At 38.5% G+C, this 72,089-nt stretch overlaps 4 protein-coding genes and 2 non-coding genes across 9 annotated transcripts; 4 read left to right on the forward strand and 2 right to left on the reverse strand.

Annotated features, from left to right (window-relative positions):
• Window positions 1-10,041: 10,041 nt before the first annotated feature.
• Window positions 10,042-10,148, forward strand: LOC120082324. The gene has a single exon (XR_005483154.1). It is a non-coding gene; the product is annotated as a small nucleolar RNA R71 (small nucleolar RNA).
• Window positions 10,149-13,672: 3,524 nt separating this feature from the next.
• Window positions 13,673-16,487, forward strand: LOC120081337 (ultraviolet-B receptor UVR8). Of its 4 annotated transcripts, XM_039036093.1 has the most exons (8): window positions 13,676-14,070; window positions 14,399-14,551; window positions 14,645-14,803; window positions 15,140-15,304; window positions 15,508-15,639; window positions 15,769-15,855; window positions 15,966-16,064; window positions 16,144-16,487. In XM_039036093.1, the coding sequence occupies exons 1-8, from the start codon at window positions 13,890-13,892 to the stop codon at window positions 16,341-16,343; spliced, it is 1,176 nt and encodes a 391-aa protein (XP_038892021.1). In that variant the 5' UTR covers window positions 13,676-13,889; the 3' UTR covers window positions 16,344-16,487. The 4 variants fall into 4 exon arrangements, with proteins under 4 accessions (XP_038892023.1, XP_038892020.1, XP_038892021.1 ...); XM_039036095.1 differs by having other exon boundaries at window positions 13,673-14,070; window positions 14,399-14,803; window positions 15,961-16,064; window positions 16,144-16,277; XM_039036092.1 differs by having other exon boundaries at window positions 13,674-14,070; window positions 14,399-14,803.
• LOC120081336 (protein PTST homolog 2, chloroplastic) lies at window positions 16,456-20,720 on the reverse strand. The gene is made up of 8 exons (XM_039036091.1): window positions 19,787-20,720; window positions 19,156-19,276; window positions 18,658-18,853; window positions 18,367-18,578; window positions 17,973-18,118; window positions 17,753-17,900; window positions 16,892-16,960; window positions 16,456-16,817 (listed from the first exon to the last, which is right to left on the reverse strand). Exons 1-8 carry the CDS (start codon window positions 20,359-20,361, stop codon window positions 16,722-16,724), a joined length of 1,563 nt encoding a protein of 520 aa, XP_038892019.1. The 5' UTR covers window positions 20,362-20,720; the 3' UTR covers window positions 16,456-16,721.
• Window positions 20,721-23,388: 2,668 nt separating this feature from the next.
• Window positions 23,389-26,161, reverse strand: LOC120081172 (putative pentatricopeptide repeat-containing protein At5g40405). The gene has a single exon (XM_039035857.1). It carries the CDS (start codon window positions 25,379-25,381, stop codon window positions 23,534-23,536), a length of 1,848 nt encoding a protein of 615 aa, XP_038891785.1. The 5' UTR covers window positions 25,382-26,161; the 3' UTR covers window positions 23,389-23,533.
• Window positions 26,162-46,930: 20,769 nt separating this feature from the next.
• On the forward strand, window positions 46,931-47,003 carry TRNAF-GAA. Its single transcript has one exon. It is a non-coding gene; the product is annotated as a tRNA-Phe (tRNA).
• A 9,341-nt stretch (window positions 47,004-56,344) lies between these two features.
• On the forward strand, window positions 56,345-56,815 carry LOC120081113. Its single transcript, XM_039035787.1, has one exon. The coding sequence runs from the start codon at window positions 56,345-56,347 to the stop codon at window positions 56,813-56,815; it is 471 nt and encodes a 156-aa protein (XP_038891715.1).
• Window positions 56,816-72,089: the final 15,274 nt, after the last annotated feature.

The following is a 72,089-nucleotide window of genomic DNA, read 5'->3' on the forward strand; positions in this document are numbered from 1 at the left end:
AACGATTCTATTTATTCGTACATGTAGACCATTGACAGCTCACTATCGAGGTTGGATGGTCGTATATCGAGTTTAGATAGTCGTGTATCCAATATGGAGTGAAACATGACAGACATGAAAGGACAATTGTAGGCTATTTTGTCACTGTTGCAGTCTATGTGCAAGGTTTGCACTTACTATCATTTTATGTCTTTACGTGTTTAGTTTTTTCGTGTTCTTGAACTCATCATTTTACTTTACTAATTGAAGGGTTCCACGGTGAATGAAGAGATGACAAGGTCATCCATCCCATCTCGGGATCCCGATATCACTGATGCGATTGCTTCTGATACTCTCATTCCCCCTATAGATCCTCAAAATACCACCACTTCACCTACTCTCATCCCCCCTCTAAAGTCCGATACCACAACATCAGCCCACTGACATCGAACCTATAGAGGCCGACATCCCACAAACAGAGGCCGACATGTCTGACTTACTCACCATGCCACATATAGAGGCCGACATGTCTGACATCCCAGAGGCCAACACGTTTGGTATTGTTACAACCACAGAAGGAGTTATACTGGTGAGTAATTTATTGATCAGTAATCTTTGTTTGTATTTTTATATTTCTTGATGAGTAATTTTTTATTATCTGTTTATGTAGGAATCTCAAAGAACTACTCGTAAAAGAAAAGTTGTTGATAAATATACACCTCCAACTCAAGTAAATGAGAAAAGTGTGGTTAAGTATCCTCTCCCAAGTGTGCCTACGTCACTATCCAGAGTGATTGTCGCATACAACGTAGCACATGCCGTTCCATTTAATATCTTTACAGAAATAATGGGTTGGATCTTAGATGAGAATACCGATAACGAGGTTCGAGAGAATTCCTGTAAACCACTTTCCAAGCAATTTTTCAAGGAATTGATTGAACTGAGTTCGTGGGTCGAGTGCGATGTAAGTTTCCTAGTCTTGACTTCTTTACAGTTGGATATCTTGTACTTTTACTGACATAGTAATTTTTTATGTAGTTCATAAATACTTTATTTCATTTTATGAAAGAAAAATTTTATACTCGACCTAACATGTGCATGCACAAGTTCACCATCTTGCCAATTGGTGTAATAGTAAATTTTGATATATTTTGTTGTGCAGAGTCATTTTACTATGGAATATTTCGTTATTTATCTTCTCATTTTATTTGAAAATCACCTTAATGATCCTGGCAGGGTATTTAAACGAATAAAGAATAAGACGAGACTGGAGGCTGCCCTAGCATGGAAGGATGAAGACACGTACAAGGACTACGTCACCGGTAAATTCGATGTCAAACGGGTAGATGTGGATTTCATGTATATGGTAATGAATACCAGTGAGCACTGGATGGTCCTTGCAACACATTAACAAAGGCTATATATTCGTGTTCGATTCACTTCCGTCATACACACTAATGACAAAGCTGGTGAATTGGTTGGAGCCATTGACTGTCATAGTACCATCCCTACTTCATTACTTTGACGTGGATCGTTTAAAGTCAGACCTATCCACATCCCATTGGAAAATCTCGCGACCTATGAACGCTGATATACAAAACGGGTCGCTCATCTTTGCAATAAAATTACTAGAACATCTGGTGGTTGGTGTTAATTCGTCTATAATCACTCAGGAGAAAATGAGTGAATATAGGATGCAGTTAACGTGTCAATTGTGGGCGAACACTCTGTATTTTTTATGTGTATAAAACATGTATTTTTTATTGTATTTTTTTTGTATGTAAAAACATGTATTTTTTATGTATGTAAAACATGTATAAAATAATTTTATCAAAGTTCAAAGTTCAAAGTTCAATATTATACATTTTATCAAAACATGTATAATTGAGCTACTACTCTTTTCATTATATCAATGGTATATAAAACATTATATCAAAGTTCAAGGTTCAAAGTTCAAACATTGAGAGAGCGAGATTTTGAGAGAGCAAGATTTTGAGAGAGAGCGAGATTTTGAGAGAGAGGAGATTTAGAGAGCGAGACTTTGAAAAAATAGAAAGTATGTTACAACATGAAGATTGCTATTATAGAAATACTCCAGTTTGTTATTGTTTTTTGTTTACAGAAAAATGAAGATTGCTTACAACTTGTTTTTGTTTACAGAAAAAATAGAAAGTATGAAAAACTCTTCTTTGGGACCTGATCAATGGTATTTATAACACATACCAACAGATCGTTACACGATAAAGTTAGTTATAAACTAAACTAGATGAGAGGTATTTGTGTCATGGTTTTTGACATTTTCAATACATCGCACGATTGTGAGCAGTTCGCTACAGTTTTGGTGGTTATGCCCGTAATTTCCACACCGACCACATTTCATTTGTCTGCAAAATTCTCCTCTGGATGGTATTCTTCTCACTCTCCGCGCGCGGCTTGTGCCACAAACTTTAGAGGAAGGTTAGTCTTTTCTACATATCCATGAGCTCTCTTCCATTCAAATATGTGCCCAAGTGGATTTATAGGCTCTGCATACGCAGTCAGTAGAGAGTCCACTGTATAAAATCGACTGCAAAGACTCTAAATGGGTATTTTTTGTTCCTTGACAGTAATAATTGCATACGAACACGGGATACCAAGTGAGTTGAATTCCTTACACGTGCATTCCTTCGTGTGAAGATTCATAATACCGTCCAATTGATTATCTCGCACGTGGACCCGATAACAATCAATAGACTCAACCCGATATCGTCTACCCTTATCGGCCCCACTTGCCAATCGGGTTCCACAATAGTCAGAGTGCAATGTCGTTCGAGATGCCCAGTAATTCCTCCATTCATAGAACCACGATTGGAGTATTCCTCTAACATGTTCAATTAAGCATACTATGGGCAATAGTCGATACTCTTTAACTAACGAATTGAAACACTCTGCACTATTGGATATCATATTGTCATATCTTCGTTCTATTTGGTAAACCCATGCCCACCTTTGAAGACTGATGTCTACCAAATATTTCGTGACAACACCGTCTCGAAAACTACAGAGTTCATCCCATTTTGTTTGGAACTCTGTCATATGAAATTCCCTTGCTGTATCTCTAAATATCCCAACAACCGTACTATCCTTAAAGTTTGTAATAAGATTTTGTTTTTTGTGCCACATGCACAATCCATGAAATGAAGTGGGAAAAAAAATGCACGAATAGCATTGTTGATAGATACCATCTAATCAGAAAAAACACCAGATTATTGGGTTCTTCGATACTGCATTTCAAGTTCAACATAAACCATTTTCATGATCGATCGGTTTCATTGTCCACTATTGCATATGCTAGTAGGTATAATTGATTGTTCCTGTCCATAGAAACCACAACCAACATAGTGCCTTTGTATTTTCCTTTCAAGTGCAACCCATCAACAATTATCACAGGCCGATAGCTTGTGAAACATATACTTGAAATGCACCTCATCTTTAAGTTCGATCTCAAACACTGTACCCGGATTCTCTATTTTTAATGCTTCTCTATAAGTATGTAGTATGGAGTTTGAGTATTCTGCAGTACCTCTAGTGAGATCATATGTGGCTTCTCTTAGACGCTACGCTTTATCATAACTTATGTTCACGCCATAATCTCTCCTCATATCCTCAACGATATGACAAGGTTTATAAATGCGTCCTATTCCTGTGAACTTATCTTTAATCATGCGACATAGGAATATGAAGCATGTAGCAAACCACCGGGAGGTGTGCGTTGCGTGAGTATTGTGAGAAAACCTTATTTACTTAGTATGAAGCTGTAGCAACGCCTGTCTATAGGAGGACGCAACTTGTCTATGAGTAAAGTCAGCAATAACTAACTGCCCGGGAGGGTAAGTGGTTGGTCGCATTAAGCAGTGTAAGCAAGTATTCACTAGAAACAGGAATAATCTTACGTCAGCCAGGTTTATTCGATTACCTTGTCTTATGAGTGCATCATTAATCATTTAGGCATACTTGGAAGAGTAATCTAAGAAACCAAATCTAAGACTCGAGAGAGCGGATTGGAATGCATAAGCAAGAATGGGGAACTTAGGAATAAGCTTTGTTTGCTATTACACAGCGTATGCACTTTACGGAGAGGATATTGCATGCGTCCAAGAAGTAGGATACGTGGTATGCGGTCATCCCGACACTTCGCATATACATTGCATGTGTCCTAGAATTAGGCTCAAGTGTGTGTACCATGATCGCATAGCTTGCGTTGGCTGAGGTTGCCCTTGCGGTCAAGCTTAGGGTTGCGATGAAGACATCTTCACATTTTATCTATTATTCCATACATTTACTACGTATCAACGTTGTCGTGTCTCTACCCCCCCCCCCCCCTCAATCAATCTTTTATTGATCCGCCACATACACATCACCGCATAGCATTTAGTTACAAGTCCCTGAGTTTGACCTCGGATCACCCGAGAAGTTAGCGTTATACTTGGCGTGAGCGCAAGAAAACTTGTGACAGGAACGCATGTCATCGCATATAAGAGTAACACATATTTTCATTCCAATACATGACCACCGACGCATGAAAATTAACTCATAGCCTAAGACATGCATCACATATTGGTTCACTAATTTTATCACCAACCCCCAAATTTAAAATGCAGTAATGTCCTCATTGCTAAAAGATTGAAAGAAGTCATGCGATGTTCTTAGGAAATTTTGTAAAAGGTCAGTTTGAAAGAAAGCTAGCAGACCACTAACTTCTAGAAATATTTCATGAGGTGACTGCCCTAAAATTAAGTTGACTCTAGTGTGTACGAAAAGATAGAATGATGCGTTTCACCATATAATTGGCAAAAGAAAATCGCGGTGACTTACTAAATTGATCAATGTTAAATGATTTCGGCAACCAAAAAGGATGCAGTGATAAAATTTTCAAAATTAAAATGCGATGCATTAGTGCAAAATTTGGAATAAGGTCAAGGAAAGATACAACCCCAAATTTGCACTGTCGCCCACATTATTTGTTGATGCATTCTGCTTTGTGGCAATCTACTTTCTTTGGATTGCAGTGACGAATAAAGTAGTTGCGTCTTTGTGTAGCGCCTCCACAATCGTTTACCTCGATCGTTTGCAAAGAAAAACATCGAGAGGGTCAAATGATAAATAAAAAAACGAAGTTAACAAAATTTTCTCTTTTTTTTTTTTTAACTGAAGACAGATAAACGATAATTGAAATAACCTCAGATAGTGAGAGTTCATGAATCATAAGTAAGAAAAAGGATATTCGAAAAGACTTGCGCCCCAGATGATTTTCTGTCGCATGCCAGCACAAGGGCCACTCGATTTTCCTTCATTCCGGATTTCTCAGGTCTACAGAGGTCTTTTCTCGATAAAAATCACCCCCGCAATATTCCTTAACTCTTAACCTTGAAGGTACGGGTCCCTTCCTCATTAATCAGCTCAACTGCACCATGCAGGAATATTTCTTTAATTATAAAGGGTCTGGACCAGCGCAACTTTAATTTGCTGAGAAAGAGCCGTAATCGTGATTTGAAAAGTAAGACTTTTTGTCCGACGTGGAGATTTTTGCCACATAGCTGGTTGTCATGCCAATGTTTTGCTCGTTCTTTGTAAATTTTGGCATTTTCATAAGCTTGCGTTCTCCACTCATCAAGCTCGACCAATTAGAGTTTTCTTGCTTCCCCTGCTGCTTTTAAGTTGAAGTTAAGCTTCTTCACCACCCACAACGCTTTGTGCTCCAGCTCCAATGGTAAATGACATGCTTTACCAAACACCAACACATACAGAGACATGCCTATTGGTGTTTTGTAGGCAGTCCTGTATGCCCACAGCACATCGTCCAACTTTGTTGCCCAATCTTTTTGCGAAGACTTTACCACCTTCTCTAGTATTAGCTTGATTTCTCGGTTGGACACTTCAGCTTGACCATTCGTCTATGGATGGCATGCGGTGGCCACTTTGTGGAGGATATTATATTTATGCAGCATATGTTTGATGATGTAATTGACAAAGTGGGAGCCTTCGTCACTTATTATGGCACGTGGAGTGCCAAAACAAGTGAAAATATTTTTCTTCAGGAATTTGGAGACTACTACTGCATCGCTTGTGGTGCATGCAACTGCTTCTACCCACTTGGAAATGTAGTCGACGACTAATAGAATATACTTGCGACCATTTAAAGGTAGGAATAGTCCCATGAAATCAATGCCCCAGACGTCAAATAACTCCAGTTCTAAAATGATGTTCATGGGCATCGCATGTTTCCATGAAATATTACTTGTGCGTTGGCACCGGTCACACTTCATTGCATAGTCTCTTACATCCTTAAATATTGTTGGCCAATAGTCCCACTTTATAATACTTTCGTTGCTGTGTGCTGGCCTCCAAAGTGCCCGCCATATGGTGAATCATGACATTGCGATAATATGCGTTGGTGAACAACATCTGGTACACACAGTCGCAGAATCTAGTCTGACCCCCTTTTATACAGATTTGGCTCATCCCAATAATATGATTTGCATTCATGCCCGAGCCGCTTCTTTTGGTTGTTGGTATAATCTTTGGGAAATTGCTCGCAAACTAGATAATTCACCACGTCTGCGTACCATGGAAATTCTGTAATCTGAAATAACTGTTCGTCTGTGAACCTTGCGCTCACCTCTGATTGATTGCGGTCAACTTCTGGATTCTCTAATATGGATAAATGATCCGCAACTTGATTCTCCGTCCTCTTGCGATCGATTATTTCCATATCGAATTTTTGGAGGAAGAGAACCCCTTCTAATCAACCTTGGCTTCACATCCTTCTTTGTCATCAAATATTTTATCGCCGAGTGGTCAGTGTGGATGAGTAATTTTGTTCCCAGTAAATATGCCCTGAATTTCTCCAACGTAAATATTACCGCAAGTTATTCTTTTTCTGTGGTGGTGTAGTTAGTTTGAGCAGGATTCAAAGTCTTACTTGCATATGTGATGGGATGTAGCATTGTTTTTCTCTTCTGTGACAGCACTACTCCCATCACATACCCGCTCGCGTTGCACATTAATTCAAAGGGAACTGTCTAATCTGGTACGATCAACACGGGCGCGGTCGTTAATGCGTTCTTCAAAATCATGAATGTGTTGAGGCAATTGTCATCAAAGTCAAATTTTCTATCGGCCTCCATCAACGCACTCAGCGNGCCTCCATCAACGCACTCAGCGGTCGTGCTATCTTTGAAAATTCCTTGACAAAACGTCTATAAAATCCGGCATGTCCCAAGAAGCTCTTGACAGCCTTTACACTTGTTGGAGGTGGGAGCTTTTCAATCGCTTCAATTTTTGCCTTGTCCACCTCGAACCCGTCCCTCGAGACCTTGTGCCCCAGCACAATGCCCTCTTTCACCATGAAATGGTATTTCTCCCAATTAAGCACGAGGTTCATCTCCTTACATCTTTTCAATATCTTCTCCAAGTTGTCAAGACAGACTTCGTATGTGTGCCCATATACAGAGAAGTCGTCCATGAATATTTCTACAGAGTCTTCGAGCTATTCCGAAAAGATGGCCATCATACACCTTTGAAAAGTGCTCGCCATATTGTAGAGGCCGAACAACATGCGGCAAAAAGCAAATGTTCCATACGGGCAGGTGAATGTGGTCTTTTCTTGATCTTTAAAAGCGATCATGATCTGGTTATAACCGGCATACCCATCCAAGAAGCAGTAGAAGTCATTTCCAGTTAGACGATCTAGCATTTGGTCAATAAAAGGTAACGGGAAATGATCCTTCTTTGTTGCCACATTCAGTTTGCGGTAGTTCATGCAAATTCGCCATCCGGTGACGGTCTTTTGCGGTATCAGCTCGTTATTTGCATTAGAAACTACCGTCATCCCTCCTTTTTTTGGCATGCACTGCACAGGGCTGACCCACGTGTTGTCTGCTATTAGATAGATGATGCCCACGTCTAACCACTTGATTATCTCCTTCTTTACGAACTCCTTCATCGCAAGGTTGATTCTACGCTGATGTTCGATCGATCCTTTGTGATTTTCTTCGAGACGAATTCTATGCATATAGTATGCGAGGCTAATTCCTTGAATTTCTGCGCGCGTCTAACCAATTGCTTTTACATATTTTCTCAGAATGCTCAGCAGCACATCTTCTTGGTTTTCATTAAATGTAGAGGAAATGATTACCGGTTGCTTTTCATTTTGCCCTAGAAACGCATACTTCAGGTGGTTAGGAAGGGTCTTCAGCTTTATTGTTGGTGGTTGTTCTAAGGACGGTTTTGTTGTTTTTCTTTCTTCATTCATTGTCAGATTAACTTCTTGGGATGCGATCACCTCATCTTCCTTGTTTGTTTTTTCTGTGATTGCATTGCATGCAACAATGGATGCGATCGCATCCTCATCTTCGTTTTCATCTTCATGCTTCTCTTCTTCATTCAAACTCTGTTCGTCATCGGATTCATTAAGGTATTCTTCATCAGGATATTTCATGGCACGGATAATGTCAAACCTGAGCTTCTGTTCATTTACGCTCAAGCTGTTCTCTTCTTTGTGCACATCAATCTGGGCATGACCGATTGATAAAAATGGCCGCCCCAAAATGATGGGCACATCTTTGTCTGCTTCGTAGTCCAAGATGATGAAGTCTATTGGCAATATAAATTTTCCAATTGTAACCAGCACGTCCTTTACCTTCCCCTCTATATGCACCAGAGATCTATCCGTTAATTAGAGAGTCACTGTCGTGGGTGCAAGTTGCCTCACATTCAGCTGCTTAAAAATTGACAGAGGCATCAGATTAATGCTAGCTCCAAGATCGCATAGTGCTTGCCCGATGTACAATCCTCCAATGGAGCAAGGTATAGTGAAACTCTTAGGATCGCACATTTTCAGTGGAATTATAGCTTTTGAGCTCTGCGTCAAAACCACTGTGGCGAACTTACCAGCGCCTCTCTTCTTTGTCACCATATCCTTTAGAAACTTCGCATATGCGGGCATCTCCTCAATTGCTTCAGTGAACGGAATATTAATATGCAATTGTTTTAACATATTCATGAAGCGTTAGTACTGTACCTCATCATTTTTCTTCTTTCTGAGTCTCTATGGAAAAGGTGGTAGTTGTATCCTTATGGTCCCCTGTTCTTTTGGCTCCGAGGTGGACGCAATCTCAGGTTCTATCGCTTCTCTTTCTTATATTTCTTCTTGAGTCACTGCAATCTCTGGTTCCAGCGCAATTGAAGCAGTCCGACTAGGCTTCTTCTTCTTCCTCGCCACAGTCTTTCCACTACGCAACGTCACGACTTGACATTGCTCTTTACCCATACCCTCTGGGTTGCGTGGTAGTTCTGTTGAACTCGACTGGGCCCCTTGCGGTCGATTCTTGAGTTCGCCCATAATCTGGCCTATCTGTATTTCCAGGTTGTGGATGGACGTCGCTTGGTTTTGAAGCACAATTTCGTTCTTTTCAATATATTGCTTCAACAAAATTTCCAAAGAGGAAGATTGCAGCGCCTGCGAACTGCTGGCTTGATTACTCGTCTGACGGTTGGTTCGCGAGAAAAATCTAGGTGGCCCTTCTTTTTTCGCCACTGATTGGAAATTTTGCTGCTGATTTTTCCATGTAAAGTTGGGGTGGTTTCTCCACCCGGAGTTGTACGTGTTGGAAAACGGGTTGTTTTTCACAAAATAAATTGACTGTAGGTTTTGCGGGCATTCCTCCATTGCGTGTCCTTTACTGCAAGTAGCACATCTTGCGGTAGTCTAGTTGATTGCGTTCACTTGCCCACTATGCGTTGTTGGGCTATTGATTGCGATTTCCTGTATCAAGTTTATCATCGCAGTCATTTGACTCTGAAGGGATGCGATAGCACCATTGTTTGCATCACTATCCTTTATTCTCAATCTTTGATCGCTTTCTCTCCAGTCCTTGTGATTTTTAGAAATGCGAACAAGGTTGTTCTTGCCTTTATCATAAGTTTTATCTAGCAGACCTCCAGCAGCTACCTTATTGGCAGCGGTCTGCGAAGCAGGGTTTAATCCGTGATAAAAAAATCTCCATCTGTAAGCAGTCTAGTAATCAGTTATGCGGGCAGTCTTTTACCAACCTCTTAAACCTCGCCCAAGCATCGCTGAGCGATTCATCCATGTCCTGTTCAAAATTTGTTATCAATTTTCTTCTGGCATTTTCCTTTGGTGGGAAATATTTCTTCATAAACTTCTCTACTACTTACTCCCATGAAGTAATCTCTCCTGGTTCGAGAGAGTACGTCCATTTTCGTGCCTAATCACATAATGAAAATGGAAACAAAGTTAGTTGAACTTCTTCAGTGGAGATATTAGGGAACATAAAAGTATTGTAGATCTATATGAAGCTCCGGAGGTGGGCATGCAGGTCCACCACACCTCCCACCAAACTGTCTAGCAGTCTGGATCATCTGTAGCATCACCGGTTTCATTTCAAATCTCGATCCATCAAGAGCGAGCCTCATGATTCCTAGGGAGAAATCATAGAGTTTGGGCAACGCATAATCTCGAATGGGCCTATTGCGGTTATTCGCCAATAGGATGGGATTCACCATGACATTATTTTCATTGGTGCTCCATTTCCAGGTTGTTCCGCCATGTTATCTTTCTCTTATTGTTGTTATTGGCGACTATCTCTCAATCTTTATCACAACATTCTTTCAATCTTTGGGTCGTAATGCGTCAGAGCTTGAAAGTTGCAAAGAAAATCAGAAAATTACTGTTAGCATACTATATTGCCGAAGTCCCCAGCAACGACGTCAAAAATTTGATGCGTTATTTTATGCGGTGAAATAATGAAAGAAGTTGCGGTGATGGAAAATATGTTGTGCAACAAGTTTTCTCAGCAAAACCCAAGTATAAATCCTACTGAGTTTTCTGGTAAGTCCAGGGTCGAACTCAGGGACTAAGGAAAACAATATGCGACAATAATTTTTAGATTACTTTGCGGTAACAAATAAATTAATGATTTGGTTGGTTTGTTGCTTGAAGTATAAAAAGTATGCGGCGGATTTGAGATAAGAATGATTATGCGACAGATACACTGAGTATGCGGCGGAACGAGTTGAGAAGGTCTTTAGCTAGCGTTTCCAGAGAATGCGTCAAACTATGCGATCATGCTGCACTTATGCGACAACAAATCATTTTCCAATGCAAATGCGGTAGCTTCTAATTATAGGACGCATGCGATGAATGCGATTATGTCTATAGAGCTTATTCCTAAGTCTCTACTTCTTGCCTCTACGATGATGCAAGATGCATACAAGGACAAGGTGACCGCATTCAATCATAACCTATCTCTAGGATGCATGCGATGCGTTAATAGCAAACAGCGCTTATTTCTAAGCTTCTATCTCTTGATTATGCATTTCTAATCTGACTTTCCTGAGCCCAGATTCTAACCTGAATTTTCCAAGCCTAGATTCTATCCTTAGAATACCCTCTCGAGTATCTCTAATGGACGAATGATGCATACATAATACAAGATAATCGCATAGAATGAAGATCCCCAGTTATGCCTGTCTCTTATACACATCTAGATGTGTATAAGAGACAGACTCTATTCTGCTCAAAAGATGTTCCTGCTTCTGCAGGAGCTGACCCTTTCTCTGATCTCGACGATTTTGGTACTCTTCCAAGTTCACCGAAACGATTTTTCGGTACAATCTCACTTCCCTCGCTTCCATCTTCTAAGTAAAAGAAAACTATGAACAAGACTACTTCTATCTAAGGGGAAAATTCTCTAACAGAGCGAACTCCTTCACTGAAGGTGGCCTCTGGTATTTATAGAGCTTCGGGGTGAAAGGCTTCTTCTCTCTTATGATTGCATTTATGGTATGAAATTAATTCTCTGTCTGATGCGCCAAATATTTTCACCGAAAAGTTGAGTGTACTTGTTAAAGTAGGTCGTTAACGGCTTGTCAACTTAATTCAGAATCGACCGTCATCAGCTTTCTGTCCCATCGTGATTTATTATGCTTTTCACCCAAATGCACCTACCAAGATGCGTCGGCTCTATGCGGCAACCTTCTTGAGTAGATACTCGTGAGCGCAAATGATCGCATAGCCATGCATTAACGCAATCTCTTAATGCGCTCGGCCGTTGATTTCTTTGGATCACATTTTCCGCCTTGTGTCAATGCATATTCTGCACAAAATTACATAAGTTAACTGTTTTGATGCGATGGACGCATGTAACTGCAATATTGTGAACTTAATGCTTTTGGACGCAATCTTGTGTATTTTTATCATCGCAATCCTGCATTGTTTAATAACTTAGCACTGTAATAACGTGCATTTCTGTCCATTATCAAAGAGGTACCAAGCATAATCAACTCTGCCAATATGACTTGAAGACATAGATGGTTGAACCACTGAAGCTGTTGTATAACAACACACATCCATGATCATGATCCATTTCATTCAATCTTGTTGGTTGCTCATTAACATCCACTGAAGGACCACAACTTTGCTCTAGATGACCACAATCCATATATTCAAGTCTAGATGATCTCTCATTAGTAACAACTGAAGTACCGCCCAATTCTGAATTCAATTTTGTTGGATTAGTGCGGTCGTTGTCTAGTGATGATGTTCATGGTACAGTGTTGGTAGACAATGGAATATCATCCTCTTCCCGACGAAATTGATATGATTCCTGTATTGTCCGTCCACAGTTGTATCATCATAACTCACATTTCCAAACCCCATTCTAATATTTTCGTCCTGATTCAATTTTAGTGTTACAGATAACTGAAGTTTACTAAGCTCTTCTCGGAAAAGAAGGAAGCGAACATCATCATCATTCCTTATGTATTGTGAAGGGGCTTCATATTCAAGTTTATATTTAACTCTCAGTATAAGATCAAACTCTGAACAACTGACATTTGTAACCCTGTAAATGTGAGATTTAAGTTCTTCATACTTCAATGTAACAGGCACAATGATTCCTATCAACTCTCCCCCAATATACGAACTTTCATTCTCATCTCAATCACCTCCATATCGAATAAGTAGACACTTTTCTATCATCCTACAAAGCAAAAGAACATTTGCCATTAAATTGTACAAGAAATTGAAGTGTACTCTCGCTCTCTTTCTCGTAATCTCGCTCTCTCTCTCCCTCCCTCGTAATCTCGCTCTCTTTCTTAATCTCGCTCTCTCTTAGTCTTGCTTTCTCTCTTAATCTCGCTCTCTCTCACTCTCGTTCTCTCTCCCAATACAAAATTTTGTAATGCTACATTTCCAGAAATAACATATAAAAATAATTAAACAGACTCAAAATAATGAAACAGCTTTCTGAAAAATTTGTCCCGTTCTGAAAAAGCCTCGTCTTGGAAATCCCCGTTCGAAAAATCTTCGTTCAACAAAACACCATCGAAAACCAGAGAAGTAATCACCATTGAAATGGAGTTTAGAATTTAAAGAAATCACCATTGTATTGTGTAAGTATTATTATTGATTTGAGGCTTCTGTCATGAAAATTGTCAAATCATTCGTACATTGACGAGCAATCACATCAAACCAGAGAATTTAAAACAAGAGCGAGACTTACCTCGTGAGGCACTTGTGAAGACAATTTATATAATTTGGTATGACGATAATGTCAACAAATGATCAATAAACATTATTTTTTTTAAATGGATCATTTGAAAAAAATAGGTCATCTCTACAAATTTTTCGAACCGTGGTAGTTCAACTCATTCGCAACGCAAACAAAACTTGGTTCGAAACTCGGGTGCCTCATCGAAGAAAAGTTCCGTCTTTCATCTCGGCGCCGTCCACAGTCTTCCGCCGGAAAACTCAAGCGGAGCAAATTACTTTAAGAAAAACGACGGTCCTAAATTAAGATTGACCCTTCGTTAGTTGCAGAATTGATCCATGATTTGATCTCCAATTAATGGAAGACGACGTCGAGCAAGAGATATGGAGTTGGGGGGCAGGAACAGACGGCCAGCTGGGCACCGGACGACTCGAGGACGACAATCTCCCTCAACTCCTCCGAAATCCGACACTTTCCTCCGCCACCCCCATCTCATCCCTTTCCTGCGGTGGCGCTCATGTTATCGCTTTGACTGCCGGTATCCGATCCTCCTCCACCATAAAAGGGTTCATCCAGTGCCTCTTTCTTCTTCTTTCCCATTCTTTTTTGTTAATAATACAGGAATAAACGATTGAATATGTTGTAGAATTTCTGTTTAAGCTTTATGAATGCGATAGTGATTTAAGACCCGGATTCAAATTCCTATACTTGTCATTTACTCTCTAATTAATATCAATAAGTAGGTCTTGCTACTGATTTCAAAGTTAAGGGAGTGTAAAAGAATAAACAATTTAATAAGTATTTCGTAACTTATGAACTTTAGAGTTTAAGCTTCTTTTGATTTAGTGGTATTAATGTTTTTGAAGGTGGTGGGGTACTTGCATGGGGAAGAGGCAATTCAGGGCAGTTAGGGCTAGGAGACATGGCAAGCAGCTTACACCCTAAGCCAATGATGGGGTTGGGTAGCTACTTCATAACCCAAGTTTCTGCTGGATGGAGCCATTCTGGTTTTGTTTCAAGTCAGCATATTAATTATTGGTTCTTCTTTATGAAGTCTTGCATTACATCTTTCAGTAGAACCCTGTTTCCATTTTTCTGGTTTTTTGTTGTAGACGAGGGAAAGCTTTATACTTGTGGAGATGGCTCATTTGGGCAGTTAGGGCATGGTGATTACCAGTCACGTTGCTTCCCTGATGAGGTCTTGTTTTTCTCTGATAAACATGTTGATCAGATTGCATGTGGAATGCGCCACTCGCTTGCATTGGTGAAAGGTATAGAAAAGTATGTATGCGCATAAATTTTTGTAATGTAATGTTTCAGTGTTAAGATCAATTTACTTGAATCTATATCCATGTTTTCTCTGGTTTATTCTTTGCTTAAGGAACTTCCATCGTTCTACCTTCTCTATATCTATATCTGGGGTTGTCAAGAATTTTTGTATGTTCTGCCTTCTCTCCTTTTAATGATTCAACTGAAATTAGTTATCCAAGTTGTTGAGGGCAAATCTTTTGGTGAATTTCTCCACCCTTCCTTGATAGCTATCTAAGTCTATGTTGATGTCAATGCAGCAGTCTATCTCAAAGTTTGATGGTGATGATATGATGCAGGTTGTTCTGGTGATCAAGTTTATGGATTTGGAGCTGGGAAACGCGGTCAATTGGGTATCTCCAAGAAGATTCAGACTATTAATCTTCCCATACTTTCTTCCGATTTGGAAGCTGCTGAAATAGTTGGCATAGCTGCTGGTGGTGATCACAGTGCTGCTCTATCCTGTGAGTTGCATCGAATTTTCTTTGTATCCATATTGATTCCTCCAGTAAATTTGTAATTTTGGCATCAGTACAGTGAGCCATAAATGAATTGCATGGGCAACATCTATTTAACATGACTTTCCAAGTGCTTAAAAATGTGTTTTTAGGATCTATTAATAGCGTTCATCCTAACCGTTGTTATATGTTGGCTGCAATTGCTTCAGCTGATGGGCATCTCTACATTTGGGGAAGGGGATTCAAAAGCAATTCAGATGCATATTCTCCTCAACATCTACCTTCACCTTTGTCGTTCAGTAAAGTTGCTCTTGGATGGAATCATGCACTAGTTTTAACTTGTATTAACATTCATTCCATTTCTTACTTGATTGAATAGTAATCCCACCAGTACGCTTTCAGTTTTACCAGGATTGTATACATGTGATGATCTTCTTCTTGTTAAACGGCAACCATCCTTCATTGAACAGATGAAGGGGAACTTTATATGCTTGGCGGCAAACATCATGGAGCGCTGAGTGGTTCTGAAATGCTAAATGCAATGAAGTCTCTGCCTGGTAAAGGAATTAACTTTACCATTTGCCATCGTAACAAGCAAACCGTTCGAGTCCTTAGATGAGTTGCTTGCTGCTTACGACTTGATATGTGGATTTTCTTTGTAGTGCAGGTGATTCCGAGGAAGATAATTTCCAACCAATCCCGCCTCTTAGTGGAATAAAAGTTTTGGATATTGCGGCCGGGGCTGAGCATTCTGCAATCGTTACAGGCATGGTTTTGCAAAGTTGTCTGTTAATACCATTTTCGGTCGCCGTCCTTACATTGTTCAAGTTTTATTGATTGTGCAGAGGATGGTGCTGTAAAGACTTGGGGTTGGGGGGAGCATGGTCAGCTGGGTTTGGGAGATACATGTGACCACACCAATCCACAAACGGTGAATTTAAACCTCAAACAGAAGAGTACTGCTTTAGACATCAAAGTCTATTGTGGCAGTGGCTTTACAGTTGCTGTTGCAACATCCCATGCTGCTTCAAATCTCCCCAATTGAAACTGCATTGCTTTTTGGAGACAACTCCAGTGAGCTGCCTGGCAGCTGATCTGCCACTAGATGATTTTTAGCTTTTGATATGTAAAGTATGAGGAAAAAAGGGACGAGGATCAAAAGCAATACTACAAAATTTTATTGAGCTAATTGAGTCTTCAACAATTTTTATTGAGCTAATTGAGTCTCGTGGAAAAATTATTCTATCTAACTATATTTTTACATCAAAACTACTCGTGGATGGAGGCTGGAGGAAAACTAAACTAGAAGTTGAGCGAAATGCATGTATAACTCGAAGGACTATGCTACAAGAGGGGAAAGTTGACGAGGCACCCGGCTCTTTGCTAGGCAAGAAAAAGAATATAAACGGCCTGGTGTAAACTGCTACATGATGATCAGTAGATTATTTTCATATCCACTGGTGTTAACAATTGGGCGTAAAGGATCGATCTTCCATTGACCATCAACAATGAATTTAATCTGCATATCACAAAAAACCGTGAGATGTGTGTTCGCATAAACTATGTTAATAGAAATTCCAAAGAATAACAAACCTCGTATTTTCCAGGATACAGCTTTAGGAACAGGGAGAATACCCCCGTACTGGACCTTTCCATCTTCCTCTGCAAGTTGGGAGCAAGCGAATAAAGACTATATGAGATAATGAATTAAACCACAAAACTGTGCAGTTCTTCCGTTTATGAGATTTGCAACTAGACATCCGTAACATCACTTCCACTACAATTGGAAGCATTCGGTGTAATTATGGAAAGATCACCCACTAGAAGCCTACATGATCATTTTCTTTTAAGATGTACACCATGAAATTCAATCTCACTCATAACCATTAAACATCATCTGCCTGAGCAGTAGTTATCTGACAACAATTATCTTTCCAACTATATGTCACATTTGAATTGAAGGAACCTAAGATCATAAAATGTAAATCCATTGCAAGCAAGTCATTCAGCATCCTAGCATAAGTAGTGGAAGTTATCAAAATAGAAAGTCCTAGTTATTTGTCAGCGGGGAAAATGTACGTTCCCAGAAAAAGCTCACTCAGCTAGCAGAAAATATACTAGAGACAGGAATGGAGGGTAGAGTAACCCACAGCCCACAGTGTTCATTTTCATCAGTGCGGTGTCGTGGATTTCTTATTGAGAAGCCTAACTTCTGAGCTACAACGAAGAGCCAATCACATTTCGATCTTCTCTTTTTCCTTTTTTTTCTTTTTCTGATGAAAGTGCTGATAACATTTATACAGTAGGCAAGCAGTACATTCTAGAGGCATAATAGAGGAACCAGTCCCACGTTACACGTTCGATATTCCGATGTTAGTTTTAATTTTTAAATGTCCCTAGGTTATTTCAACTGTCAAAATCAAGCAAAATAATCAAATAGGAAGATTTTTTTACCTGGGTTGACCAACCATCGAATGACCCTACTAAGAGAACCTCTGATGCAGAATTAGGCCACACCACGCAAGCAGTACGTAGAAGTTGCAAAGCTCTGCGGGCACAATTGATCCTCTTTTGTTTCCCCTCTATCACCTTTTGTGCATCACTGAAAAGACTTAATGTCATTGATACGTCCATGGTTAAAACAAATCACTAAGCAAAGCAGGAATTTCCATACATAATTGTCAGTGCCATCTTTCCTTCTATCACGGCTATCTTTGCTCGTATAGACCGTAGCTTATCCTTGGCATTCAGGATCTCATTTTCTTGAAACTCAAAAGCATCCGAAAGCTCCAGCAAATCATCAGAAGATTTACTTTGACCCTAATGATCATGATAGCAATAAACAGGCACGTCAATATTTTATTGTGTTTAACATTATTGCTCAACGATCAAGAGGTATTAATCCTTTTTTAATCAAAACTGTAAGACTAATTGACATCTTTTACTTTATTCAGATCTTCTTCCAGTTCCAGAAGAGGAAATGAAAGAATCATGCACCATCCATTAAAATCCAGGACATGTAGAACGTCTCAGTTCATTTGATAACAAAATCAGGTTGCAGAATAAACCTTCTCAGACACAAATGCATTAGATCTCAATGAGCCAATTACGGACGAGAGCTCCAACTCCATGTTCTGAAGGTGACGTCGTAGTTGATTGTGATTCATTTCTTTCTCGCTAGAGTTTGAATTGGTAGAATCCCCTCTATATCCTAGTGATTCATATCTCAGAACATCTAATACTTCCCCGCTCCTTCCCGTGCTCAAAGCAATTTCAGAAGCTGTACATATTAAAAATCAGTTGATGCAAACTCTAATATCACAGAAACCAACCTATGAATACATGAATAAATGAAGAACCTTCAAAGTCTTTATCTTGAAGATCTGTCTTGAATGTGCTCCAAGATCTCTGCACCTCAGGGGTAACAGAGCCTCCAAGACCGTTCAGTTGTACAGGAGAAGAACCCTGACTAAGACAAACCCCCAAATCGCTCCATTTGTCTTGTTTGCCACTCAGCGGTGTGCTGATAGTGCTTCCTTGTAGGTCAGCAACTGTCTTTTACCAGGCAAGAAGCATCACAAGTTAAGTTTCAGCCTTTTCCAATTCTTACGAGGGAATTATCCATATCATGATTTCAAAGTTGAAAAAAGGAAAAAGAAGTAGCACAAGCACGGCCAATTGTGACAAGCCAATGGGGAAGATATCCTGCATCAAATTCTAGATATATCTTTCAGCCTTGTTACTCTAACGACTACTTAATATGATAGCAGGATGATCCCTAATTACATCGTTAGTTACAGAAACAACGTTGCTCACATTGGGAAAATCAGTCTATTGTTTCACTGCAGCAAGCTTACCTCCTTTGCTGTTGTTTCAGGAAGCAAATCATTTTTACCAGCTCCGAAGGTCGCATTTCTTTCTTTTTCCAATCGACTCAGCATACCCTCAATCCCAGACTCATCCTGAGCAACAGTGTCTCTGTGAAAAGGAAAGCATGTAAGACTAATCGCCCTTACAAATATTGTTGATAGTAGACAAAACTAGACACAACAAGGAAAACTCAATACTCTGTCGTTAAAATGATTATTAAGTTACTCAGATTTATGTTATTTTGTTTCAGTTTCTCAAACATGAAAAAAAAAATATTAAAGAACAAAAAAACATCTTAAAATTTCCCAATGAGAAAACGATTTTAAGGTTGATAACTCATTAGCAACCACGTTAAATGAAATTGTTCATAAAATCAGGGGCAGGTAGGGTACGGGGAGCCGGAAGAGAAACCATCTTTCACAACCTGAAACAATTATTTGTCGTAGTAATCATTTAGAATTCTTTCAATGGAATACTATAACACACCCTGAAGATAGCTGAGAATAAATGTCAAGATAATAGCATTTTTCACGCATGTTATTCGCAAATAGTTACTTTTATATGTATTTATTTCGAATGAAGAAGAAAGAAACTAAGATGTCATAATGGAATCCTCACAGTGATCTACCGGTGAATGAAGATGATGTAGATGAAGAAGCAATGGGAGAAAGAGGCGTCGCAAATCTCTGACTTTCATCACACTTTAAACTATTGGATAATCCAAAATTATCCCAATCAGTAGCCAATATAGACTCCCGTTCATCGAGACAGAATTGTCCAATACCCCCATCTTCTTCCTCGTCCAAATTCCATCCAAGACAAAGCCAACCACCTTTCTTGACAATAGCATCCACCAAATCCTCCCTGCCGGCCTCAATCAGGTCTTTCTTACTCGGAAACGCTTCTGGGTTTCTTGAGCTTCTCATAAACTCCAATATCTCCGCCTCCAATGCGAAATCCCCTTCTCTATCCAAATCTTTACACCTTGTCACAAACCCAGAACAACCATAGAGCATACCCTTGGAAAACGAAAGCGCACACTTCCTCTCTGTCGCAGCCATATGATGCGAATTCCATCCCCATTTTGAGTTGGGAACAAAAACAATGGAGGGTAATACGGAAGGGCTCAAATATCCAAAGTCGGTTGGGAAGAAGAAATAAGAAGTGGGTAATGCGTTGGTGAAGACGAGCATTGTTCAGGCATTTCGTCGAACACCTGGTGCTCAGAGAAAAGAAGTAGTGCGCGAAAGAGGGAAGAACACAGTCATCGATGCAACGGAACAAAACCACTGGGAAATGCAAGGCGCATTAATTAAGTGCAGAAATAAGATAACCTGACGTTGAAGGGACAATCTTGGGTTGGGCGGGGGAGCCAATTGGAGGCTTCATTTGCTTCTGAATTGATGGTTGGCAGTTGGGAAGTGATGGAGAAGAATCAAGAACGGTGGTGCTTCAATACACAAATTGTGGCTGTGGCCTTTACCGGTGAACCAAGATACGATACCAAATTGGAAAGAAAACCGAGCAAAATGTGACGACTAAATGACGAACAGAAAATTTATATACCACGCTGCTTTTTTTGTTTTCATCTACACAAATGTTAGTTGTCAATTTTACGAAAATGTCCCTCAAAATATGGATAAAATGTAGGCATTGTTGGAAATAAATAAATAAATATTTCACATTTTATTAATCAATTGAAATATTTATTGCATTTTTGTAATGGAAATGTAAATGTTAATATATAGATACGTGGGGAAAAAAAAAAAGAATTGCTGAAAAGTATTCTTTTTACGGTACTAAATGTCGCATCATTTTTTTTTAAGAAGAGATGCTTATATGTTAAGCAATAAACATAGGGAATATTATATAGGACCTAAAATTTTCCAATACGATACTAGAGATAGCCTACAAAAATTACTTTGTTTTATTCTATTTTTTATCATTGTATTTTTAAAACTATATACTTTTCAATAAAACTCAAAATTAGTATTAGCTGCTATTTATTAAAATTAAAAAAAATAACAAAACAAAAATCACTCTAAAATGTTTGAAGAAATATTTACATTATGCAATTTCTTTGATGAAGTTATTATTGTTATTTAACTGATTTCGATAAAAGTTGACTTCAAGATATTGATTTTAAGTAAATGAGCTAGATTTGAACATTTAAAATTATATGACCAAAATCCAATAAACTCAAGAGAGAGAAATGACATTTATTAAATGATAAATTTAAGCTAATTACAAGTTGTTAAGGTCATTTATTGAATTTATGACTAATTAAAAATTATTGTCTAAATTAAAATTCAGAGACGTCTGATTGCGCTTAAAATTATAAATTGGATTAAGCCAAGTAATTAGAGTTGTTTGGGTTCGAAGTTCGACTTAATTCAAGTCCATGATGAAAATTTAAGCTAAAAAAATTTATGAGTCTATGCCCAACATTAGCCCAAATCCACTATTTGGACAGAGTCCATGAAAAATCTCTAGAGGTCTTATCCATTTATTGGGGAAGTTCACAAAATTAAAGGCGAAACTCAGAAAGCTATCAAGGTTGAAGTCCTGAGACTCTTAAAATTCAAAGGTTGAAGCTCTAAAGATCTGAAAAACACAACTCCTCTGAAACAATGTACATTATTTATCAAAGAAACATTGAAATCTCTTCCTTTTTCTTAAACTATTCACAAACTTGAAACTAATTTGAATGGAGTGTGTGGCTTGACACCACATATATATAGTTATTTCTCTTTTGCAAATTGAGTTTCAATTTCTATTATACAAATATAGATTTTCACATACCTTTAAACTTAGAAGTAGTTGGGAATAAGATTTGTAATTATCACATGATTGTTAAAATTGTTTTGTTTTGTTTTCGTTTTTTTAGACAAGAACATAAAGTAGTTTTCACTTGTGTTTTATATTTTGTGATTTTATTCTTGTTGTTATTATGTCTTTAGTCATTTATCTCCTTTTTTTTTTTTTTTATTTGAAAATGAAAGAAAGCAGAAGGATTGGGTCCCCACAAAAAAGTTAAATAGTGAGCTTTAATCAGACTTAAGAATCTAGGCCCTATTTAATTATCATCTCTCTCTTTTCTTTTGGCATATAATCAAGATTAAAAATATTAATGTCAAACTATCGAAATCTCATTTTTATGAAAACAATAATGAATTTTTATTAAAAAAATTAAAATATTTAAATTAATAAATAATTATTTTATGCATTTTAAACAAGTTAATATGCTTGTTATTTAGGTATGTATATATACAATAGTGCATTGTAGGGCTTATTTTCATGTTTCGTCGATTTTTTTATGGTATAATGAAAATATTGATTTACTCTCCATATTGATGTCGAACCTATGAAAATGCAAAAATATCAATGAAAATGTCAACATGTTGGTAAAATTTTAATAACATAAATATAATTATCATAATATAGGTTGACTATTGTATGTAGAAATGGTTGTTGCAACAAGATCTAATTTGTGGTATTCGATTCTATCTAACGTTATTAAACTTTTCATCAAATGTTAGTTAATAAATTAGGAGGACTAATTTTAGAATCTAGCCACGAGCTTGTTTAAATGAATAGTCAAGGTGTCGAAACAAGACGTCGGGATAACCTACTGGACGCTTAGACAATGTAGTGAAGCTTTCGTCAGTGGCAACATGCATCTCTACATGGTTAAGATTGAGTTTGGCAAGCATAACTCGGGGAAAATTTTCCTAACTTGGGAAAATTTCCAATAACATGAGAGTATGGAAAACTCCCTTCATTTATTGTGTTAGTACCTAAAATAACTAGGTCTGGAAGTAAAATTAGTCATTGTTCATACATGGGCTTCTCCACTACGAAATGAGCCCCTTCAAATGAAAAAATTTGCCACATTAAAATTACCTTATGGAAAGATTTGTTTGATATTTCAAAAATTGCTCATAAACAGTCGAACAAGTAGGTTTGTTGAGGAAAAAAAAAAGTTTGGGTAGAATCAAACCTGAAAGTGTCAGAATTTTTTTTTTCTCATAAAGAATTACTATTATTCAAGATGTACTAAATTGTTTTATTTCTCACTTTTCATTAAAATGGATCATAATTATGAGTTGAAAACGATCTTCAATTTCAATCACATAAGCTACCTCTCTAATATGGCCGCATTTTGATTAGATTGTTGAATGAACCTTCAAGATTTCCACATATTTATTCAACCCAAGCCCTAAACTAGTTGAACCTTTTGCTTGGGGCCCAACCTAATAGCACATATAATACTTATAGGAAACCCAATTTAATAGAAAAGATGAAAAAGAAATCTAATAAATTATTCGATATGGGGAAAATAAAGTTCTGGTGTGACTAATAATTTCACCAAAAATCCTTACAAGAACAGTCACCATCTTTAAAATGATGAAACCTGTTCCTATCTCTCACAATAATCTCCCTGTCAAAAATTTTAGATATCATCTTCGTTACATCATGGCAATCCCAGCAAACTCTGAGGTTCTTCACTATTCTAATGGGCAACCCCTCCTTCAGACTAATCAATCCAAATGCAATGGCCATCTTCTCACTATGTTTACACAATGCATCTTCTTTTTCTTCTTCTTCTATATCAAATAGAACAGGGTTAGTATTTGCTACATATCCTGCTAACTTCAGCTGTTGAGAGATTTCTCCCCACATCGTTTCGATGGCATGGTAACTCGGGTGGGACTTGTCACCTACAAAGAATTCATGAACTTCTCCATTGACCTCCATAACACTGCAACCAGGGAGTTTGTTTACGCCTTCAACTTTCATGGATTGACGCACATTACTTACTTTTTCCCAATTCTTCATGTCGGCGTATATGTTCGATAACAGCACATAAGCACCCTGATTCTTGGCTTCAAGCTCTACCAATTTTCTTGAGGCAAACTCGCCCAACTCCATATTCTTGTACATTCTACAGGCATTGAGCAAAGCTCCCCAAGCACCCGCGTGTGGCTTAAGGGGCATGGTGTTGATGAAGTTTAGAGCCTCATCCAACCGCCCCGCTCGCCCATATAAATCCACCATACAACCATAGTGCTCAAGCTGTGGTTCAATGCCATGGTCTCTCTTCATTGAATCGAAATGTGAACGACCTTCATCGACAAATCCAACCACGCTACAACCTCTTAGAACAGAAATGAATGTGATTTCATTAGGGGCAATTCCTTCACGTTTCATAAGTGAAAACAGTTCAAGGCACTTCTGGCCATAACCATTCATGGCAAGCCCACCTATGGCACTACTCCAGGTATAAACATTCTTTTCATTCATTTCCCAGAAAACCTTCATGGCCTTATCAACATTTCCACATTTGAAATACATATCAACAAGTGCAGTGCCCAAATTGACAGTCATTCGAATCTTGTTCCTCTCTATATAAGCATGTGCCCATTTCCCTTGGTATAGTGCACCCAAGTGAGTGCAGGCTGTTAAAACTGAAACCATAGACACCTCATTAACCTTGACACCATCCATTTGCATAAGTTTAAACAGATTCAAAGCTTCCCTTGATTGCCCCCTTTGAGCATAACCAGCAATCATAGCATTCCACGACACAGAATCCCTCTGAGGCATTGCGTCGAACAGGTTTCGTGCAAAATCAGTATCACCACATTTTGCACAAGCACTCACCATGGCCGTCTGACAGACTATATCTGGCTCGTGAACTGATTGAAACACATGATAACATGAACTCAAACAACCCATTTCAGCATACATAAAGATTAACCCACTTTGAACATGTGGGTCAAATTCAAAACCATGTTTGATAAGTGCACCATGAACAGTTGGACCTGCTTCACAAGCAGACAATTGGGCGCAAGTCCGAACCAGAAAATTGAAAGTGTAATTGTCTGGTGACATAACATCATTGGATTGGAGAATTTTCTTGTAAAACTGGAAGCTTTTGTGTGGGGTCAAGCTTTTGGAATAGGCTCTGATCATGGAATTTAAGGCAAATAAGGTTGGATCGGCACATTGGTCCAAAATTTGATTAGAATACAATAGATTGTTGGGGTTTTTGAGGGCAATGGATGCAACAAATTGGCCTAAAAGTTGGCGATCATTGAAAAGGCCATTGATGAGCAATTGGGTATGGATTTGTTTGAGCTCTTTGAGCGTGATGAAGGAATCGATCAAAGCAATCGTTGGGTGCTTTGCGATATTTTTTAAGGTGCTCATAGATACTAATCAAAGTAGGAACAGAAGTCCAAATGCAGCAATCAAAACTATCTGATATGTCTTTTTTTGACTGTGTGAACTCTTATATCAATTAGACCAACCTATGAACATATGAAAAAAATGAAAAACTTTCAAAATCTTCTTCTCGAGTTAGGTACGAAAGCAATGGAGGGTAATACGGAAGGGCCCAAACATCCAAACTCGGCTGGGAAGAAGTAATAAGAAGTGGGAAATGCGTTGGTGAAGACGAGCATGGTTCAGGCATTTCGTCGAACACCTGGTGCTCAGATAAAAAGAAATGCCCGAAAAAGGGAGAGGAGAGGGGAAGACACAGTTACCTATGCAACGGAACAAAACTAGTGGGAAATGCAAGGCGTATAAATTAAGTACAGAAATGAGATAACCATAAATTGATGGTTGATGTTTGGGCAGAGGATGTAATTCGAGACTTCATTTGCTTCTGAATCGATGGTTGGCTTGCCTGGCAGTCGGGAAGTAATGAAGAAGAATGAAGATCATTGATGGTTCAATACACAAATTGCGGCTGTGGCCTTCACCGGTGAACCGAGACACGATACCAAGATGGAAAAGAAAAACGAGCGAAATGTGACGACTGAATGACAAACAGAGAATTTATACGAGGTGGCTTACTTTGTTTACATCTACACAAATGCTTGTTTTTTTTTTACCCCACAATTTTAAAAACTAAGTATAATTACCTTCACATTTCAAAAGTCCTCTAAACCCTTCAAATCTCACTCTCACGATTTCCCTTCCATTTTCCCCTCCATTTTCCCTTACCATTTCCTCAATCTCACTCCATTTATCTTGATTTCCCTTGCTATTTTCCTTTTCATTGTAGATTATTTGAGATTTTTCATCTATGAATTTTCATTTTTTCGCTCAATGTTAGTTTATCTTAGATGCTATAAAATGATTGTTTTAAATCTATGTTAGATCTATGTTGAATATTATTTTTTTTCCTAAAAACATCATGTTCGATGTTTTTTGAATAATTTTGGGCCTAAAAATAAGTTTCTGAAAATCTGTCTTACCCGATCGGGCTTCATATAAGGGTGACCGGGTATGTGACTAGACGGGGAGGATTGGGGAAGATTTGGGAAAGATTGGCACCCGATGCTAGACCGGTCGGGCCCATGTATATTTCGACTGAGTATGGGCGAGAAAGAGAGGAAAGGATGAGGGGGAAGGGGGCAAAACCGAGTAGGGGTAGGGGCGCCCGGCCGGGCTTCAAACTACTTGGTCAGGTATGCAATCGGGCGGGGAAGATTGAGGAAGATTTGGGGAAGATTGACGCCTGGTGCTAGACCGATTGAGCCTATGTATATTTCGACCTGGTATGGACGGGAAAGAGAGGAAATGACGAGGGGGAAGGGTCATGACCGGGAAGGGGGGGACCAGGCGAAAAGGGGAGGGGAACGGGTAGACTTGATTGGGATCGGGTAGGGGTAGGGGGCGCCCAGCCGGGTCAGGGAAGAGGGACTGGGCGCCCGACCGGGACTGGGAAGGGTATGGCTAGGGGCGAGGAGTTTCACTCATCCCTATAGGATTTTGGCCCGATCCCATACCCGGTCGGGCCCGGGACTGGACCAGGAAGGGGGCGGGCGGGATCAGGTAGGGGTAGGCCATCGTGAAGAAACTCTTAACGAAGAGTATCCATGAGCGCGTTCGGAACTTTCCGATTTCATTGTGACCGAAATACAACACATACATTCTAACAGACAGTTATGCAAATTCACACTAATTAAAGGCATGCTTTGAACACTAAAATACAAGGAAAAGAGTTTTCATACCAGTTGAAGACCCTTTTCAAGCTTTGAACTTAGACGCAGTGGAAGAACCTCCACCCGCACTCTATCGCCCAGCAAACAAGTAGGCTACAGCAGCACGATCGTCTACACGAACGACAGCAATACGAACAGTCACGAATGAGTGAATAGCAGCGGGGACGATACCACCAAATGGAGCCCTTGGTATTCTCAAGGTAAGAATCCAAAGTGTGGTCTTTGGTGAATTTGGTAGAGGTTGGAGAAAGAATAAATCGTGTAGATGATAAGCAAGTGGGAGAGAAAGAGTTATCGTATAATTGTGTGCTTATTGTTTAGAAGAAGCTACATGATCGTGTAGGCTTTACTAAGTGATCATTTAATAAATGGTAAATGATCGTTTAGAAAACGCGACACACTATGCGATCGTTTAGGAAAGCTAATTGATCGTTTAGGGATAAGTGTGCGATCGTTTAAGTGCTGGTGTGCGATCGTTTAGGCAATGAGCAACTATCATATAGGCTCTCAAACTATGTGATCGTTACGTTTTCACATCGATTGCGATCTTTTTTTTTTTTTTTGAACTTTTTGCAAAATGAAACAAATTTTCATTTTATTCTTTGGTTACAATAAGTGACTTCGGATTCTCCCATTAACACATGTCTGATAATTATTCATTTTCATTTTATTCTTTGGTTACAATAAGATGAGAAGTTTTAGGCCAATTATCATATAATTAACCAATTTAATAATTAATGAATATAGTTATATTATATTCTTACTCTATAGTTTGATATCACATATCTACTATAGTAATTTCTTCTCCACTTGATATAAATCATATTTATATCTAAATTTCTCTAAAATAATGTATCTCATACTTTAGTCAATTATATCATATATAATCGAACTCCCTCTTGTCAATTTGAACATTTCAAACTGACCCAAACACTGATTCTCAACTTTATCCAAGCTACCCAGGGGACCTAATGGACCTGTGGCTCGAAGCTCCAACGGTCCGTGAATAGCTGATTAAAATCTTTAGCCACGACATCCACCATCCGTTAACTGGAAAACATTCCACTAAAGACCAACAGCTGAACTCTTCTTACCACAGATATATTTCTGTGCCCATCAGATATAACCAATCATGAGTACAATGACCCTTCACAGATACTCGTAAGTACAGCTGGCTAATTTACAGTTTTGCCCCTATAGTTACATCTTACTCCTTAAGTACCACTGATTTCTCTAATAAACAATACATCATAGTCCAACTATGTGTGAACACCTCTCAGGCCAAGAGAAGGTATGTGGCGCCACATCGTTCAAGCCCTGAAGTCAGCTCTTAATGGAGCTATCTATCTACTTATCCCTGTTTCGGGGAATGAGTGAATTCCATCTTGTATAGCTGAGTTCCCAACTCCTAAATCAGACGAATCCCCAAAATGGTAGGTTTGAATCGGTAACCTGGCCACTCGCACCTATACAAATCAAAGGACCGCCCTCAATGGTAGAAGTTCCCAACTCACTCACGATTGAGGTCATGTTACTTTGGTCATCCTAGTGAAGTGAAGTCTCTGTCATGAACGATGTTATATAACGAGACGTTAACACTTCGTGGTTAGGTCTTATACAAACTTTTTGTATAGAACGCCCCCACTCGCATGTCCCCTACACGAATGATTAGGATCAAACCATTTGTGACAAGTCACAACAGTTGTGACCATTCCACAAAGTGGGTCGCATCTGTAGCGTTACCAGGTAAGGTTTCCCTCCTATATACTGAAGACCATTTTGGTTATCACTCAAGACATGATCCACTTGTATGTCACCACATACATGCTTAAGTTACATACAGATAACCAGGAATTTTATGTTTATTGGTTTGTGGTAAAGCAAATAAGACATACAACTGAGCAAAAACAAGATGTGAAGTAAATATCATATATTATACAACATAAGTGTTCGTACAAACTGTTTACAAACTACAGGACACGAGACTTTAGGGCATAAACCCCAACACATCACTACTGGTTTTTGGCCCGGTCTCATATCTGGTCGGGTATGGGGCTGAGCCAATTTTTTTCTTTATATTTATATATAATTTTTTTAAGTACTCTGACGAATTAATGTGTTCTTCTAATTTATCTATTTCATGAAAAATGTAGGTTATAATGGAACTAGATATGAAGGTTCATCCTAATGACCATTTTCTTGCCGCTCATTCATGTTATGCCCATATAGGAAAGGTTATCCCTAAAATTAAGAAAAAAAACTAACTTCAACACAATTAGCCATGTTTAGACAAACATGTTTTGGTCTTCTCCTTGACACAAACATCATCTTCACTGAATCACTAATTCATAATACTTTTCTTCGAGAGGTAGAAGAATCTAGAAGAGATGTTATTAACTTTAATCTTATGGGAAATAAGGTATTCTTTAGCCAAGTAGAGTTTAACCTTATTACAGGACTAAAACATCAAACTAGAACTGTGAGGGGAGAAAATTCTTTTGTTAAACTTAGAGCTAAGTATCTAAACGATAATGAGGGCATGAAGGCATACGAGTTGGACTCTATTTTTTGAAGACTTGAGTTTGAAAACGATTTTGATGCAGTGAAAATTGCATCGTTTTATTTTATTGAGTTTGCTATGATTGGTAGAGAGAGGAAAAAACAAATGGATTTTGAAAATTTAGCGATCATAGACGATTGGAATAGATTTTGTAATGAGGATTGGAGCAAGAAAATTTTTGAGAATACAATAAATGATTTAAACAAGGATTGAAAGATAAAGCACAGGCGTATAAGGGCAATGCAGATAGAAAACAACAGATGTACAATCTTTACGGGTTTTCCCATACTTTTCAGGTAACTTAATTAATTTAATTTAGTGAAAATTCATAAAAGTACACCACTGATACACACTTACATTTCATATAGGTATGGGCATATGAAACGATTTCATCATTATCTGGACGCATTGCAAACAGATTGAATGACAATGCGATACCACACATTTTGAGATGTCGTGCTCACATTCTCCTTCATATGGAGGGATTAGAGATGAAATCTTCTGGTCAAATGCAGTATGTTTCTTTTTAAGTTTCTTGGGTTAGAATTTTTTTTTTATGATTATAGCTTCTTAATTTATTTATTCATGATTACAATTTTTTGTAGGTAAGGATTACATTGCAACTCGTTCCTTCTGAGGAAAAGATTCCGTTTATGAATCATGTTACGGAGTCACCCATCCCTCCACTTACACCACATGCACTACCTACACAAATATATATATCAATTCCCAACTGGGCGCATGCAAATTGGCGCCAATTCCCGGTCGAGCATATGCAAAAAAGCCACAAATATATACCAATTTCCGATCGGGTGCATGCAAATAAGAGCCAATTTTCGGTCAGACGCATAAAAAAAACATTAATATATACCAATTCCTAGCCGGGTGCATGCAAAAAAGATCAAATATATACCAATGATTGCAAAATATCATTCAAATTCACAAAAAAATCATGCAAAATAAAAAAAAAATCCATACATCACTCGGCAGTATTAAAAGGTTGATTGCATGTTGTTTTGTTATGACCCCATTGCTCATATCTAGAACACCTGTGGACTTGACGAAATTCACCTGCAAAAGAAAATCTTGTTGTTCATGGGCGATCTACTCTTGGAACTCTTTTTGGAGGCAATGTTTCAATATCGACGAAGATCGATGATTGTTTCCACTCAGAAAAGTGTCTAAGTGGTCGTATAGGTTCAACATATGCAGCCAACACTGCATCAATAGAGTATACCTATGAACAAAGAGAGATAGGATCAATATTTTGAACCCTGCATGCAGCAATGGCGTGTGAACAAGGGATTTCATAATAATCAAACTTGCGACAAGTGCATGTTCTTGCGTGAATATTTACATGGCCTCCCAAACCTCCATTTATCATCTCGAACTCATGTTGGTCAATTGGCCTAACTTCATGTCTACTTGCTTTGTCTGCCGTGACACTAATTATTGCCATCACATAGTCCAACAGTCTTGACGTACTGTTTAATGCATCCGTTCAACGTCTGTAATACAAGTCCTGTAACCAACCTCTAATATGGTCTAGAAATGATCAGATTGGTAACTGTCACTGCATCTTTTAACACTCCGTTTATGCACTTGGCGAGATTTGTTGTCATTTGATTGTACCTTCTATTACATGGGTACACCCTAGCCCATCGCTCAAGACCAACATCTTCTAGGTATTTGCGTGCACCTAGATACCCTGCAAATTGACTCCAATGGTAGTTGAACATAGACTCACGACTTGCCTTGGCTGCTTTATTGAAAATATCTAAAATATCTTTATTCTTAATATTAACTAATAAACTAGCTTTTAAGTGATGGATGCGATACCATGAAATGCTTCTGGAAAGATCGTGATAATTTCCTTTTTTATGCTAGGGTGTCTATCTGATACGATAACCAAATCACGAACTTGCCCAATTACACATCTTAATTGCTAAAGGAACCACAACCAAGATTCATCAGTTTCTCCACCAGATATACCGAACATGACTAGGTATATTTGATTATTTCCATCGACTCCAGTCGCAAGCAGGAGTTTTATCACTGTACTTACATCTTAAATGTGTTCCATCTACAATTAAAACAGGGCGAATGCAGTTCAGAAACCCCCTAATGGAAGCATGAAGAGCCATAAAGACATGCTTGAAATATTTATCTTTCTGCAGATCATATTTAAATGTTGAACCAGAATTTTCAATTTGTAAGGCTTCACCAAATTTAGGTAACTTCTTGTACGATTCTTCTGGTGACCCCCAAACAAGCACTAATTGTAACACCTCGCATTTTCTTTATTAATGTAATTTCAGTAATTTTTATTATTTGAGGACATTTTTGGAATTTTGGACTTCAAGTGTAGTTGCGAGAATTTAATTATTAACATTGAACTATTCAATTTGGAAATTAATGGCAAGAATTAATTTCATTTTTGGGAAAGAAAGGAAGTTAATAAAATAAAGTAGAATAAGGAAAAGAATAAAATAAAGTTTATTTTATTTCCTTTTTTGTTTTTTTTTATTATTATTATAAAAACAAAATTTCCCCTTTTCCCCTTCGCACGCATGCCAAACCCTTCACCCCTTAGTTTTTCTTCTTCCTGCTTGCCGTTCATGGGTTTTAGGCTAACTAGATCCCGCTGACAGCCAAGTTGCGTTCGCCCTTGATTGTGACTTAGTGTCGCCATCCCTCCTTGCGTCTCAGCCGACCGCCCAACGTTCCCTCATCGTCCGCCTCCGCCAGATCTGGTAGTTTTGGGTAAGATCAGTTGAGTTTTAAAGGTTCTTGTTTGCCCATTAAATTTTGGATTCCTTTTTGGTTAATGTCAGTTATATTTGGAATTTAGATCTAAGATTGGAGTACTTCGGAGTGCACAACGTGCTACCCAAAGGATTCGAGTTCGTTCGACAAGTAGTTTGATAAGCGTTGTGATCCTTGTTGTTGGTTGTTGGGCACCTATTGATTATTGGACTAAATGATGGTTTGAATTTAAGTATTTTGAAGGTTCCAAGTCATCGCCCATTGAGCTTTAAAATCTGCTAAGAGGAGATTTTGGAGTCGAAATCTTGCGAGTGTTTGTTGATCAAGTTTCGTTTGGGTAAGTTAATTGGTGATCGTTGGATTAAATTTGTATGTTTGGGTCATGGTTCCACATACTGAAATTTAGTATTATGTCTGTATTAGGGGACTTAATTCAGGATTTATTTCATTGGAGATCATTAGCTTGGATTAATATTTGAATTTGACTTCGAGGTAAGTAATCTTATTACTGGAACTGTCAACGGGCCAGAAACTAGATATATGCTAGCATAATAGATGAATATTAGAACAAAACGATAGCATGATAAACAGATAGTATAGTATGACCGATATATGTTCTTGTATGAGAAATTGAAATACTTATTTGTGCACGTAGATACTGGCATGCTAGCAAGAGATGATACTTGATTCACTGAGGTTGTACTTGATATGAGGATATTGAGGCATATATGCATGTTGTATAGCCAAGATGTTGAGGTGTATATGTATGTTATAAAACCATATTGTGATAATTGTGATGTTGAGTCTGTGATAGTGTATTTACTGATTAGTTAAATGGCCACTAGATATTGTGTTTCCTTTGGGATTCACCAGATTGTGTTTCTTTCGAGATTCACCAGATTGTGATTCCTTCGAGATTCACCAGATATTATGTTTCCTTCGGGATTCAGCAAATATTGTGTTTCCTTCGAGATTCACCAGATTGTGTTTCCTTCGGGATTCACCAGATATTGTGTTTCTTTCGGGATTCACTAGGGGTTGTGTTTCCTTCGGGATTCACCAAAGATAGTGGGCATACTTAACTACAGTAGGATAGAAACCAATTTTTCATGTATGTATGTGTCCCATGAGGACTAGAGCAGTTTTTATGTTCCGCCAGAGGTAGGAATCTAGAAGACATAGATGCCTAGCTCGACCCCAGTAGTGGGGTTACTTACTGAGTATTTTATATTCATTCTTTCTCATGTTGTTATTTTAGGTAAAGGTAGAGATGCATCAACGATTGACAAGCGAAATCTGTGTTCGAGCCACTGGGACCAGTTTTATGCTTCCGCTCATGATATTTAGATTTCTTTCCATGTTTTTTCACAACTTTCAGTTTTGCTGTTTAAAACTTACTATTAATAGTTGTTTTTAGACTTGTTATTATCATTTATGATTTATGGGTACCCTATTATTTGTTTTAATATTTGAATTTAATGAAGGACTTTTGAACTTACCTTATTTATTTAGCATTTATTTCACCATAAAATGTTGTCGTTTTAAGTCCATGCATTGATATATTTAGTAACGACCTAACTTAAGTTTTAGGGGGTCGGGTCGTTACAGTTGGTATCAGAGCCCATGTTTTGGATTCTGTAGTCTGACTTACTATGTAAGTCTAGGTAGTCCCTGTGGCCCAGTAACGGATTCCTCATCATCGTCAGGTATGTCGTACTAATGAAAGTTTTCAATATGCAATTGTGATGTAATGTTTTAATAGCATGATTTTTTAGAAAGACCCAGAGGTAGATAGCTAATTTATGAGTTCATGATAGGACATGGCACCTAAACCTAGAACAAGAAAGACCGTTAGAGGAGGGGTGTAGGAAGAGGGAGCTGAGAGTAGCCAGACTGTCCCGACAGCTTCAAATCCACCTATGTCCCAAGTTGATAAAAAGGCAATGGAAGCCAGAATTAGTGAAGCTGTTGCATCCGCTCTAATGGAAAAACTGCAGGAGCTGATCTGTAACACGATGGTAGGACAGACTGTCGAGAACCAAGCTTAGGAGGAACCAGTGCCACCTGAGTAATTACAGCAGACCCGACCGCAGGATGGTGACATGTAGGGCCTGTCTCTTAAGGCTAAACATCTGAGGGATTTTAGGAAGTTTGACCCTTGCTTCTTTGATGGATCGTTGGGGGACCCACCAAAACAGAGATGTGGTTGTCATCTATCGAGACGATTTTTTGTTTTATGAGGTGCTCGGAAGAGCATAAGCTCCAATGTACAGTTTTCATTTTGACTAGCAATGCAAAAATCTGGTAGCGTTTAGCAGAGAAAATGATTGATACTAGTGGGAAACTTGTAACCTGGAAGCAGTTCAAGGAGCGTTTCTATGAGAAATATTTTTCGGCCAACACCAGGTATAATAAGCAGGCAGAATTCTTGAACTTGAAACAGGGAGTTATATCGATGGAGGAGTATGAGCGGGAATTTGATAAGTTGTCCCACTTTGCTCCTGAACTAGTAGCCACTGAGATTCATTCAAGGTTTGAGGAGCGGACTGCAAGGTTTGGTGCATGCCTTAGATCTCAAGACGTATGTTGCGGCACTGCGGGCCGTCGTGAGGATTGATGCCGACTCCCAGGCTGGAAAAGAGTACAGGAGATCGTTCGGGGTTGGGACTTCTATAGGTCAGAAAAGGAAGGCTGAACCCAGGGCTCTTGAGAATCAGCAGAGGAACCAGGACGCAGTGAATGCTCCACGTCTGTGGGGACAGAAGGGCTCCCAGGTGGTGACTATTAAGAGGATAGGCTGATATGTACTACTTGTGGTAGGCGACACTGGGGACATTGCCTAGCCGGCTCTAGGGTCTGTTTTTTATGTGGCCAGAAGAGGCATATGTTAGAGAAATGCTCAAGGAGGAACGTGCCTAAACTTAGGGGCCAGCCTGTAAGCTCGTTTCAAGGAGGCCTAAGTCGTCAGTAGCAACAGGGTAGGGTGTTTTCTACCATTCGGCGTGGGGCCGAGAAGTCAGGCACAGTGGTGATAGGTACGCTTCCCATTTTGGGGCACTATGCTTTAGTTTTGTTTGACTCTGGCTCTTCACACTCGTTTATATCTTCCGTGTTTGTAAGGCATGCCATATTAGAGTAAGAACCTTTGCCCTTTGCACTATCTATTTCCACTCCATCAGAAGAGATCATGTTAGTTATCAAAAAGATAAAAGCATGTCAGGTAGAGATAGCAAATCACGCATTAGATGTGACCTTGATAATTTTAGATATGCGGGATTTTGATGTGATATTGAGCATGGATTGGTTAGCTGTTGGGATTGGTGTCATAATTCTCTCGAAGTCTCGTTGTTTTGTAAAGATACACATTGTTCAATGAATAAAATAAGTGTTATTTAATTCTGGCATTTACTCATATCCAATAAACAAAGCTCATTGGTTATCTTATGTGAACTTAATCATGTATATATGATATACAAGTGGATCATGCTTTAAGTGATAACCTAAATCGGTTTATAGTATAAGGATTAAGGTGGGATACCTTATCCTGGTGGCACTACAGATACGACCCGCTTTGTAGAGGTTTGCAAGTGTTGTAAACTACTACAGATGGTAGATCCTGACCATTCATGTGGAGATGTGAAGCGGGGGTGTCCTATACAAAGAGTTTGTATAAGACCTAGACCACGAGATGACTAGACTCTGTATATAACACCTTTGATACTAGAGACTTACATCCCACTTAAACGACCATAGGTGGCACGACCTCAATCCTGAGTGTTTTGTGAACTCCTGCCTTTAAAGGCTGTCCTTTGATTAGTATGGGTGAGAGTGGCCAGATTGCCAACTCAACATGCCTACCTTTTTGGGGACTTGTCTGATCTGGGAGCTGGGAACTCAATCCACAAGATGGAATTCACTCCTTTCCCGAAGCAGAGATAAGTAGAGAGATTGCTCCCTTAAGGGCTAATTCCGAGGCTTGAACATAGTGGCCACAGCTTCTCTTTTGAAGAGAATGTTCATTAGAGGGATCAGTGGTACTTAAAAAGACAGATATAACTACAGGGGCATAACGGTTATTGGCTCAGCTATACTTACGAGCGATCTGTGAAGGGTTGTCGTAGTGCTGATTGGTTAAGATGAACCCATAATATATTTGTAGTGAGGAGAGTTCAGCTGTCAGTCTTTAGTAGAGTGCCTGGCAGTTAACAGATGGTGGATCCCGTGACTAAAGAATTTAGTCAATTATTCACGTACCATTAGGAGCTTCGGATCTACAGGTCCATGAGGTCCCTTGGTACTTGGATTATGTTGAGGATCAGTTCTTGGTTTTGATTTGAAATGTTCAAATTGACAAGAGGTATTTTGATTATATATGATATAATCGGTATGATGTATAAGATACATCTAGTGGAGGATTGATGTAAATATTTCATTAAGTATCATGGAATAGAAAAAGAACTATGGTTTATATGTTTCATGAGATGAAATATTAAAACTATAGGTTATAAATATAGTATGATAAGTTGGTTATCATTTATGTTTATAATAATATTAATTATTAGATAATTAATACTTTTTCTTTTAAATATCCAAAGTAGTGGGTGGTTATTGGATCATGGTAACCGTGATTTTAAAAGGAAATTGGTTTCCTATTTTGAAAAAGGTTTTTTACAAAAGATTGAAAAGAATTTTGAGTTTTCTCTCGGCGTATAGAAACTCACGGTGGTCGTCAAGTAAATACAGATTTACTAAACGATGATTGGGTGAGCTAAATGATCGTGCAGGTGTGAGCTAAACGATCGTGCAGTGTTTACTAAACGATCGCATGGCTTTGCTAGACGATCGCTGGCCCAAGGTAAACGATTGTGTAGAGTCTGTAAGCGACAGACGGAACTAAACGATAGAGCTAAATGATCGCATAGCTTTTGCTAGACGATCGCATAAATTTATCTAAACGATTGGGCATCGACCTATATGATAGGTCTCAGCCATCTCACACTTACCCAGTTGTGTACGCGATCTTTGTTTCCTCCCTTTGTCTGCCTCATGCCAAGTTCGAACAAAGCCCACCCTCTGGATTCTCACACCAAGAATACCAATGTAGCCTTATTGGTGGTGTCAGACTTAACTCGACACGGTCGAGTTTTTCTGGAGACCGTTCGTGGTGCTTTGAAGGAGTCCGTTCGTGTTGCAGAGGAGTTCATGACCTAGGAGATCGTTAAGAATGAGCGCGAAGTGTTCGTGCTATGTTCGTACGGTGTTGCGATCGTGTAGATCGAGTGTTCGTGGTCGCTATTGTTCAAGCGGTCGCGCTTTGGTGCATGGAGACGCTTCTGCCATTATTAGTATAGTTTTCCTGTTGTACATTTGTTGTTCATGCTGTAATTTCTCTGTAAATTGTATAACCGCTTGTATTGAAGTCGATTGTAAATGATTTGTTGATTCATGATTGTAATTTGAATAGTCTTGTTTCGCTGCTCATGGAAATCTCGTTTTCGATTTCCTTCATTAGTCGCTAATCATGCCAGCATAGATTGCTCCCATAAGAAGGTCATCTTTAACCCCCCATAGGAGCCAATTTTAAGTTTAAAGGGGTTGAGACCATGGTCTTACCCAAAGTGATTTCAGCATTAAAGGCCAGTAGACTGTTTGACCAAGGAGCCAGGGGCTTTATGGCCAGTGTGGTTGACACTAGAGGGGCTAAAGTCACCATGAGTTCAGACCCAGTAGTGAGAGATTTTCCAGACGTTTTTCCAGAGGATCTTCCCGGACTGCCCCCGTAATGGGAGATAGATTTCGCTATTGAGTTGGAGCCAGGCACAACCCCTATTTCGAAGGCTCCATACAGGATGGCACTAGCATAGTTGGGGGAACTGAAGGTCCAATTGCAGGAGTTGTTGGACACGGGTTTCATACACCCTAGTGTGTCACCATTAGGTGCACTTGTTTTATTTGTGAAAAAGAAGGAAGGATCGTTACGACTGTGCATTGATTACAGAGAGCTGAACAAGGTGACTGTCAAGAAGAATTATCCCCTTCCCAGGATTGATTACTTGTTCGACCAGTTTCAGGGAGCTATGGTATTCTCAAAGATTGATCTCTGGTTAGGATACCATCAGCTGAGAATAAAGGACAGTGACATACCCAAGACAGCTTTTCGTTCGAGGTATGGGCATTATGAGTTCATAATGATGTCATTTAGTCTAATGAATGCCTTAGCAATGTTCATGGATTTGATGAATAGGGTGTTTGAGGAATTCCTCGACACCTTTGTGATTGTTTTTATTAACGTCATCTTGGTTTATTCAAAGACAGAGACCAAACATGAGGAGCATTTGCGGAAAGTTTTGGAGACGTTAAGGGCCAATAAGTTGTATGCTAAGTTTTCTAAATGTGAGTTTTGGTTGAGGTAAGTGTCCTTTCTAGGACATGTAGTATCGAAGGAAGATGTCCCTATGGATCTTGCAAAGATTGAGGTAGTTACGAGTTGGGCTCGTTCAACCACAGTCAGTGAGGTGCGCAGTTTCCTGGGATTAGCAGGCTACTATAGACAATTTATAAAGGACTTCTCTCGCATAGCCGCTCCATTGACTCAGTTGACCTGGACGGGAGCAGCTTTTGTTTGGAATGAGGCTTGTGAGAACAGTTTCCAAGATTTCAAGTAGAGGTTGGTTTCAGCCCCAGTTCTTATAGTACCAGATGGATCAAATGGTTTTGTCATTTACAACGACGCGTCCAAGAAGGGGTTGGAATGCGTAATGATGCAGCAAGGCAGAGTAGTTGCTTACGCTTCACGCTAATTAAAGAAGCATGAACAAAATTATCCCACACACGACTTGGAATTGGCAGCAGTAGTTTTCGCTCTCAAAATCTAGAGGCACTACTTATATAAAGAGAAGATACAGATCTCCATCGACCATAAGACTTTTTCACTCAGAAGGAGTTGAGCATAAGGCAAAGAAAGTGGTTAGAGCTAGTGAAGAACTATGATTGTGAAATTTTGTACCACCCAGGAAAGGCAAATTTTTTGGCAGATGCCCTAAGTAGGAAGGTGGCTCATTCAGTAGCCCTCATTACTAGACAGACTCATTTGTACAAGGAGCTAGAGCGGGCAAAAATTGCAGTGGCAGTAGGGAAGGTCATGACACAGTTAGCACAATTGTCAGTGCGATCGAGTCTAAGGCAGAGAATTATTGATGCACAGCGTTGTGACCCATATTTGGAAGAGAGAGTTTATAAGGTAGAGTCATGCCAGGATGGAAAATTCTCAGTTTCAGCGGAAGGTGGTCTCCTCTATCAGGGACGTTTGTGCGTGCCAGCAGATAATGATATTAAGAGTGAGTTGTTGTTAGAGGCTCATAGTTCCTTATTTTTTATTCATCCCAGCAGAAGCCAGCAAGCTTGTTACAACCATTGAGTGTGTCAGAATGGAAATGGGAGCATGTGTCTCTGGACTTCATCGTGGGTTGCTATGGACAGTCAAAGATTTCATGGTAATTTGGGTTGTGGTAGACAGACTTACAAAATTAGCAAATTTCATACCTGGAAAGTCCACTTTTTCAGTAAATCAGTGGGCAGAGTTATACATGAAGGAGGTGGTAAGATTACACGGAGTGCCTGTGTCCATCATGTTGGACAGAGACCCTCGTTTCACGTCTAACTTCTGGAAAAGTCTTCAGGTAGCCTTGAGGACCTAGTTGGATTTCAGTACAGTTTTTCACCGACAGAGTGACGGGCAGACAGAGCGATTGAACCAGATATTGGAAGACATGTTGCATGCCTGTGCCATAGAGTTTTTAGGAAGCTAGGATGCTCACTTGCATTTGATGGAGTTTTCTTATAATAACAGTTACCAGTCCACTGTTGGGATGTCACCATTTGAGGCCCTATATGGGAAGTGTTGTAGGTCTCCTGTGTATAGGGATGAAATAGGAGGAGAAAATTACTAGGACCTGAACTAGTGCAGACCACGAATGAGGAAATACAGAAGATCAGGGCTCGTATGCAAACAGCTCAGAGCAGATAGAAGAGCTATGCCGATGTGAGATGTAAGGACCTGGAATTATAGACTGGTGTTAAAGTGTTTTTAAAAGTGGCACCCATGAAAGGTATTATGAGGTTTGGCAGGAAAGGGAAGTTGAGTCCAAGATTCATTGGACCTTTTGAGGTCTTGGAACGAGTTGGCCCTGTAGCTTACCATTTGGCATTGCCCCCAGCACTGTCTTCAGTTCATANCCAAGATTCATTGGACCTTTTGAGGTCTTGGAACGAGTTGGCCCTGTAGCTTACCATTTGGCATTGCCCCCAGCACTGTCTTCAGTTCATATTATCTTCCATGTTTCGATGCTGAGAAAGTATGTGACAAACCCGTCCTATGTAGTTGACTTCGAGCCCTTGCAGTTGAATGACAACTTGAGCTATGAGGAGAAACCTATAGAGATCTTCGTCAGAGAAGTAAAGACCTGTGGCAGAATCACCGGTTCAAGAAGGCTACATGGGAGCGAAAGGATGAGATGAAGACCCAGTACCCAGAGCTTTTTCAGGAATGAACTTTCGAGGACGAAAGTTCTTTGAGGAAGGAAAAATGTAACACCCCGCATTTTCTTTATAGATGTAATTTCAGTAATTTTTATTATTTGAGGGAATTTTTGAAATTTTGGACTTCAAGTGTAATTACGGGAATTTAATTATTGACGTTGAAACTATTCAACTTGGAAATTAATGGCAGGAATTAATTTCATTTTTGGAAAAGAAAGGAAGTTAATAAAATAAAGTGGAATAAGGAAAAGAATAAAATAAAATTTATTTTATTTCCTTTTTAGTTTTATTATTATTTTTTTAATAAAAAAGTTTCCTCTTTTCCCCTTCGCATGCATGCCAAACCCTTCCCCCCTGAGTTTTTCTTCTTCCCGTTCGCCGTTCGTGGGTTTTAGGCTGACCAAATCCTACCACCAGCCAAGCCGCGTTCGCCCTTGACCCAGCCAAGTCGCGTTCACTCGTGACTGAGTGTCGCCGTCCCTCCTCGCGTCTTAGCCACGCCGCCCAACGTTCCCTTACCGTCCACCTCCCTCTCCCTTGCGAAACCACTCGAAACTTGTCCGCCGCCACAGATCTCTTCAGTCGTGCGGACCTCATCAGATCCGTCGCCATCATCCACGCCCTCTGTTCACCGTCCGCTGCCACCATCATCATTGGGTTTCGCCGGATCTGGTAGTTTTGGGTATGATCGATTGAGTTTTGAAGGTTCTTGTTTGCCCATTAAATTTTGGATTCCTTTTTTGTTGATGTTGGTTATATTTGGAATTTAGATCCAAGATTGGAGTACTTTGAAGTGCGCAACGTGCTGCCCAGTGGATTGGTAAGCATTGTGATCCTTGTTGTTGGTTGTTGGGCACCTATTGATTATTGGACTAATTGATGGTTTAAATTTAAGTATTTTGAAGGTTTCAAGTCGTTGTCCATTGAGTTTTAAAATCTGCTAAGAGGAGATTTTGGAGTCGAAATCTCACAAGTGTTTGTTGATCAAGTTTCATTTGGGTAAGTTAATTGGTGATCATTGGATTAAATTTGTATGTTTGGGTCCTAGTTCCAAAAACTGAAATTTAGTATTATGTCTGTATTAGGGGACTTAATTCAGGATTTATTTCGTTGGAGATCATTAGCTTGGATTAATATCTGAATTTGACTTCGAGGTAAGTAATCTTACTACTAGAACTGCCCACGGGCTAGACACTAGATATATGCTAGCATAATAGATGAATATCAGGACAAAACAATAGCATGATAAACGGATAGTATAGTATGACCGATATATGTTCTTGTATGAGAATCTGAAAGATTTATTTGTGCATGTAGATACTTGCATGCTAGTAAGAGAGATGATACTTGATTCACTGAGGTTGTACTTCGTATGAGGATATTGAAGCGTATATGCATGTTGTATAGCCATGATATTGAGGTGTATATGTATGTTAAAAAACCATATTGTGATAATTTTGATGTTGAGACTGTGATAATGTATTTACTGATTAGTTAAATGCCCACTAGATATTGTGTTTTCTTCGGGATTTACCAGATTGTGTTTCCTTCGGGATTCACCAGATATTGTGTTTCCTTCGGGATTCACCAGATTGTGTTTCCTTTGGGATTCACCAGGGGTTATGTTTCCCTCGAGATTCACTAAATATTGTGTTTCCTTCAGGATTCACCAGAGGTTGTGTTTCCTTCGGGATTCACCAGGGGTTGTGTTTCCTTCGAGATTCACCAGAGGTAGTGGGCATATTTAACTACAGTAGGATAAAAACCATTTTTTCATGTATGTACATGTCCCATGAGGATTAGAGCAGTTTTTATGTTCCGCCAGAGGTAAGTAATAATGGGCAGAACTGCATATTATTACAATGCAAAGATATGAAACAATGTAGGATTGTGATGGTAAAAATATGTAAAATCGTGTACAAAAGCATTAAGTTGAGAACATTGCGATCGCATGCGGCCATCGCATTAAAGCAGCTAATTTACGTATTTGTATAGGAAATGCATTGGCGCAAGGCAAAATTGTGATCCGAGGAATTCAGCGTCCGAGCGCATTAGAAGATTGCAACCACAAAGCTATGCGATCGCATGCGTTCACGAAGATCTGCTCAAGAAGGTGGCTGCATAGAGACAGCGCATCAAGGTGAAAGCTTAATAAATCATGATGGGATAGAAAGTTGATGCGATGTTCCGGAATAAATCATGCGATGTTCCGAAATTGAGTAAAGTCCTTTTGAAAGTTAAGCTTTCAGTCCCTAAGTCTTAGAAATACTTTAGGAAGAGATTTGAATAAGACTTAAGGAAATTCTGGTATATAGGATTTGAACAAAGTATTCTTGAGAAATCTAAGAAAAGAACTTTGTGGTTGACTTGTTAAAGGAATCTTTAGCTTATGCTTGAGGACAAGCATTGTTTAAATTTCGGGGTGTGATAACAGGCAGAAATGCACGTTATCATAGTACTTAGTTCTTAAACAATGTTAGATTGCGTTTATGAAATATGTTAAATTGCGTCCATTAAGCATAAATTTTATAATATTGCGGTCGCATGCGTCCAACGCATTAGAACAGTTGATCTTTATATTTTTGGGCAGAATATGCGTTAACGCAATGCAAAGATTGCGATCATAGGAATTCATTGGTCGAGCGCAACTTCACCACAAGGCTTTGCGTTGATCGTGCTCGCACACATTCGCCCGAGAAGGATCGCCGTAACTTGGTCAGCACAACATGTTGGGCGCATCCGGGTGAAAGACCAATATGTTTACACAACGCAATACATCAATCAGGTCTTGGTTGGAATGTTTGCTCTGCCTTCACTACCTGTTCATCTTAGAAATCCCTTATGCTTCATGGATGAAAACCCTGAGGAAGAACGCCGAGACGACGTGCCAGCACAATAGAGTTTTGGGGTGTTGGGTTTTTTTTTTTTTGTGTATTTTGATTTAATTGTTCTTTTGCATCTACTTGACTTGTTTGTTTAATTCATGTGAAATTATGAAAATGAATGAGAAATTTCTTATCAGTTTGCTCCTTGCGTTTGACCTTGGCATGCTTGATTTTTGTTCTTTGGATATTTTCTAAGTCTTGTGCTTGGCCTAACCTCAATGACATCAACTATATGAAATTTATAAGCATCGAGTAGGCGTTAGGAAAATCAACAAGGCTTGAACTTCTCTAAAAAGATTAAGTTTACCTTCTAACGCGTGCAAGCTTTAAGTCTTAAACTCCTTTCAGATTCTCAACGCCTTTTGAAATTTTGTCTCTCTTTTAGCAATGAGAATTTAGCTCGTATCCAAATTTGGGATGGGTATAGCTTGGGGATGAGGGAAATCCGAGTTAAGACGCATCAAACGAATACATCATAAAGAAAAGGGAACAAAATAAGAAGAATGTTAAACACAACTCCTCTGTCATTACTTTTAAAAAAAAAAAAAAACCTTAAATGGCATGAGTTTAGTTGGAACAGGCACTTAGCCGTAGTTGGATGCTCGCATGACACCCGTGGGGGCAAGCCAAAATGAAAGTGAGATACCTGGAACAACGCATGGGTAAGTAAGTTCATAATCTTTTTCTTTTTATCCAACATTTATTTTACGAAGAGCATCTAACGCATTGCTGGTTTAGAAAAAAAATGGGAATGTTTTGAGAAATGAAAGGAGTTGTGATAAAAGGCCTGCTGCACCTGAAATTAAACATTAGTCCTTTTAAGAAAAGAGTCAATCTGAGTTATATTTTCCAAACTCTTATCTCAAGTTTATGACTGAATATGATGAGAGGCGAACTTTGCACACTTAAGACAAAGGAGATAACAAAGAATTTTTTTGGAATGCTTGAGGACAAGTATTGTTCAAATTTGGGGGTGGTGATAACTTGTAGAAATACAAGTTATTTTTGCTCTTAAGTTAGAACAATTAAGGTTTTTAATGATAAACTCTCCTCATTTTTAGTAGAAACGTATGGTTTATTCGAACATCAGCAAACTCATGCAAAAGAAGGTTTATTACTAAATATCGCAGCACTAACGCACTGTATTGCAGGATTTCAACGCAAGAATTAATACTAACGCATTAGACAAGTGCCGCAGGAAAAACTCTAACGCATGAGCCATGCGTTGGTGGAAGTTCAACGCAAAGAAGATTCATTGCTCCAGGCTGATTATGTCACATCACCACTTGCAAGTATGGGCATCTGCAGCAGGTGGCGTCTGAAAAGCTTCCAAGAGTCAAGCGGCCAACCAGGGCATGGATTTTTAATGCTGACCAGGGCATGGACTTTAATGCTGCCCATTCACCAAGTGGACTTGACCAACGCCTATAAATAGATGAAGTCCCTCTGGAGTTAAGAGTTCGAAAATCATAAAGATCCTTACTCTTTGTAAATTGTAGTTATAGTCTTAATTCTGTAGAAGCTGTGCCGTGGTGTTGAGACAATCAAAAGGGTTGAGAACCACCACCACCGCCGGTTAAGGAGCAGAGGACGCCACTTTTGAGAAAGACACTTCGTCCACTTTCTATACAAGTGATTGTACACAACGAGATTGAGCCAAAGAACTACAAGAGATTGTATTCTTTGGCTTGACTCAATTTCCTTCTTATTTATTGCTTTGATTCCATTCGATTGAATATTGCTTTTGTAAAGACTCCTTGTTTTTTATAAAATTCATATATTTGATCCCTCATACTTGCTATTGTTTATTTCTTGTTTATGTTTAATGCATTAATACTTTATGCACAACTTCATTCTAACGCTCAAGCCAACTTGACAACTTGGTAAAAACATCCTTAACTTAGATTGTTCGAAAGAATAACGAAGCCGCATAAAGTAGAACGCCTAGTATAGCTAGAGATAGGCTTTGTATGCTATTCGCATTAAGAAGTGTTGAATAAGGTCTAATGCATAAACAAACAGATAAGCAAATCATCCCATCTCATCCACATCACATCTTAGTTGTGTACATTCATCTTAGACCGACGCGTCCTCCTACCTCAAATTCCATTTTCGCATGACCCATCATTCACCACTCAACTCTTTTGTATCTTCTTGCACAGATATAGCAAGTTAGTGTAAATAATACATCTCTCATATTCATTTAGGAAAACCCCTACAATAAATACAACGCAAGGTTTGCATTTGGTTAACTGAATCCCTGAGATCGACCCTGGACTTACCAGGAACCAAAATTAGATTTATACTTGGGTCTAGTTTAGGAAAACTTGAACGTCATTATTAGGAGTTGTGTGCATTCTGTGCATATAACTAATACCCCAACACGTTACAATTACTTAAACGCATCAAAGCATAAACGCATCACTTATAATTAGAACTTATTTCTCCAATTTATTTTATACAATACACTCCTAGAGCATCCCATGATAGCAACGAACAAGTTTTTGGCGCAGTTGCCAGGGATTCAGAAACAAGAACTAACTAGAAATTTCGTTTGTATTTGTTGTAGGAACACTTCAGTCAAGGGAGTATTACAAGCTACACCTAAGCTTGTGAACGTTTATGAACAGGGAGAACACTCCTGAATTCAGATACAACCCCGAGATTGAAAGGACCTTCCGACATAGGAACCAATCCAACCGTCGTCGAAGGTTAAGGAACAGGGAGAACACTCCTGAATTCAGATACGACCCCGAGATTGAAAGGACCTTCCGACATAGGAACCAATCCAACCGTCGTCGAAGGTTAAGGCAGCAATTTCTCAAACAACAGAACAGGCAGCGAGCAATGGTGGAAGAACAACCAATTCAACAACTAGCTCATGCTGCACAGAATTTGATCCTGATGACGAATAGCAGCATGCGTCCCATGAGGGAATACGCGTCCCCTGTATTATATGATTTCTCTCTAGGAATCATATACCCAACGGGAAATGGCCGGGATAGCTCAGTTGGTAGAGCAGAGGACTGAAAATCCTCGTGTCACCAGTTCAAATCTGGTTCTTGGCACATCATGATGTGAATAAGACGACCTTTTCATTTTTCATTTTTTTTTTCCATATTGATATTGAAAAGTAATAAGAATTGGATGGAACCAGGTTCGAAATGAAATCTGTTATGCTTCAAATGCTCCAGACTGCTAGACAATTTGGGGGTGGTCATGGAAAAGATCCTCACGCCCATATGAAGTGTTTCCTAGAAACGTGTAATTCCTTTGTGATTTATGGAATCACCTCATAAGCAATTAGGCTGTTCTTGTTTCCCTATTCTTTGCATGATGACGCAAAACAATGGGTGAGTTCACTTGAGCCTGGTGAAATCACCACCTAGGAGAAATTGGTGGAAAAATTTATGCAAAAATATTTCCCACCTACCACCAACGCGAGGAGGCGTCGAGAGATTATGAACTTTGAACAAGAAGATACTNATTGGTGGAAAAATTTATGCAAAAATATTTCCCACCTACCACCAACGCGAGGAGGCGTCGAGAGATTATGAACTTTGAACAAGAAGATACTGAGACATTAAGCACCGTATGGGAGCGTTTTAAGGGCTTAGTCAAAAATTGCCCAAACCATGGACTACCACTGATTATCCAAATGGAGACATTTTATAGAGGACTGAATAGAGCATCACAGATGGCAGTAGACACAGCAGCAGCTGGTGGACTTATGGACAAATCCTACATTGAGGCTAAAGAGATACTAGACCGCATTGCTAAACACAATATGGAATGGGTGGATGATACATATGATGGAAGAAATGACAGGAGAAGGAAATCTCAGAGTTTTAATTTTGTTGATGCGAACGCAATAGCCACACTTTCTGCTCAAGTGGCTACGATGACCAGTCTTCTGCAGAACATAACGCTAGGACACGCATCCAATCAGCAGAAGGTGAATCAGGTAGAGGCGTTTGGGTAGCCCACGGGCAACTGTGTGGGCTATGAAGATCCTCACTCTTATGCTGAATGTCCACAAAACCCTCAGTCAGTATGCTTCATAAAAAACACCCCATTCTTTAATACATATAACACTGGATGGAGAAACCATCCAAATAAACAACAAAATTTCCAACCTGTGGCGCAAAAAGAAGGGCCACTAGGATTCTTCGAATGCAACAACAGCCAACCGAGCAATCAAGAAAGTAGCTCACAACAATCAATGCAATCCTCTTCTTTAGAGAGCCTATTGAAGCAATATCTAGAGAAAAACGAGACAGTGCTTCAAAGTCAGGCTACGTCCATCCGTAACCTCGAATTGCAAATGGGCTAGATTGCGAGTGAGCTGAAAAGTAGATCGCAAGAGGCGTTGCCAAGTTTAACCAAGCTTCCACACAACCCAGAGGGATCAGTTAAGAAGCAATGTCAGGTTGTGACATTGCATAGTAGGAAGATTGTGGAGGGAGAAAAGAAGGAGCACAGTAGAACAACTTCCATCGCAATTGATCCTGAGATTGCGGTAATGCAAGAAGAAGAAAGAGAACATGAAGCAGTAGAACCTGAGGTTGCATCAACCTCGAAGTCAAATGAAACGGGAACCATGAAAGTTCAGTTACCACCTTTTCCTCAGAGGCTAAGAAAGAAGAAAAACGAAGAGGTACAGTACCAATGCTTCTTATCTATGTTAAAGCAATTACATGTTAACATTCCTTTCAGTGAAGCGATTGAGGAAATGCCTACCTATGCCAAGTTTCTGAAGGATATGGTAACTAAGAAGAGGGGCACTAAATGCCACAGTGGCATTAACGTAAAATTCCAAATCAATTATCCCACCGAAAATGAGCGATTCAGGGAGCTTTACTATTCCTTGCTCCATAGAAGGACTCTATATTGGGTAAGTCCTGTGTGATTTGGGGGCCAGCATAAATCTGATGCCGGTATCAATTTTTAGACAATTAAATGTGGGGCAGCTTGTGCCCACATCAGTGACTCTCCAATTGGCCGACAGATCTCTGGCTCATCCAGAAGGTAAGGTGAAGGATGTGCTGATAACGATTGATAAATTTATTTTGCCAATTGACTACATCATTTTAGACTATGAGGCCGCCAAAAATGTGCCCATCATTTTGGAATGACCTTTTCTCTCAACGGGTCGTGCTCAAATTGATGTGCACAAGGGAGAAATCACTTTGAGTATAAATGGACATAAGCTCAAATTTATTATAATTTGTGCCATGAAATTTTCGGATGACGAAGACCTGCAAGATTCTGATGATGACCTAAATTTGATTGAAGAAGAAAAGTCTGATGAAGAGTGTAAAGAAGAGGATGCCAATGCATCCATAGTTGCCTGCAATGTGATCGTAGCAAAAACAAACAAAGAAGAAGAAATGATCGCAACACAAGAAGTAGAGCCAAAAGAAGAACGAAAAACAATGCAACCTTCCCTAGTGGAACCACCAACACTTAAATTGAAGACCTTACTAACCCATCTGAAGTATGCATTTTTAGGGCAGAATGAGAAGTTGTCGGCTATAAGTTCCTCTGCATTTAACAAAGAACAGAAGAATGCGTTGATAAGCATTCTAAAGAAACATGTGCGAGCAATTGGCTGGACGCTCGCCAACATCAGAGGAATTAGCCCCGCGTACTACATGCACCACATTCGTCTTGAGGACGACCACAAAGCAACAATTGAAAATATACGCAGACTAAACCCTGCGATGAAGGAGGTTGTCAAAAAGGAGATTATCAAGTGGCTGGATGCGGGCATTATCTATCCCATAGCTGATAGCACGTGAGTCAGCCCTGTGCAATGTGTGCCAAAGAAGGGCGGAATGACGGTGGTCTCAAATGAGAACAAGGAATTAATACAACAAAGGACCATCACTGGATGGCGCATATGCATGGACTACCACAAATTGAATGCGACCATAAAGAAGGATCATTTTCTTCTACCATTCATTGATCAAATGCTGGACAAACTAGCAGGGAATGATTTTTACTGCTTCTTGGATGGGTATGCCAGATACAATCAAATCATGATAGCTTCTGAAGATCAAGACAAGGCCATATTCATCTACCCATATGGGACATTCTCTTTTCTCTGCGTGCCGTTTGGCCTCTGCAATGCACCAAGCACGTTCTAAAGGTGCATAATGGCGATCTTTTCAGATTATTTGGAGGATTCAATGGAAATATTTATGGACAACTTCTCGGTTTATGGGAACACTTATGAAGTTTGCGTAGCCAACTTAGAGAAGATTCTAAAGAGATGTGAGGAGACGAATTTGGTGCTCGATTGGGAAAGTGTCATTTCATGGTGAAAGAGGGTATAGTGTCGGGACATAAAGTCTCCTGAGAAGGGTTGGAGGTGGACAAAGAAAAGATCGATGCAATTGAAGCTTCTTGGGGCATGTTGGATTTTATAGACGATTTATCAAAGACTTTTCTAAGATTACACGACCACTGAGTGCGTTGCTAGAGGTTGACAGAAAATTTGAGTTCGACAACAATTTCCTCAACGCATTTAGAGTTTTAAAAGATGCGCTGATTACCACACCCGTCTTGATTGCGCCGGATTGGACATTGCCATTTGAAATCATATGCGAGCAAGCGGGTATGCGATAGGGGTTGCATTAGCATAAAAGAAGAAAACTATTTTGCACCCCATCGCTTATGCGAGTAAAACTCTAAACCCTGCTCAAATAAATTATACCACCATAGAGAAGAAACTTCTGGTTGTGATTTTTGTATTGGAAAAATTCAAGACATATCTGTTGGGAACCAAGGTACTCATTCATACTGATCACTCAACAATCAAATATTTAATGACCAAGAAGGAGTCAAAGCCGAGATTGATCAGATGAGTTCTCCTCCTCCAAGAATTTGATATAGAAATAATTGACCGGAAAGGGACAGAGAATCAAGTTGCGGATCACTTGTCGAGACTGGAAAATTTTGAAGTTGGCCGCAATGAGACTGAGGTGAGTGTTGTATTCTCGGATGAGCAGCTGTTCCACATAGAAGAACTACCCTGGTATGCGGACATCATTAATTATCTGGTTTGTGAACAATTCCCTTTAGATTACACCTATCATCAACAGAAGAAGCTCAAGCTTGAATGCAAACATTATTATTGGGATGAGCCAAATCTATACAAGGGAGGTACAGACTAGGTTATTCGATTATGCGTGCCAAATGCTGCTTAACAACACATATTGTCACAATGCTACGACTCACCATATGGTGGGCACTTTGAAGGGCAACGCACTGCAGCCAAATTTTTGCAAAGTGGATTCTTTTGGCCTTCATTATTTAAGGATGCTGCTGACTACACAATGAAATGTGATCGGTGTCAACACACTGATAACATTTCATGGAAGAACGTAATGCCAATGAACACCATCTTGGAGCTGGAATTATTCGACGTATGGGGGATTGATTTCATGGGACCATTCCCTCATTTGCATGGCAAACACTACATTTTATTGGCCATCAATTATGTCTCCAAGTGGGTAGAGGCAATAGCATACACCGCAAGTGATGTGGCAACAATCTCCCAGTTCCTCAAGAAAAATATTTTCACTCGTTTTGGCACTCGCCGTGCCATCATAGGTGATGAAGGATCACACTTTGTCAATCACAATATCAAGGAGTTGCTGCGCAAGTACAATATCCTCCACAAAGTGGCCACCGCATACCATCTGCAAATGAATGGTTAGGCTGAAGTGTCCAATCGAGAAATTAAGTTGATACTTGAGAAGGTAGTAAAGCCTTCGCGAAAAGATTGGGCAATGAAGCTTGATGATGCATTGTGGGTGTACCGAACCGCATTAAAAACACCAATAGGTATGTCCCCCTATGCGTTGGTATTTGGCAAGGCATGTCATTTGCCTTTGGAGCTGGAGTATAGGGCATTGTGGGCGGTCAAGAAGTTGAATTTCAATTTAAAGAAAGTAGGGGAAGCGCGAAAAATGCAGCTAGTCGAGCTGGAAGAATGGAGGATCAACGCATATGAGAATGCGAAGATTTATAAGGAGCGCACCAAGTACTGGCATGACAAATGCATATGTGCTAGAAACCTTCAAGTCAGGCAAAAGGTCTTACTCTTCAATTCAAGATTGCGACTCTTACTGGGAAAATTAAAATCACGCTGGTCCGGTCCCTTCATCATCAAAGAAATATTTCCACATGGTGCGGTAGAACTGATTACCGAGGATGGCAGTCGAACATTTAAAGTTAATGGACAACGGATCAAGGCATATTGTGGAGGAGATTTCCAGCCAGAAACAGCCTCCGCAAAGTTGAAAAACCCGGACTACCTTCTTAAATGACTCATGAACTCTTATCCCTTCGTCACTTTACTTTTATCTAAGCTATATGTATCTTACTCATTTTTCTTTCTCTAAAAAAAAAAAACTTGTTGTTTTGTTTTAAAACCATTTGACCCTCTCTTTGTCTGTTTACAAGAATTAAGGCACAGGATTGCGAAGAAGAAAATGATCTCACTCCATCACCGCAATCCACAGAAGCAAAGATTGCCACAAGGATGGATGCGTCAATACATAATACGAGCGTCAGCGCAAAAATTTGGGGATGTACTTTTCCTTATCTTTATTTCAAATTTTATGCTATCACATTGCATTTTACTTTTTAAAGTTTTATCACCGCATCCTCTTTGATCACCGAAATCATTTGACAAGTTGATAAATTTAGTAGTTTACCGCATTCTGTTTCTTTGCCAAGTATGATTTCAATGATGAAAAATATGCTTCTATCTCTTTCGTATATACTAGAGTCAACTTAGTGTTAAGATAGTCACCTCATGAAATATTTCTAGAAGTTAGGGGTTTGCTAGCTTTCTTTCAAACCCTCTTTACAACGAATTCTATGACCATCGTATAATTTATTTTAATCTTTTGGCAATGAGGACATTGCCGCATTTTAAATTTGGGGGTGAGGTATTTATTTTCGACCTTGCTATTAAAAAAAAAACTTTTGAGAATAACAACTCCACTGTCAACGCAATGGGAAACCCATGTTGATAAGAGTTAAGTTATGAAAGGCAGTTACCCGTGATTGGATGTCTGCATAACACACGTGGGAGCAAGCCAAAACGAAAGTAAGTCACCAGGATCAACGCATAAATCAATGACCGCAACTCCACTGCCAAATTGGTATGAGTTTAGTCTGAGAAAGAGTGCATTGCTCGTATTTAGATGTCTGCATGACACACGTGGAAGCCAGCCAAAATGAAGGCAAGGCAGTCGGATCAGTGCAAGGTAAAAAAAAAAATAGCAATGAAGAAAATTTTTGTGTAAGGATAAAATCATTTGACACCCCGGAAGAAAATTTTCTTTTTGAAATAAATCATGCAATGTTCCAAAATTGAGTAAAGTTCTTTTGAAAGTTAAGCTTGCAGTCCCTAAGTCTTAGAAATACTTTAGGAAGAGATTTGAATAAGACTTAAGGAAATTCTAGTATATAGGATTTGAACGAAGTATTCTTGAGAAATCTAGGAAAAGTACTTTGCGGTTGACTTGCTAAAGGAATCTTTAGCTTATGCTTGAGGACAAGCATTGTTTAAATTTCGGGGTGTGATAACAGGCAGAAATGCACGTTATCATAGTACTAAGTTCTTAAACAATGTTGGATTGCGTTTATGAAATATGTTAAATTGCGTCCATTAAACATAAATTCTATAATATTGCGGTCGCATGCGTCCAACGCATTAGAACAGTTGATCTTTATATTTTTGGGTAGAATATGCGTTAACGCAATGCAAAGATTGCGATAATAGGAATTCATTGGTCGAGCGCAACTTCACCACAAGGCTTTGTGTTGATCGTGCTCGCACACATTCGCCCAAGAAGGATCGCCGTAACTTTGTCAACGCAACATGGTGGGCGCATCCAGGTGAAAGGATAGTTAAGTGCGATGGGATAGAAAGCTGATGAATAGAGATTCAGTGTAAAAAGCCTCGATCAGTAAGGAATTTCTACTAGGCTCTCTACCTTTACTTTCCATTGTCTTTTTGTACTCAACTCATTTATAAGAATGAAATTTCTTTCTCTATATCTATTCACTCTCTGTTATTCACACATGATTAGCTAAATTAGTTGAATGGGTTGAGAAGCAATTAGCTAGCATAATGAGGGAATCTTCATTCTTTGCGATTATCTTGTTTATGAATGCTTCATTCGTCTATTAGAAATACTCGGGAAGGTAGTCTAAGAATAGGATCTAGACTTGGGAAGATCAGGTCAGAATCTAGGTTTGGAAGAACCAGATTAGAACGCATAAAAGAGAGATAGGCACTTAGGAATGAGCACTATTTGTTATTAACGCATCGCATGCATCTTAGCGATAAGATATGATTGTATGCGGTCACCTTGCTTTCATGCATTTTGCATCAACACATAGGACAAGAGTAGAGACTTAGGGATAAGCTCTATAGACACTTTGCATTCAACACATGCGTTTTAGACTTAGAAGCATCGCATTTATGTTGTGCATGATTGTAACATGATCACATGGTCTGACGCATTCCCGAGTAACGCTAGTTAAAAATCTTCTCAACCCGTTCATCACATACTCATTTCATCTATCAACGCAACTGTCTTTCTCAAATCTGCCGCCTTTATTTATTTCTTTTTTCATCAACGCAACAACACACCCAATACTTTATTTATTTACTTGGTTACCACAAAGTTTTCATAAAAATTACCAACACAATCTATTTTCACAAGTTCCTGTGTTCGACCCTGAACTTACCAGGAAACTCAGAGGAATTTACACTTGGATTCCCTAGGGAAACTTGAGTGCACAACACAATTCCATCAACGTATAGCATCCATATTTCTACCACATAATAATAAGCATCAACCTGCAATGATATCGCCGACAGCACGTGGGTCAGCCCCGTGCAATGTGTGCCAAAGAAAGAAGGGATGACGATAGTCTCAAATTCAAATAATGAACTAATACCGATGAGGACCGTCACTGACTGGCGGATATGCATGGACTACCGCAAACTGGATGCGGCGACAAAGAAGGATCATTTCCCCTTGCCTTTCATTGATCAGATACTAGACCGTTTAGCAGGAAATGATTACTTTTGCTTTTTGGATGGATATGCAGGCTACAACCAAATCATGATTGCTCCTGAAGATCAAGAGAAAACCACATTCACCTGCCCCTATGGAACATTTGTGTTTCAACGCATGCCGTTCGGCTTATGCAAGGTGCCGAGCACATTCCAGAGGTGTATGATGGCCATCTTTTCTAAGTATCTTGAAGATTCAGTAGAAATTTTCATGGACGACTTCTCGGTGTACAAGAAAACATGCGAAGTCTGTCTCAATAATCTAGAGAAGACACTGAGAAGATCTGAAGAGACGAACCTTGTGTTGAACTGGGAGAAGTGCCACTTCATGGTGAAGGAAGGTATTATGCTCGAGCACAAAGTCTCCAAGGACGGGCTGAAGGTGGATAAGGCGAAGATTAAGGCCATTGAAAAGTTCCCACCTCCAACAAATGTGAAGGTTGTCAGAAGCTTCCTGGGGCATGCAGGATTTTATCGACGTTTTATTAAGGACTTTTCGAAGATTGCGCGGCCATTGAGTGCATTGCTGGAGGCAGAAAGAACATTTGACTTTGATGAACAATGTCTCAACGCATTCAAGATACTGAAGAACACATTAATAACCGCACCTGTGTTGATCGCACCGAACTGGACACAGCCCTTTGAACTAATGTACGACTGTCTCTTATACACATCTAGATGTGTATAAGAGACAGCACCAAAAGAGGCGGCTCAGACATGAATGTAAATCATATTATTGGGACAAGCCAAATCTTTACAAGAGGGGATCAGATCAGATTTTGCGCCTATGTGTACCAGACGTTGCTCACCAGCGCATACTATGGCAATGCCAGTGGACACTTTAGAGGCCAACGCATAGCAGCAAAGGTGTTACAAAGTGGATATTTTTGGCCAACTTTATTCAAGGACGCAAGAGACTATGCAATGAAATGCGATCGGTGCCAAAACACGGGAAACAATTCATGGGTAGAAGCGGTATCGTGCATCGCAAGCGATGCGGCGGAAGTCTCCAAGTTCTCGAGGAAAAATATTTTCACTTGTTTTGGCACTCCACGTGCCATAATAAGTGATGAAGACTCTCACTTTATTAATAACATCATCAATAAATTGCTGCTCAAGTATAATATCCACCATAAGGTAGCCACTGCATACCATCCACATACAAATGGTCAAGCTGAAGTGTCCAATAGGGAAATCAAGCTGATATTAGAGAAGGTGGTAAAGCCTTCATGCAAAGATTGGGCAATGAAGCTGGACGATGCCTTGTGGGCATATAGGACCGCCTATAAGACACCTATCGGCATGTCTCCGTATGCGTTGGTGTTTGGAAAGTCATGCCACTTACCGCTTGAGTTAGAGCATAAAGTAATGTGGGCAGTGAAAAAGTTCAATTTTGACTTAAAGGTCGTAGGGGAGGCAAGGAAACTTCAGTTGGTTGAGCTTGATGAATGGAGAACTCAAGCATATGAGAATGCCAAAATCTACAAGAAGCGCGCAAAACTTTGGCATGACAAACAACAATGCGAGAAGAATCTCCAAGTCGGACAGAAGGTTTTATTGTACAATTCTCGGCTACGACTTTTTCCCGGCAAGTTAAAATCACAATGGTCTGGTCCTTTTATAATCAAAGAGGTACTCCCGCATGGAGTGGTTGAGTTATCCAATGAGGACGAGACCAACGCATTCAAAGTCAACGGGCAAAGAGTCAAAATATATCACGGAGAATACTTGCATCGAGAGAAAACCTCTGTGGACTTGAGGAATTCCGACTAAAGAAGAAGTCGGCAGTCCCGATGCAATCATACGATTCAAACTCATCAGGGACGTAATCTTTTTGAAGTATCCTTTGAAATCTTCAGTTCATGAACTCAATCTACCTTTTTATATCCTTTGTCATTTTTATATCCTTTTTACAACTTCAATTTCAAAAAAGAAAAAGGGAGAAAAATTTTGTCAACTCTGTCTTTTATATTTTTGACCCACTCGATGCTTTTAGCAACGATTATGGTAAACGATTGCGGTGGAGCTACACGATAATTGAAAAACGCGACTAGTTTGTTCTGCCATCGCAATCGAGGAAATCTGCTTGCCGCAAAGAAGGATGCGATAACAAATGATGCGGGCAACAGAGCAAATTTGGGGGTTGTATTTTTCTTTGATTTTGCTTATTCCAAATTCTGTATTCTCGCATCTCATTTTTAACTTTGATACTTTTATCATCGCATCCTCTTTAGTGGTGCAATCATTAAATATTGATTACTTTAGTTAGTCACCGTAGTTTGTAAATAGTATATACGAACACCTGTGATTATTAATATATGATATTTACTTCACATCTTGTTGTTTTGCTCGATTTTTTGTTTTATTTGCTTTACCACAAACCAATAAACATAAAATCCCTAGTTATTTGTATGTGACTCAAGCATATATGTGGTGACATACAAGTGGATCATGTCTTAAGTGATAACCAAAATGGTCTGTAGTATATGGATATAGGAGGGAAACCTTATCCTGGTAATGCTACGGACGCAACCCGCTTTGTGGAATGGTTACAAGTATTGTGACTTACCACAGATGGTCTGATCCTGATCATTCATGTTGGGAACATGCGAGCATGGGCATCCTATACAAAGAGTTTGTATAAGACCTGACTACGAAGTATTAATGTCTCGTTATATAACATCGTTCATGACAGAGACTTCACTTCACTAGGATAACTATAGGTAACATGACCTCAATCCTGAGAGAGTTGGGAACTCTTGTCATTAAGGGCAGTTCTTTGATTTGTATGGGTGCGAGTGGCCAAGTCGCCGATTCAAACCTACCATTTTGGGGATTCATCTGATTTGGGAGCTGGGAATTCAACTACACAATATGGAATTCATTCCTTCCCCGAGGCAGAGGTAAGTAGATAGATGGCTCCCTTAAGGGCTGATTCCAGGGCTTGAACGATGTGGCGCCACACACCTTCTATTGGCCTGAGAGGTGTTCACACATAGTTGGACTATGTTGTATTGTTCATTAGAGAAATCAGTGGTACTTAAAGAGTGAGATGTAACTATATGGGCAAAAACGGTAAATTGGCCCAGCTGTACTTATGAGCATCTGTGAAGGGTCATCGTACTCATGATTGGTTATATCCAATGGACACAGAAATATATCTATGGTAAGAAAATTTCAGCTGTTGGTCTTTAGTGGAATCACTGATAGTTAATAGATGGTGAATCTCGTGGCTAAAGAGTTTAGTCAGCTATTCACGTACCGTTGGAGCTTCGAGCCACAGGTTCATTAGGTCGCCTGGGTAGCTTGGATAAAGTCGAGAACCAGTGTTTGGGTTAATTTGAAATGTTCAAATTGATAAGAGAAAATTCAATTATATATGATATAATTGGATTGGTTAATTATATATGATATAATTGGCTAAATGTATGAGATACAATATTTTAGAGGAAATTAGATATAAATATGATTTATATCAAGTAGAGGAAAAATACTATAGTAGATATATGATATCAAACTATAGGATATAAATATAATATGATTATATTTATTAATTAAATTAATTGATTAATTATTTAATAATTCACCAATTAATCCATGTTCGGACGTGGGAAGATGGGGCTGCGAAGGTTATGGTAACCGGCGGGCTAAAGCTTTGGAAATAGTTTTCATTTCATGAAATAATTTAGTCATGCATTCTTATTGCCCACGCCCAAAAAGAATTCGTGAACGAGCGATCGCGAGAGCCTATACGATAGAAGCTCATTCGTCTAAATGATCGTCTAGTTCACGCGTTCTCTAACCGATCGTATATCTCTTTCCTAAACGATCGTTCAGTTTTTCCTAAACGATCATGTAGTTCTACTATACAATAAGCATCTCCACTATACGATAACAGAGTTCATTTCCCACTTGCTTATCGTCTACACGACGTCTTCTCCTCTGTCCTCTACCAAACTCACTAGAGCCCACTCTTTGGGTTTTTGACGTCGAGGATACTCGAGTTTCTCTTGTGGTGGTGTCGTCCCTGCGACATTGTTCATGTACACTAGGATCGTGCTATTATAGTCGACAGACTCGCCGGGTGCTGGTAGATCGGTGGGAAGTTTTCTGCTGCTGTGGGTTCACACATACGAAGACAGTCTTCCTTTAGTTTGAACCTCTTTTCCTTATGTTTTATTGTATTCTGAGTATGCCGATGATGAGTTTAATATGCATAACTGTTAGTATGGAATGTATATCGTTTATGTTTCGGTCATTGTGAAATCGGAGCAATCTAAGCCCGCTCATAGAACTCTCGGTATGGATCCTTCAATCGCAATGTTTTCTGTACCAATTATGATTTCAATGATGAAACGCATGCCTCTATTTCTCATCGCATGTACTATAATCAACTTAATTTTCAGACTGTCAATTCATGAAATATTTCTAGAACTTAGTGGTCCCCCAGCTTTATTTCAAACTGACTTTTACGAAACCTCCTAAGAGTATCGCATGAATTCTTTCAGTCTTTCAGCAATGAGGACATTGTTGCGTTTAAATTTGGGGGTGCGGTATTTATTTTCAACCTTGCTACTTTTAGACATTTAAAAAAAAAATCATAATGTTGTGATCGAATCCTACTCGTAGTTAGATGTCCGCATGACACCCGTGGGGGCAAGCCAAAACGAAGGTAGGAATCGTGATCAACGCATAAATAAAATGATCGCAACTCCACTACCAAATGGGTATGAGTTTAGACTAAGAAAGAGCGCATTGCTCGTAGTTGGATGCTCGCATGACACACGTGGGGGCAAGTCAAAATGAAGGCTAGGCACTCGGATCAGCGCAAGGTCATAGAAAGAATATCTAAACTACACAAGGATAAAAATCATTTGAAAACACCCCAGTTGAAAAAAAGTTTTTTGAAATAAATCATGCGATGCCCTGGAAACAAGTAAAGTCTTTTTGAAGGCTAAACTTGCGGTCCCTAAATTTTAGAAATATTTTAAGAAAAGACCAAGATAGGAATTAAGGAGATTTTGGTTCATAGGATTTGAATAAGGCACCTTGAGAAATCTAGGAAAGGAAAAGGCGGCTGACTCTCTAGAGAAAAACTTTAGTTTATGCTTGAGGACAAGCATTGTTTTAAATTTGGGGGTGTGATAACGGGCATAAATGCATGTTATTACAACGCAAAGATATAAAACAATGTAGGATTACGATGGTAAAAATATGTAAAATCGTGTCCAAAAGAATTAAGTTGAGAACATTGCAATCATATGTGGCTATCGCATTAAAGCAGCTAATTGACGTATTTTGTGCAGGAAATGCGTTGGTGCAAGGAAGAATCATGATTCGAGGAATTCAGCGTCCGAGCGCATTAGAAAATTGCGACCGCAAAGCTATGCGATCGTATGCATTCGCGAAGATCTACTCAAGAAGATGGCCACATAGAGACGGTGCATCAAGGTGAAAGCTTAATAAATCATGATGGGACAGAAAGCTGATGACGGTCGAATCAAAATTTAGTTGACAAGCCGTTAACGACACACTGTAGCAAGTACACTCAACTTTTTGGTGTCCATTAATTGGCGCATCAGAAAGAGATTTAATGACATCCCATCATTACAATCATTTTAGAGAAATTTTTGGTGTTTTTTCCATTAATTGGCGCATCAGAAAGAGATTATGACATCCCATCATTACAATCATTTTAGAGAAAAAGCTTCTTCACCCTGAAGCTCTATAAATACCGAAGGCACCTTCGTTAAAAAGGGTTCAGAATTTCAGTTTTGCTAGCTCGATATATACATAGTTCGCCATATGCATAGAGATAGATCATAGATAGCCATGGTCTATAATTCTTATACTTAGAAGGTGGAAGTGAGCAAAGAGAGAAGAGGCTGAAAGATCGTTCTTGGTCAGCTCGAGAGACTGCCGGGAAGCGTTGAGAACAAAGAGAGGGCCAAACCTTATGAAAGCAAGAACATTCTTTTGGGCAGAGTGGAGTAAAACACAGTGTAAAAGCCTTGGGAAGCAAGACATTGCTACCAGGCTCACTATCCCTACTTTCCATTGTCATTCTATAATGTAATCTGTTCACTCTCTTTACATTACACATGAGTAACTAAACTTCCGAATGGGTTGAGAAGCACTTAGCTAGCATTCCCTAAGATCTTCATTTTATACGATCATCTTGTTTTATATATGCGTCCATCACTCTTTAGAGATACTTGAGAGAGTAGTCTAAAGAAAGAACCTAGACTTGAGAGAGTTGGGTTAGAATCTAGGCTGGAGAAAGTCATATTAGAACCGCATAAACATGAGATAGAAACTTAGAGATAAGTTCTGTTTGCTATCATGCATCGCATGCACCATAGAAAGAGGCTTAGACATAAGTTCTATAGACATTATCGTATACATCGAATGCGTCCTAAAATTAGGAACTATAGCAATTGCATTGAGAGATGACTTGCTATTGTATGTGTATAGCATGATCACATAACCTGAATGCAATCTTAGGAAGTGTTAGCTAAATCCCTTCTCAACCCGTTCCTTGCATACTCATTGTAACTTTTGTTGTTATTAACTCTTTTCTCAATTCCGCCGCATAGGATTTATACTTTAAACAAACATACCAACCAACTTATTGTTTTGATTGTTACCGTAAAGGAATCAGAATTTACTGTCGCATATTGTCTCAATAGTCCCTGTGTTCGACCCTGGGCTTACTAGACAACCTAGTAGGATTTATACTTAGATTTTACTAGGAAAACTTGCATGTGCAACACATATACCACCATCACAATATACATCATTATTTCATCATATTCACAATACATCAGTAGTCATCTAGAGGACATAGATGCCTATCCCAACCCTAGTAGTGGGGTTACTTACTAAGTATTTTATACTCATTCTTTCTCATGTTGTTGTTTTAGGTAAAGGTAGAGATGCACCGGCGATTGACAAGCAGAATCTGTGATCGAGCCACTAGAACCAGTTTTATGCTTCCGCTCATGATATTTAGATTTCTTTTCATTTTTTTTTTCAACTTTCAGTTTTGTTGTTTGAAACTTACTGTTAAAAGTTGTTTTCAAACTTGTTATTACCATTTATGATTTATGGGTACCTATTATTTGTTTTAATATTTGAATTTAATGAAGAGCTTTTGAACTTACCTTATTTATTTAGCATTTATTTCACCATAAAAGGGTATCATTTTAAGTTCCATGCATTAATGTATTTAGTAACGGCCTAACTTAAGTCCTAAGAGGTCGGGTCATTACACTAATACTTCTTCCCTTGCTCTCCAGTCCTTGTCGTAACTTAAACTCACACCATTCTCTTGTTTTATATCTTTCACAATGTACTTTGGTCTATATGAAGGACTAACATCTTCAAACTTCGATAAAATTAAATGTCCGAGAACCCAACTAGAAGCTTGTTTTTTTATCGTTAGTTAGTATTTCATTTCTACATATGTGGACATTGTCATACTTAGAGATCTTAAATATTTTACAATTTTTCAATTTAACGGCTCAAAGTCTCCATTTGCATTCTTCAATTGAGCTTATAACTTTGTATAATATTATGGTCGACTTCTTCACCCTAAATTGTAAGTTACCTTTAATTGCTAACATAGATAAACACATATTTAAATCCTTCTTAGATATAAATATGTCACCAACTTCTACATCTTTAGAAGAATAAGACTGACCTGGCATGGTGATTGTGCTACTAGATGGATGTGACAAGTCACGACCCATTTCATGTGACGAGCTTCCATTCGATTGTTTGTTCTTCTGCATGAGATGTATGGTGGGTATTAATCTTGGGTTCCTCTCCATCATCATTCTCCCTCCAAGACCAATCATTGAAATATTGACCTTGGTCTACATCATCCGCTAAGTTATGAGTCACAAAATTACTAGGCCACGAAGTAAGTGATGGGTTCAAATATGTGGGGAGAAATGGACTATCCGACTCCATCTTCCAATGTACTGGCCTAGATGTTGAAGGGATTTCTTCAGTTCGTCAGATATATTAATTTTTTGGATGAAATCCTTGATTTGTTAAACACTTTGGAAGTGTGGATACGTAAAGAGGTATTACTGAGACCTCTTCCTATAAACTTCTGGATCTCAATTGAAGTATACATCTTATAACAAGATTATACTCATCTGACATTATACCTCTTATTCTATAAACTTCGGTCAGGAATTCATTATAGGTCGTGGAACTCAATGCCAAACCCCTGCAACTCTCCTCCATCGTAATCCTTTTCCCTTTCATTCAAAACATCACCAAAACAAATCCAAACACGAGGCATTTTCATACAATTTATATAAAAAAATGTATTAATATAATGTAGTTAAAGAAAAAGCAAAAGCAAAAAAAGGAATGATTTTGATTTTTGGCCCGGTCGTCCACCCGACCGAGTAGAACACCAGGCCAAAAAACATAACATTCCTTTTTGTGCGCCCGGCCAGGCTAGGGTTAACTCTACCGGGTCCGGACCTAAGAAATACCCGATGAAGTTCGATCGGGTCACCCGGTGAGGGGTCAATCATTTAATTCCATACTCGATGAAGCTCGACCAGGAATCAAACTTATTTCATCATTTATTTTATTCCCAGTGAAGCCCGATCGGGTAATTTGAACTCATTTTCTTTCTACCCGATGAATACTCGGTGAAGCCCGATCGGGTGTCAAACTTATTCTAACATTTATTTTGTTCTCGGTGAAGCCCGGTTGGGTAATTTGAACTCATTCGCTTTCTACTCGGTGAATATCTGGTGAAGCCCGGCTAGGTATCTTAAAAAAAAATTTCTATTTTTTAATTTTTTTTATAATTTTATAAATAAATATCAAATGCAGGGCATTATTAAAAAAAAAAAAAAAGAAAGAAAGAAACAATAAAAAAAGCAAGCATAAATCAAACTCCAAAAATGTCATTTAGTTTTGTCAATTTTCCCAAAAATTAGTGAACTATTGAGAATATACAAAAATGGAATACATACCTTCTTACGACGGAGTGTACAAAATTACAACTTCGTGAAATACAAGTTTTGGACTTGATAAATTTTGTTTTGGAAACAATTTGGTGAAAAGAACTTCTTGTGGGGTTGTAAACAAATCAAATTTGGTGGAGAATTTTTTGTGTGAATAATTTTTTGTTAATGATTTTTGGATAAATTAATTTTAGGTGAAGAATGTAAATTAATTTGGTAGGTTGGTGGTTGAAATTGAAAGTGAGAATTTAATACGGGGCATAAGAGTAATTATACAACCAATATTTACCATGCTTACATCATTTTCATCATCAAGGGGGTCAAAAAAACTTGTTTTTAAAAAATAGGTAAAAAAAAAAAAATCAAACTTCCAATTGGTCATTTTTGTCAATTTTCCCAAATGCTAGTTCTTAATTTTTTCAAAAATGTCCTTGAAAATATGGATAAAATGTAGATATTGTTAGATAGTTGTGCAAAATTGTAAAAACAAAAAATTATAAAATAAATATTATAGAAAATAGAAGTTTATTAGATGCTAGTGTCCACTAACCATGTGTTATGTACCCATTTTTCCAAAGTGTTGTCCATGTGTCTGGTAAATACTCATTATTAGTGTCCATGTAATCTAGCTCCTACTTGCCAAATTGCCTATAAATAGTGGCATTTTTTGGGTTTTGAAAGACACACATTGGACAAATTCCAAAAAGTTTGGAGAAAGTGGAGAAATCCATAATTTGTTATTTTATTTACTTTTGTTATTTATTTTTTTTATATATTTATATATATTATGTTTAATTTATTTTAATATTTATTTATTCTATATTGACATCCATGTTCCCGTTGTGCTCCTCAAATTTACAACACGTTATCAACACGAGCTCTTGTCGTTTTTTCCACTAAAGGTAGGTCTTAAAGTGTTGCTATGACAATATTCATTTGTCATGGGTGTTTGATGTTGAAATCCAGCTGGATGCTATGAATCTTGGAGAGACTATTAAAGAAGAAAATACAACATCCAGTCGAGACAAAGCAAAAGCTAAGATTTCCTCCGTCATCATCTCCACAATGGATTGAAAATGGAGAATCTTACAATAAAAGATCCCCATATCTTGTGAAAAAAATTTGAAAGAGAGGTATGATCATAAAAAAACAGTTATTCTTCTTAAAGCTCATTATGAATGGATGCACTTGAGGTTACAAGTTTTCAAATCAATAAGTGATTACAACTCTACATTATTTAAAATCAATTCGAAATTGTTATTATGCGGAAAGAAGATATTTTCTACATTTCACGTCTCAAATATGCTCCGACAGTAGCAATATCAAGAGAAGAGTTTTAAACAATATTCTGAATTAATTTCATGTCTTTAAAGGAACATTTTGAGAAGAGAACCTTGAGCGGAAGTGGATCGACAAAAGTCCATTTTTCATTGAATATAAATTTTATAGTAAACAAGAAACAAGATATGCATTTATTTATAAATTACAGCATGCTAATGAAAGGGTTTTAGAAACCTCACCTTTGAAGATCTTTCTTCAAGAATTTCCCTTGAATAGAACATGAACTACTTGAAGACTTTCTCCAAGAAAAAATTCAAACAAGTTCGAACATGACCACGAAGGTTTCCTAGGCATTCTCAGGGTGAGAACCCATGAGGGGTGGTCTCTAGCTATTTTGGAGTTGAGGGAATTTTGTGAAGAGGATGAATTGAAAATGTTCACCAACAAATTCAATTTACAAACATAGAACTCTTCTGTTGTTTTCTCACTATGTCAAAAGATCAACTTTCCAAGAAGAAGAAGAAAGCTTTTCTTTTCTATATGCCAAATATAACCACCACCCACTTATATGGGTGGATAGAAAAGAAAGGGAGTTGTAACTCCCTCCCTTATTATTAAAATAATAAGTAATATAAATATAAATATGATAACTAATTTATCATATTATATATATATTAAATTATATGTTAGATCAAATATAACATATAACCTATAGTTTTAATATTGTGTCACATACAATATAAGCTACAGTTTCTTTTCTCTTTTATATGACATTTAATATATCACATTTGTATTAAATTTAACAACTATGAATCCAATTCATAGAAACTATATTTGAATCTCATTCAAGTATTTATTTCCTCTCATTAAGCTATATTGTATTAAGTACATTATAACAATTATATCACATATAATTAAAACAACTTAATTATATCATATATAATTAAATCCCTCTACTAATTTGAACAATTCAAATTAATCCAAATCTATTGAGCTACCAAGGGGACCTCATGGACCTGTAGCTTAAAGCTCCAAAGGTACATAATTAATTAAACTCTTTAATTAAATTATTCACCATTCGTTAACATTCGGACACTCCACTAAAGATCGACAATTGCACTCTTTGCACTATAGATATATTTCTGTGTCCATTGGATATAAACAATCAACAGTACGATGACCCTTCACAAATTGCTCGTAAGTACAACTAGGCCAACTAGGCCAAATCAATTTTTTCATTACCATCTTCAACTTGCTCACATAAAAATCACTCATCTTCTCTTCAATTACTCTAAGCATGAGCTGCATCCCACATGTTCACCTGCAATAAGTAAAGAAGATTGGAGTGGAATTAAGGATGTATTCAAAGAGATTTTACTGAAAATTTTGGGTTGAAGAAAGAGTTCTTCAAACAGACAGTACAGTGAGCTTCTCCCTTGTTTTTCCGTTACTTCAAGCTGTTCTCGAGTCCCACAACTCGTTCTAAAGCTTCAAGAGGATAGTGGGAAAGATTTTGAGGTGGTTCACGGTGAGTTTTGGAGAAAATAACTGCTAAGGAACAAGATCTTGAAGAGTTTTACAAAGGTATGACTTCAAACAGATAATGTAAAAAAAACAATGTTTTGCTATGTTGAGCATGCACTTTGATGAATATGAATGATTCAAGTTCTAGTCCCCGGAAACTGCGCCAAAAATTTGATAACGAAAATTTAATCTTTAAGCATATGCACAATGATGACTGAATGATGCTTATGATTGATGCTCTCAAGTGCTTTGCGATAAAGATATGCGCAATATTACGTTCTAGGTGTATGCAATGATGCTTAAATGCTCGTAGTATGCATTCGTATAGTGCGTGTCACAAGTTTTCTTACACCGGAACCAAGTATAATTCCAACGCAAGTTTCTCAGATTGACTTGAGGTTGAACACATAGATTGTTGTTGTTATTGCGATACTAATGTGGTAAATGCGATCGGTTTAACATAAAGAATAAAGAATTGGTTTGTGCCGAAAAGTAAATTGTGATGAAAATAAAATGCGATGGAAATAAAGTGTTGTAAAATAAATTGCGATGATAAAATAAATGACTAAACTACTAATGATACAGGGTGAGGACTGGCTGTGAAGTTGTGAAAAAGAATCTAATGAATGCGATGGAAAGTCTTGTGAATGAATCAGAAAAAGAATGAGTTGAGGGAAAGGACATCACAAGTTCATCAATCTTGTTAAGGATGCGACTCAGGTTCCGCTTTCCCTTGGCTTACACCTTTCAGTGATTAGCTGTGTTCCCATATGTCTATGGTGAAACAGGGATGAACATAATGAACACAAGATTGTTTCCATCTCTCGAAAGACTTCTCGCTTTAGTTAACGCATTCTTCCAACCTTCTCTCGATAGGCAGAATAACATCATCACTTTTGCTCTCACAGGTGAAGATGCCATCGAGCATGCTTTAGCTAAACTCAGTCGATTTTCTTAACAAGGATTAACTCAATCGCATAATCCTTCCCCTTTACCCAGTGGATTAATGACACATGATGGAGAAAATGGATGATAAGTGTGTGGAAAAGAACGGAGAGATGATAATGATTACGATAATGATATTTAAATCTAAAGATCAGCATTTGATACATGATTGTGAATGAAGGATTAAAGATAGATGAACACAGTAGATGAATGGAGAAATAAGAACAAATACGGAAAGAGTGTCAATGTCTTGACACAGATCCCGATCGGAGATGTTGTGCTTGTCAGCATGTGGATGCAATGGAGTGGAAAGCTTCCCTCTCAGGCTTGCTTTCCAGGTCGAAGTGACCTCTTGCACAGAGCTTCTTCTTCGGGGATGGAAAGGATTTCTTGTTCGGAGACTTACCTTTTAGCTTTGTCTCGTCGTTCTCCCGGATTTTCTTTGTATTGTCTCTTTAGACCAGCCTCATTAACATTGAATTCAAGGAAGCTATTTATAGACCTTGGCTCTCTGTCTTAGTGGTCCCACTTTGTAATTCTGATAATTCCTGCCATGGCGTAATGGAAAAGTTCGCTCTGCTCCACGATCAATTTGTCAGAATCGTACAACAGAAAAGCTGTACACTTGTCCGAAGTCCCAGCGAATGCGTTGCTCTTCACATCTTCGATCGATCGCTGCATGTGGTGTAGTTGTTTTAATCGTTTGTTGATCACCATATGCAGTGGAAATGTGTTGATCGCTTGAATCCATGATTGATCCTCGCATGCGCTGCAATTGCATTGATCTTTCTCGTTCTTGATCGATTGCCGCATGCTGTGTGGATGCATTGTTCATTTTGTCCTCAAGAAATTAACTCATGTGGTGACCTATTTCCTGTGAAACAAAGACTTGGACATTCCCTTTCGCCATCGCAATGGGGTTAGTGGGTGTGTTCACGACATTTTACAATTTTCGTATTTCTATGAAAATTTCAATACTGTCGAAGCAATTTTTCCTTCTTTTTGTCGCATAATCTAAATAAAACAACATAAATAACTTATATTTCTACAAGTTATCAGTATGACTTCAAACCCTCTTATATTAGATGATTAAACTTTAGTTTTTGCAAAAATTAATGAATTTGAATGCTTATTGATCCTTGTTGCTTTCGCTGCATGTTGATACACTCTTACAATTGGTATCAGAGCATTATATAAGCATTTAATTCAGTTTAATTTTGGTTTGGTGGGTGTTTTTCATGAGATATATGAAACTGATGCACTAATATAGTTTTTGAGTTTTGGCATTTTATTTCTCTTTAATTTATTAATGAAATTTGAAATTGGCTCTTGATTCTGAGCTTATATGTGTTATCAAGTGTCTGCAATTTATTTGGAGTCATTGGAGTTGAAATTAAGATGTAATTGAAGAAACAAGTGAAGAAGGTCGAGCTGTTGTTTCCAGTTTTTTCAACTTATGTTCAAAATCGTCATTGAGGTTTAAATGCTAAACGATCGTCTAGCTCTAGGCATTACATGATGTGAAGAAAAGCTAGATGATCGTGTAGCTACGGGCATTGTTGGTTGTGATGTTGGACGCTAGATGATCGTGTACCTGCGGGAGCTAAACGATGCGTTGAAATGCTATACGATAGCACTACGCGATCATGTAGCTTTGCGTGGGAACTAAACAATGCGTTAGAAGTGCTATATGATGGCACTACGAAAAAACGATTTGGACATGAAACTAACCTTATCCATTTCTAGAAATTCGAATAAAGCGTCATGCAATGTAAGCCATCCTTTTAGGGGGATTACCCAAGATGCCACGAGCGATGCATGAAACTTATTTAACCTATGAGAGAGGACCGTGGGATGTAGTGTCACACATCCCACTCCCACTCTTACTATAAATACTCTCTCCATTCATCTTGTTATTGACCTACCCAAATGCCCCCCTAGGGGATACCCAGGGGTGTCTCAAGGCTAAGAGTAGATTCTCACGGTGTGAACTTACAGGAAGAAACGTGTAGAGGTTAAAATGAGAAGTAACATATACCCCATTTCCTCCCACTGAGTGTTCTACCTAGGGTTAATCAACTTAGGAATAATTCGGCTACTGATTTTATCTAAGTGTTGTTTAATTTGCTCAAAAACAACTATTGTCTTTGATGATAAAATAATTTGATTGAAGTCTCATTAAAATCTTTAATAGACTGATCAAATTTGAATGCATGTAACAAATCTAATCTTATTCACTTTTTCAGGGTAGGTTCCCAGGTAGGGTGCAACGTTTCATCAACTAAGTAACCCTAACCTAGCCAGAACCCGCCTTAGCCAAAATGTCCCTTATAGATAAATTTGTTACATATTTAATCTTTATTAAGAATCAATTTAATTCTATTAAAACCGATTAAAAGATTAAATTTAGATTTCTAATCTCATTAGGAAAATGTGATCTTAGGTCTATCTTCAATCATATTTTATAACAATTTTAAAAAATGATTATAAACCTAAGGTTTGGCATGCAACTCTTAATTATTGATTTTATTTTCTAATTTCATTTAGTTTATTCACAATTATAAATAAATGAAACAATTAAAAACAACCATTGCATGCTTAACATTTTTAGTTAATCATAACATTTATAAATTAACCCATGGTAATGTCATGCTTCATGCAATCTCCATTCACTTACTACTATAGAACAATTATATAACTAAGTAATGAATCATGCTATCACTATACTTTCATACATTCATTCAACCATATATATAACACATTATAATATAAATGATGCATGGATCCACTATAAATGCATGCATAATATTACTATAACATTTATATAATATGATGCCATGAGTGCTTTATGTACTTAAATCATGGCATATTCATATATTATAACACTTATAATATAAAATGATGCATGAATATAAATGCATAATCTATGGTGGGTTTTAAAACTATATGACATACATTAAGATATATAATATAAAACATACATCGCATGTATATTTACACTAATAGTTGATGGACCGAGATAGGACCTCTAAAAAAAATAAAAAATACAAGGCTATCTATTACAAAAGCTTGAGTCATCCAATTCGAAACATCAGTGAACCAGACCTTCAACACTCGAAATACAGGGAACCCTTTCAATTAACTCATCTTGCAGGTGATCGTGTGCATTCGATTTAAGGATTCTTGTAGCAAATGCTACACGATCGTAGGCAAAGTCTACACGATCTTGTAGCAGTTTAGCTACATGTCTTTGCAAATTGCTACACGATCGATGTAGCAAAGCCTACCAAGAACTCGCATTTGGCAAGGAGCTACATTGATCGTGTAGCTACAACTACATTGATCTGTATAACTACTTCGCTTCTCATCGAAACATGCTCTATAACCCTTCTTTGAAGTTCCAGAATAGCACGAGCCGACTTAAACTTTAATGAATACAGACTCTATTAGCAAGATTAATGCCCAAAAAATGTAGGGCCCGTTACAACCAAATTTATAAACAAAGAAAGCGCTCTAAAACAGAGAGATTCTATCCCGAAACATTCCATCAACGAACTATATCCCAACAGCATTTCTATACTATGAACACGAATGCAGATTTCTTAAAACCGACCATTTACTGTAAAAATCGATCAATAAAAGAATAGTGAATTAGGAATCATAAACCAACAAACCTGGCTCTGATTACCAAATTGAAAGAGAAACTTTTTTGAGAAGAGGAACCTTGAGCGGAAGCAGATCGCCAAAAGTCTATTTTCATTGAATATAAATTTTACAGTAAACAAGAAAATAGATATGCACTCTATTTATAAATTACAGTATGCTAATGAAAGGGTTTTAGAAACCTCACCTTTGAAGAGTCTTTCTCAAGAATTTCTCTCAACAGAACACAACACTTGAAGATGTTCTCCAAGAAAAAAATCGAACAAGTTCGAACAGACCACCGAAGGTTTTCCTCGTATGCTCAGGGGAGAACCTAGGATGTGGGGCTCTAGCTATTTGGAGTTTGAGGGAATTTGTCGAAGGAAGAGAATTGAAAATGTTCACCAACAAATTCAATTACAAACATAGAACTCTTCTGTTGTTTTCTCACTATGTCAAAAGATCAACTTTCCAAGAAGAAGAAGAAAGCTTTTCTTTTCTATATGCCAAATATAACCACCACCCACTTATATGGGTGGATAGAAAAGAAAGGGAGTTCTAACTCCCTCCCCTTATATTTATAAAATAATAATGTAATAAAATATATAATATGATAATATATATATATATATATATATATATTATAATATATATATGTT

The sequence above is a fragment of the Benincasa hispida genome, chromosome 7, assembly GCF_009727055.1.
Source record: "Benincasa hispida cultivar B227 chromosome 7, ASM972705v1, whole genome shotgun sequence".
NCBI lineage: Eukaryota > Viridiplantae > Streptophyta > Magnoliopsida > Cucurbitales > Cucurbitaceae > Benincasa > Benincasa hispida.

What these genes read in the sequence shown, in the direction of transcription:
- LOC120081336 (XM_039036091.1), bottom strand. Translation starts at nt 20,361, where the DNA reads ATGCTCGTCTTCACCAACGCATTACCCACTTCTTATTTCTTCTTCCCA. An exon ending in CTGAAACAACAGCAAAGGAG is followed by an intron (nt 18,854 to 19,155) that starts GTAAGCTTGCTG and finishes GCCTGGTAAAAG; the next exon opens with ACAGTTGCTGACCTACAAGG. An exon ending in ATGCATTTGTGTCTGAGAAG is followed by an intron (nt 18,119 to 18,366) that starts GTTTATTCTGCA and finishes CATGATCATTAG; the next exon opens with GGTCAAAGTAAATCTTCTGA.
- LOC120081172 (XM_039035857.1), bottom strand. Translation starts at nt 25,381, where the DNA reads ATGAGCACCTTAAAAAATATCGCAAAGCACCCAACGATTGCTTTGATC.
- LOC120081337 (XM_039036092.1), top strand. Translation starts at nt 13,890, where the DNA reads ATGGAAGACGACGTCGAGCAAGAGATATGGAGTTGGGGGGCAGGAACA. An exon ending in TGTTATCGCTTTGACTGCCG is followed by an intron (nt 14,071 to 14,398) that starts GTATCCGATCCT and finishes ATGTTTTTGAAG; the next exon opens with GTGGTGGGGTACTTGCATGG. An exon ending in CTCGCTTGCATTGGTGAAAG is followed by an intron (nt 14,804 to 15,139) that starts GTATAGAAAAGT and finishes GATATGATGCAG; the next exon opens with GTTGTTCTGGTGATCAAGTT.
- LOC120081113 (XM_039035787.1), top strand. Translation starts at nt 56,345, where the DNA reads ATGTCTCCGTATGCGTTGGTGTTTGGAAAGTCATGCCACTTACCGCTT.